This window comes from Hakea prostrata, chromosome 6 (genome assembly GCF_041222555.1).
Source record: "Hakea prostrata isolate BN-2017 chromosome 6, UWA_Hpros_2, whole genome shotgun sequence".
NCBI classification, from domain to species: Eukaryota; Viridiplantae; Streptophyta; class Magnoliopsida; order Proteales; family Proteaceae; genus Hakea; species Hakea prostrata.
In genome coordinates this window covers 6,298,382-6,370,470 of record NC_142605.1, presented here as the reverse complement: position 1 = coordinate 6,370,470, position 72,089 = coordinate 6,298,382, and the positions used below count along the sequence as shown (strand labels likewise).

General features: G+C 40.6%; 1 protein-coding gene and 1 pseudogene across 2 annotated transcripts; one reads left to right on the top strand and one right to left on the bottom strand.

Annotated features, from left to right (window-relative positions):
* The first annotated feature begins 32,133 nt into the window (after positions 1-32,133).
* On the top strand, positions 32,134-66,709 carry UMAMIT2 (nodulin MtN21 /EamA-like transporter family protein). Of its 2 annotated transcripts, XM_089159890.1 has the most exons (8): positions 32,135-32,682; positions 33,787-33,849; positions 33,982-34,098; positions 34,211-34,496; positions 60,047-60,202; positions 65,336-65,487; positions 65,756-65,849; positions 66,173-66,709. In XM_089159890.1, the coding sequence occupies exons 1-8, from the start codon at positions 32,486-32,488 to the stop codon at positions 66,284-66,286; spliced, it is 1,179 nt and encodes a 392-aa protein (XP_089016016.1). In that variant the 5' UTR covers positions 32,135-32,485; the 3' UTR covers positions 66,287-66,709. The 2 variants fall into 2 exon arrangements, with proteins under 2 accessions (XP_089016017.1, XP_089016016.1); XM_089159891.1 differs by lacking the exon at positions 66,173-66,709 and having other exon boundaries at positions 32,134-32,682; positions 65,756-66,166.
* LOC149012168 (zinc finger BED domain-containing protein RICESLEEPER 3-like) lies at positions 43,302-45,148 on the bottom strand (annotated as a pseudogene).
* Positions 66,710-72,089: the final 5,380 nt, after the last annotated feature.

The window sequence follows — 72,089 nt, the reverse complement described above, 5'->3', positions numbered from 1 at the left end:
CTAAAAGGAAGCATGATTCAGTTGATGTTTCTGCCCCGAAAAAATCCAAAAAGAATAAAGATTGTGAGGGGATCTTCATGCCTCAGTGGACACTGACACAGATTGATAGGGCAACACAAGACCCTGAGAATGTTGCAGAATGGAGTTCTCTTGGTCTTCTGCCTGATGATCGTCAGGCCTTTGAAGCCCTGGAAGATGATGCTCTCGTTCGTCAGTCCACCAGGTACCGTCTTTCTTGATTTTTCATCAATTGCTTTTCATAATCTCTTATGAGTTCTTCTGATAATCTCCTCGTCCTCAGGAATGTTGTGTTGAGCTTTTATCAACACATGGAGGCATTGAGCCGAGTTGGTCGCAATGGCTCCTTGCTGCAGACTTGTGAAGAGAATTTGGCGAAGGCCAATTCTGAAATAGACCGGTTGAAGGCAGCAGCCAAAGAGCTGAAGATGAAGCACAATGAGGAGATGAATTCCTTGAAAAAGGATCTTGACTCTTCAGTTGCCCGTGCTGTTGCTGCCGAATGCGAGGCTAGGAAACAGAAGAAAGCTGCTACGTTGTTCGGTGAGAGTCTTGAGCTTAAAGCCATAGAGAACGAACGTATACTGATGATGGCAGTTCCTAGCAAGCCCGAACATATTAAACCAGAGCTTTGAAGGGATTGCATTCGGAAATACCTGAACAGCGTTCCTTTTTCTAACCTGTTGGGCGCCTTCAACCTTCAAGCCTACCACGTGGGGCAGAATGATGTTTGGGAAAAGATCCTCGAATCTAACCCTTCCTTCGACACAACTCCTTTTCGTGAGGTGTGTCACAAAGAGATCTTTGGGAAGCTTAAGTTGGCCTTCCCTGACTGGGCTTTGAGAGAGGATGATCGTTTTCCAGTCAACCCGAATTATGAGGAATATCTTGCTGATTCACCACCCCTTCAAGAATAAACTTCACAGCCTGCCACTGAAAAGGATCCTGAGAAAGACTCCTCAGTCGATAATGAGGAAGAGTCCTAGGGAGTCACCTTTTTTTTTTTTTGTAAAGCTTGACCCTCCACAATCAATGAAAATAGAACTTTTCCAATGATTGCCTTAATATTTCCTCATCCTATATCCAAAAGCTTGTCTTGGAAATAAAATATAAATGATATAAATTATCACTTAACTTCTTGTACCTTGACGAGGGATGACCTTTGGGATATCATGAAGCGGCGTTCAGGAGAGATGTTTCAGCTTCTATCTATTCCCAACTGCTCTTTCATTTATTACGAAGTCCCAACGTTTCCCTGCCTTTGTATACCACTCACTTCTCCCAACGAGTTGGAAATACAAATATTACTTAAGTGGTGGCGCGATGGTTGGAGGTATTCTCGTATCAGGTGCATAGTTCCACGTAGCTTTCCTCTGACCGTTGATCTTGCTTTTTGAAGAATTCGAAGCATTTCTTCGATCCGGTCCTTTGGTTGCCTTTGGCTCTTAACCATCGCCTCATTATCTACGGCTATTTAAGTCCCTCAAGGGTACTTCTCATTTATCCTGCTATCTGCAAGTTAGATTTGCAAACAAAACGACATTCCGTCTTCCTTTGCTGCATTCGTACTTTTCGTATTCCAACAATATTTTCAATCAGCATCTGAACAAGTAAGCTTTTTACTTTGTCTATGTCACGAATCTCCTCTTCTTCCCCCTGAGTGAACTTCATAGTAGTAATACTTGGGGTACACTTAATGGGTATTGTAAGTAGTTCATATTTGTCTGAGAACTAGGGTTTTCCCTTTTTCTGTATGTTGTTGGATTTTCGTACTGATACTGCCTTTTCTATACTTGCAGTGCCTCCCAGAATCGATTTGAGCTTTATTAGGGCGAAGTCCTGCAAGAAGACTGTCCCAGTACTGACGCAGGTTGCTGCCAGTGAGGTGATTGCATTTGGTGAATCTTCTAAATGTAAGGAGACTGTTGTTGGTGAATCTTCAGATTGGATTCCCACAGTTTCTACTGATGCTCCTCCTACGCTCCCTCTGCCTAAAGAGATCGTTCGGTCTTCCCAAGAAGATCTTGATCCCTTCATCGCTACCTGTACTGTTGATGCCCCTGCTAGAGAAACCATTCAGGATTCTCCGAAGGAGACCCTTCGAACATCTGAGGCAACTATGTTGGCATCTGATGAAGGCACAGTCCCAGCAGGTGCTACTTCTATTTCCAACTCTAATGATTGTTTGGCATCCTCTTCCTCTCCTTCTTTGGAGCTGGAGGATTTTGCCACCAGGAAGTGCCGCCGGTTGGCAGATGATGTAGCTCATCCTTCTCGTTCACTGAGGAAGTCTGAATTAGTGTCAAACGAGTTTGACAAGGCGCTGAAGTGGTCCACTGCTGCTCGAATGGCTTTTGAGAGTGTAGTTCTTTCCACACTTCCAGACAATGACTTTATGAAGTCATTGGTGATGTAAGTCTTTCTTCATTACCTTTTGATTCTGAAGATTATTCTTTTGCTCCTGACTAACTCGGGAGTTGTTGCAGGAGTCTCACTGGTAACTTCCACAACCATGTGGAAGCAGCCTCTAGACTCAATAGACTGAGTAATGAAGTTTCCAGGCTTCGAGAAGACTCCAAAGCCAAGGACGCTGAAATTGCTCGCCTTAGGAAATTAGCTTGGGAGGTTGCAGGAGAGAAGAATTCTTTCATTAAGCATCTCCGTCCAGATTTGGATGATGCCAAGGAGAAGATCCGGTGGCTGGAGCGAGAAGCAGGAAAGTCAGGGGCGAAAGGATCTGAAGCGTTACCCCAAAGGCAAGCTGAAATTCCCTTGTCCGAATCCCTTCCAACTAGCTTTCGCAGAGCTTGCATCTTCAAGTATTTGCACAGTAAGCCCTTTGTTGACATGCTGAATGCTTATAACTTGCAGGCATACCGGGATGGCGAAAACGAAGTATGGGAATCAATATTAAGGAAAGATCCTCATTTCGACACGACTCCCTACAGCGTTGATTGTCATCCTGAAGTGTTTGCCAAGTTGGGTCTCCCTTTTCCTGACTGGTCCAAGGATACGAACGACCCTCTACCTCCAGATCCGGATATCATGCATTATCTCGATGATTCCCCTCCTTATGCTCCTCTCCAAGGATTCAGTTATGAAGAGCTTGCCTTGAATGCAGGTTTGATCAATGATCAGACTTCTTCTGGTCAAGCTGGATAAAGAGTATGGAATTGCAGAGGATTTTGATAACATGCTTTTTTCCGACTCTGTTCTTCTTCTTCTTGAGTTTGTGTTGCTTCCTGACTCTGTATTACTTTTGGCAAATCTCTTTCAATCTTGTAACTTCTTGATGATGTCTTTCTCATTTGACTGAGTGAAGATTGTACCCTAACACTTGTTTATATATGTGCTGGTTGTAAAGGTTGGCCTCTTCTGGTCGTTTAAAGAAATAAAGAATTGAACTTCATCTTTGAACTTTGCTAGTCACTTGAGTCATTGTTGCAGTAGGTCTTATAATGCCTTTACTTAGAGATTTCCGAAGAAATTCAATAAGTCTGAGAAGGAACTCACTCGGGTTTAAAACCGATGCCTTGTAGAAGGACCCACACGGTTTTTAAACCGATGCCTTTACTTAAAGATTTCCAGAGAAATTCAGTAGTCTGAGAAGGAACTCACTCGGGTTTGAAACCGATGCCTTGTAGAAGGACCCACCCAGTTTTTAAACTGATGCCTTTACTTAAAGATTTCCGGAGAAATTCAATAAGTCTGAGAAGGAACACACTCAGGTTTGAAACTGATGCCTTGTAGAAGGAACTCACTCGGGTTTTAAACCGATGCCTTTACTTAGAGACATTCCGAAAAGATTCAATAAGTCTAATAAGGAACTTACTCGGGTGTTAAACCGATGCCTTGTGGAAGGAACTCACTCGGATTTTCATCCGATGCCTTGACTTAAGAAACTCCGAAAAAATACAATAAGTATGAGAAGGAACTCACTCGGATTTTCATCCGATGCCTTGTGGCTGGATCTGTTCTTGAGCGTGGTGTATGATGCCCCCCAATCAAAAGATAGTTGTTGAAAACCAATAATTGCATTGATTGAGTTGAAATTTGTTACATCATGAACAAAATTGATAATCTTCAAGGATAATATTTTTTCAGATGTCTGGCATTCCACGAACGATCCAACTCTTTCTGGGTTGTCATGTTCTTCATCTTGTAAGCTCCCAAACCGACTGGTTTTATAACCATATATGGTCCTTCCCAAGAAGGGTCCAATTTTCTTTGATGGCGTGGATTTGCAGCTAAGGTATTTCTCAATACCAAATCTCCTGCTAAGTACCGATGATTCTTCACTCGGGTATTATAATGTGATGATATTCTTCGTTGATAACGTTGAGTTCGTTCTATTGCTTTTGCCCGAACTTCATCCAATAAATCAAGACTATCAAGCAGTCCTTGCTCGTTTGCTTTTTCTTCGAACTCTCTATCCCGCAATGTTACCGCCATTACTTCCACAGGTGCCAATGCTTCGGATCCATAAGCCAATTTGAAAGGAGTTTCTTCGTGGGTGTTCGAACCGTAGTTCAATAGGCCCACAGTACATTATGCAGTTCTTCGACCCATAAGGCTTTATCGGCCTCAAGTCTTCTCTTTATTCCCTCAAGTAGCGTTCGGTTAGTAACCTCTACTTGTCCATTGCTTTGGGGGTATGCCACTGATGACATACGATGCTCGATCATGTAAGTTCCACAAAACTGCTCGAATTGTGGACAGTCAAATTGGGTACCATGATCAGTAACGATTATCTTCGGCATCCCAAAGTGATATATGATTGACTCAAGCACAAACTTCTCCACCTTTCTTTTAGTGATTGTTGCCAGGGCGCTAGCCTTAACCCATTTAGTGAAGTAGTCAATTGCTACTATCAGATATTCTCTTCCGCCCGACGCCTTGGTGAATTTGCCCATGATATCGATTCCCCACATCGCAAAAGGGATGGGATTCAGAATTGAAGTCATGGTTTCCGCTGGGCGTTTGGATACTGTAGCATGGATTTGACAATTACTACACCGATGAACATATTCCATAGCAGCTTGTTGGATCTTAGGCCAATATAACCCAAGTCTCAGGAATTTGTGTGCCAGGGCTCGTCCACCCATGTGAGCGCCACAAATTCCTTCATGTACTTCGGCCAGAGCCGACTCCCCTCCTTCGGGACCTAAACATCTCAGAAGGGGTCCAGAATAAGATCTTCTGTACAACCTTCCTTTTTGCATAATGAACCTCGTTGATCGTACTCTGACTAATCTTGCCTCTTTTGGATCCTCCGGTAGTTTATCATCTCTCAGGTATTCAACTATTGGATCCATCCAGCAACGTTCTGCTTCAATGTAGGAAATTTCTTTCTCGTGATAACTCGAAAATGTTATCTCTTCAATGTAGACCGAAGGGTCTAAATTTTTTTCTTTGGCATTGACTAATCAGGATAGCTCATCTACCACTGTGTTTTCTGTTCTTGGAATTTGGCATACCTTCAAATTCATGAATTCTTTTTGAAATGCTTGCACAATCTCTCGATATTTCTGCAAGCGAGGCTCTTTAATACCATACTCTCCCTAAACTTGATTGACAATAAGCTGAGAGTCACTATAAATAGTTACATCTACTATTGCCAATGCCTTTGACAATCTAAGTCCAGCTATCAGGGCTTCATATTCTACTTCATTATTGCTAGCTTCGAATGCAAATCTCAATGCATATCGAATGATAAATCCTGTTGGACTCTTCAAGAGAATTCTAGCCCCTGCTCCATCTTTATTACTCGAACCATCCACATATACTTCCCAAATGGTTGGTATAGTGGGCTCTTCAACAATGTTTCCATTGGTGTAGTAGTTTCTACTACAAAATCGGCTAGTGCCTGAGCTTTGATTGTCGTTCTAGGCTTAAAGCTTACCTGGAACTCACTAAGTTCAACCGACCAGGCTAGCATCCTTCCAGACAAATCAGGTTTACGAAGAACTTTACTAAGAGGGAAAGTTGTAAATACCTCTATTGAGTGAGCCTGAAAGTATGGCCGTAGCTTCCTAGTTGCTATCATGAGAGCTAGAGCCTGCTTCTCGATCTGAGAATACCGTGTCTCCGCATCAAGTAATACGTGGCTGACATAATAAATAGGCCATTGCCTCTTATCCTTTTCCCGAACGAGTACCGCACTGACTGCCGAAAGGGATGCTGCTAGATATAGCTGTAAAACTTCTCCCTTTTCGGGTCGGGATAAAAGCGGTGGTCTTCCCAGTGTTTCCTTTAATTCTTCGAAAGCTTTCTGGCACTCCTCAGTCCAATTCGCTTCCTTGCTGCCCCTCAAATCTTTGAGTGCTTTGAAAAACGGTAGACACTTTTCTCCAGATTTTGAGATGAAACGGTTCAGAGCAGCTATTCTCCCCGTCAAGCACTGCACATCCCGAACAGTTTTTGGGGCTTCCATATCAATTAAAGCTTGTATTTTGGCTGGATTAGCCTCAATACCCCTCTTTGATACCATGAAGCCCAAGAATTTGCCTGAAGATACTCCAAAGGCGCATTTCTCCGGATTCAGCTTCATTTGATACTTTCGCAGTACTGAGAATACTTCTGTTAAATCTGCGATATGCTTTGCCCTTGCAATGCTTTTTACCAGCGTATCGTCAACATAAGCCTCGACATTTTTCCCGATTAGGTCTTTGAATATCTTGTTGACGGCCCTCTGATATGTAGCTCCTGCATTTTTCAGGCCAAACGGCATAACTTTATAATAAAAGCTTTCACGATCGGTCATGAAAGCCGTAAACTTTTCATCTTCCTTATTCATGAGGATCTGATTATACCCTGAGTAGGCATCCATGAAACTCAAAGTTTCATATCCTGCAGTTGCATCTATCAAGAGGTCAATCCTGGGCAACGGATAGCAATCTTTAGGACAAGCCTTGTTGAGGTCTGTGTAATCTGTACACATCCCCCACTTCCCATTCACCTTCTTGGACATTACCACGTTGGCTAACCAATTCGGGCATTCAATCGGTTCAATGAAACCATAACTCTTCAGTTTTTCAACTTCGCCCCGAACGGCTTCGTATTTTTCTATGGAGAAATTTCTCCTTTTTTGGATAACTGGTTTCACCTTTGGATCTATCCAGAGTTTATGCTCTGCAACATTCCAATCGATTCCTGGCATGTCCTCGGCAGACCATGCGAATACGTCACTATTTTGTTGAAGAAAAGACTTCAACTCTCCTTTGAACTCTTCTAGCTGCTCAGATCCAATATAAGTAATCCTTTCTGTATTATCAGTAAACAACTGGATTTGCTCCAGCCTTTCTACCGGCTCGGGCCTTTGCATTTCTGCTTCTTCCCGATCATCTCGTACTTCTATTGGTAGGGCAGTCACCTTCCTTGGGCCCTCCTTGTCGTTCAAATAGGCAACATAGCATTGCCGAGAGATCCTCTGGTCAGATGAAACTTGACCAATTCCCATCTCTGTTGGGAATTTTATCTTCAGGTGCTTCGTAGAAACAACAGCACCTAGCTTGGACAAAGATGGCCGCCCGAGGATAACGTTATAAGCTGGAAGTTCCCGAACCACCAAAAAATGTACTCGGACGGTAGCTTCTTTGGGAAAAATTCCAATCGATAGGTCCAACTGGACAGATCCCTCTTCTATTGCAAACGATCCTGCAAAGCCATATAAATGTGTGGATGATGGCTCCATCAAGTCTTCATCCACCTTAAGCTTCTGATACACCTCATAGGATATTAGGTCCGCAGCAGACCCTGTATCAACCAAAACTCTATGTACTTCTCGGCGCGCGATCTCTACCTTGATGACTATGGCATCATCATGAGGTAGACAAACGCCTCTTTCATCTTCTTCACCAAAGGTGATAGAATATTCACCATTTGGCCTCTTACGCTTCTGCGTCTCTCCGATTCCAAGAAATTTAGATTTTGTTTTCAACCTCCAAAGTGATTCGGGTTCGGGGCCTCCAAATTAGGCCTGTAAACGGACCGGATTTGGCTCGGATACACCAGTATCCGAATCCGAATCCCGAAAAAATTTAGAGAAGGCATCCGAATCCGAATCCGAAACTTTATCGGATATCCGATAATAATCCGATCCGATAAAATATCCGATTATTGATTGATAATTGTCACTTTTTTACATTTTTTATTATAAAATTTCTAATTTCTTATTACCGAATACCGCTATCCGAATCCGATTACCGGTATCCGAATCCGATTATCATATATTTTTAAAGAAAAAATGTTAAATACTTTACTCTATCCGGATAAAAATTTATCCGGATATTATCCGATCCGATAAGCAACTATCCGAATCCGAATCCGGTTGCTTAGCGGACGGATACGGATATTTTCCGGTAAGAAAATTTTCGGATACGGATACCCTTAAACGAATACAAATGCGAATTCGGAAGTGGATTTCGGCTATCCATTTACAAGTCTACTCCAAATATTGTAAGGATCGGTGACCGAGTAGCATCAATCACCTCCTTACCTTTTTTAGACCTCGAAGCCTCCTTCGGTTGTTCTAGACTAACCGAACGGTCCCTTTTAGGGCCAGTCTCACGTGGCTCCTCTCTTCTCTTATTAACAACATTGGACAAGTGTCCATGAGATATCAATCTCTCAATATCTGCCTTCAAATGACAACAATCATTGGTATAATGACTGTAATCCTTATGGAAACGACGACAATATATTTCTCGATCCTGTTGCTCTCCAGGTTTTGAAGGAAGCTTTGGAGGCCACTTCAAGATATTTCGCTTTTTAATGATATTTAAAATATCAGCCCGAGGAGTATTTAATGGAGTATACTCACTTTTACCGGGAGATCTCTACCGCCATGCCTGAGGCTTTCCAACTCGATCACGAACATTCTGCTTTGGCTTCTGCTTGTTCTCAAGAGCCTTTTGTTCTTTGGTGGAGGCTTTATTGTCCCCCTGGCGTGCATCTAAGATTTCCGTGACTTCCGCCTGCTTTTGGCATCTCTGTATCAACTCAGCATAAGTTGTAGGCATATCTTGAAGTAATAACTCCAAGAGTCTTCGGTTAGTGAGTCCAGTGAACAAAGCAGTTTTAGATATCATCAGTTATCCTTCCTTTAGCCAATTGTCCCAAGCTTCGATTAATATTATCATCAGTTATCCTTCCTTTAGCCAATTGTCCCAGCTTCTGATTAATATTGGCCAATTCCTGACCAATATGTGTTGAATGATCTTCTGCAATACAATCACGACCTCGAACAAGACGATCATCACAAACATTTCGATCGTCACGAACAGCTCGATCATCACGAACAGCTCGTCTAACAGTTGGCAAGTGAGTTCTCACTCCTGTAACCAACCTCGTATTCGAATCGGTTGTACTTCCTTGCGATCTATCAAACCGATTGTCCCTCCTAGGTAGATCGTCGATTCTCCTAGGCACTCGATCACCTTCACGAAAGTTCTGACCGATATTCTAATCTTCAATCAATCTCTGATCCTGTGGCAATACACGCCTCCCTGCATTGCGATGATCAGGTTCTTGTGGTAATACCACTCGTCTGGTTAGCACACGGAGTGCTTGACTTACTTCCAAAAGTTGGACTTTCAATTGATCCAATTGATTTTGGAGTGTCTCTGGAGGATTGTGTCCCCCCTTGACCGCCATCTACTTCAAGAGGTGGTAAACTTCCCTGAGGAATATCTGGATTGTTTACTCCAGGGATTTAGACACCAGTATCGCATTGTGCAGCAGCTGCTGCTGCGGCTACTGCTGGGGATCTAGTCACCATAGCTTTCGAAATCGTTTCCCACAGACGGCGCCAAATGATGCGACCAAAATCTGCTCAGCCCTTAGATCTCCTTAGAATGACCTGCAAAACGAAAGCGTCAGATGTGGCCCGACCGCTGGGGTCGGGAGTCCACCTCCGAAGGCTAAATCAGTCGATGAACTTAATCACAAACGGCTATGCTTGGAAGCACGAGCTAAGGAATGAATAACTGGAATACGATTTAGATCATAAGCATCTGAGTGTTTACGTCAAAATGTGTGTATGGATCTCCGTCCCTTACCTTGTAGGTAGGTGATGTTTATATAGAGTGTACCTTCGAATCTTCTTCGTTGGATGTACTTGAGCCTTCTTCGGATAGTCGTTGGATCCTAACAGTTAGATCCGTTGAGTGATAGACTTCTACTAGTTTGAACTATACTAGTAGAGGACTCCTAGGATAACCTCACGGTTATTTGATGGTTATCCCTTCAATAGTGATAAGTGACAGCCGCCAAGTTGTGTCTGCCATCATTAGGGTAATTAACCTAATCCATTAGTTGAATTAGGGCGTGCTTGTGGCTGATTTAGTTTTCTTCCTTAGCAAGCTATCTCCTGGACCCGGCTCGCTCGGAAGCGAGTCGATTCTTTTCGTCCCGACCGGAGTCAAAGGTCAAACCAAGCATGAACCAAGTTCGATCATATTTTCTCCACATCAAGTAGTCATATGATGTCTAGAATCAACTAATAAGCTAAGTCTACTAAATTGACAACAACAGTGTAAAAGTCATACAGTCTATGTTCTATGGCGATAACCATCCTTACCTTAAGCTGTGATGATGATGATCCAAAGGTCACAAAAGAATGATCCAATGATGGTATTAAGACGCTTGACAAACATAAATGAAAAATTAGAGAAGAAATCGGGAAAATCGGAGGTCGAACGGGTCAAAATGGTGAAGAACACAGTTCAACACCTGCTTGGTCGATGCTCCTTGGTTGATGGGATCGACCAAGCAAGATCGACCTAGGAACAGTATCGGGGCTGCATAGTGTATTTTGGTGATTTTGGTCTGAAATCAGTCTTCCGGGGCTCGGATTGATCCGAAACTTGGAGGGATTCATTGTAACAGTATAATGACACTATACAACAAGAATCAACACAATATAATGGCCCAATTAAAAACCCTTAAATTGAAACCCTATGTTCTAAATACAAGAACATAGCATGAAGTGAAATCAAATGAAAAGCAATGAAAATGGAGGGATTAGCTAGGGGAACTGATGGGGAATAGATTAGAATCATATGGTAGCATAGAACATAGGTTTAACACATTACATATCTCAGTTTAGGTCAAGAATGCAAGATGTTAATAAGAAGTTTATAGAAATGCATATGCGAGAATCAAAATAAAAGTATATCATAAGTAGGAATGGAAAGAGATCATGGATTAGTGAGGAATGAACACTTGGAGTGATGGTTGCAAGGTTGCAGCATCAACTCCAAGGTTATAACAGTAAGAAAAGAAGAGAAAAGAGTAGGATAGAGAGTGAAGATGAGAGTTCATACCTTGTAGATGATAATGGAAGCAAAAATCAAATGATTGGCAATGATTAGAGTAGAATAACCTTCACCAATATCAAGGAGGAGCTTTGGGGAACCTTCTCCACATTCTCAGGTGTTGCAATGATTAGAATAGGGTTCAAAACACGAGAGTAGCATAAATATGGGATGGAATATTCCAAAAGAATCATTAACTCGCAGCTGGGCAGCCTTGGTCGATGCTCCTTGGTTGATGGGATTGACCAAACAAGATTGGCCAGGCATAGTTCAGCAACTTCAGACAGGGATTCGGAGGGCTATACGGGATCAAATTGAGTGGGGTTTTCTCCTACAAGTCAATCAAGAAGTCTAGTTTTAGGAAATACCTTTGGATCGAGCACGGGAGTTCATTAGGTACTTCAAATAATTCATCCCTCTTTCGATGCGCAATTTCTTATAAAACACTAACAATGCTTCCCAATGTGGAGCACCATCATCAATATCCATGGGTTTCGAGTCAAACACCATGTCTTCTACAGAGAGGGCCCATAAAGACTTCTTCCTTCACTTCGGGACATTGGATCTACCCTAAGGAAAAGGTCGGACATGACCTCCTAAGGCTTTCAAAGATAGCAACATTGAAATTAAGGTCCGACTTCAAGGTCTAACATTAAACAAGCCTTTCTTTATCCCAAAACAAATAGGGTGTCTTGGCTAGGTTTGGGCTAGATTTCACAGGAAGGGTATTGAGACCGAACGACCCATGGTAGCAATGGGGATTCATGGGCGCTCAAGACCGGTAACCAATCCGTGAGAGGACATGAATCACATTGTGGTTACTCGTGAGAGGCCATTTATTGGTAATGTTGCAAATAGTAGACTTGGGCTCATGGGCGCTCAAGACTGGTAACCAATCCATGAGGGGACATGAGAGCCTCCCATCTGTTATTTGTGGATGACCAATAGGGTTGATGAGTCCGTAGTCAAGGACTATGCTGACTCTAGTGAGAAGGATACCAGAAAGGATCGCCAGGGGCTAGGAATGGACATATATGGATCTGAGTTGATATGACTAAGTAGATGACTTGCATTGGGCTAGGTTTTACCTTGACATGCACCAATACTTACCAATGGTGAAGTGAGAGAGCAGTGACTTATACCCCAGCCATGGACTGTCCCGAGGGATGTTGGACCCATTACCAAACGACGTTGTGTGATTGAGACCTTCCTAAAGAAGTATGGTGCTATGAATTAAAGCATGTCTGCCTATAGAGACTAGCATACATAGAGTTAGAATCATACAGTCATTGTCTGTTTCATATCGCATTGCATCATGTTATGTTCTGAAATCATGTTATTTATGTTGTTGTGGATTAACTTGCCTTGCTGAGTTCTTTTGAACTCACTCCTTTTTGTACAATCTCTTTTGTTAGACTATTCTACAGAACTGAATATTATGAAGGGCAATATGAGGAAGCGCAAGCTGAAGAAGCGTACTACACGCAAGGTGTTAGCAACTATGAAGATCATGTTGATGATTCCTCGTGTGATCATGTTACGTATCATGATTAGTTCTTCCGTGGAGTGGGAACGTCTGTGCGTGGTTGATGAAGTCTATATTTATGAAGACGTTCTCTATAAAGTAGAAAACATTTAGTTAGTTTAATTATCATTTCCTTACTTTCCTTTGAGAACAATTGTGTTTTCCTTTTGATTTATGAGCTACATTCCGCTGTAACTGTGGACTGAGATTCTGCCTCACTCTACTCCTTTTTGATTATATCTACAATTGGTATCATTTTCGCACTCTGATTACATTGTCATTTCTTTCCTTATTTGGATCTCTTGTTTATTTCATTATACAATGATTATATTCTGTTCATGATTATGTTATTGCATATGTGGGAGGATGATTTCCTTAATACTTGTTCTTCGGGGCTGTGGATCACACACTCGGGTATGCCAGATAGGGTACCAGCTGGGTGGATGTGACAGTACCACATCCTGTTCATATGAGAGGGTTCTCTCATATGAGTTCTCTCCAATTTCCGATGATGTGCAACCATCTGTACAGTTTTAATATAACATACAAAGAAAAGAATGAGTTCTGATGAACTCAGTAAGGATAACATATGTCAATATAATCAACAATGCATATATGATATGGATGATATGCTGTAATATGAATGTTACTAAGATCTAACTATGCAGGTCTCTAGATAGTTGACATGCTTTAAAATATAACACTAGCCCTCCTCTGGGTAGGTCTAGTCACTCTGATCCCTCATAGACTAGTTACCCTTATTGGGATCACGGGTAAAGGGTTCAAGTCCTCATCAGGCATCCATGGCTGGGGTTTAAGTCAACACTCTCTTACCACGACCATTGGCATGAGTACTGGCGCATGTCGGGGTTTCTAATCCAATGCAAGGTCATACTGGTAACACACTATATGAAGTCCAGATACTTCCCCTATGGCACCAACCCACTCGGTTTTGTATCCTTCGCAACCTAGGAATGAGAACCCTCATGAACTGGCTACCGCTGTTGGACTCCACTCCCTAACCCTATGGTCATCCACATATTGTTGGGGCAAAATGCTCTCATGACTCCTCACGACATCCAGGTCGTTCCTTGGACGTCCATGAGCCCAACCCTACCATTGCATGACCAACAGTTGACCACTAAGTCTTTGCACGGACTGGTTACTGCTGTAGGATGAAACAGAGTCACGTCACCATTGTCACGGGTCATTCGGCTTCAATTCCCTTATCGAAAGGGTAATAGTATATAGGGTACCTAGCCATGCAATTATAGACTCCCTAGGTATGTCATCCAGCAGTCATGATAGTGCTAGAGGCAGCAGTGAGCATGTGTCCCATACCACAGCCCCTCTGATATCTCAAGCAAAGATACCCAATTGGATACCCTTTCTACCACAACTACGCCACATCAATCAAGATCATATCATAATCAATTGTTCAATATCATAAAGTGATAAAGCATATAAAAACATCACAAACAGCAGGTATACAATAGTGTTATAATGAATTATAAACTACAACAAGGTACTTAATGAATAATATAGGGAATAATTGATTCATCATATACATCTCATTGCATATACACAAGATAGTGTGTCCTTACCAGTAAATAAGTAAACACTTACTAGAATGAATTCAAAACACAATTACAAGACTTGCAATAGACTCAGAGAACACCTAACATAAGGTTATAAGAATGCATTAAGGACATGAGTCAAATCAAAGCAAACACAATTTTCAAATAGTCACTATGACCCAGCCGATTGCTTGGGTCAAGCGACCGCCCCTCTTACAAACTGTTTTCAAAGTCTGAAATTATGACTTTTGATCATCCAATTTCAATCCAGTTTGAGGATGATTTAGGTCTGAATTTCATTCTTAATTAGTCTATAACAAAGGTGCAAATCAGAAACCTAAAATTAACAGAGATCTATAACCCAATTCATCTCCCTTCATTAGATACATCCTGTAACAACCCCCATATTTCTAACCCGAGATCCATATTGCAGGTCCGAGAACCTGAAGGTCTAGTCGGGTAAACTTGTGGAGTGTCCGGATAGAAGTCCATGATCCATACCCTGAACCCATGGATCTGGATCCTCTGTCTAAAGAGCCTGCCTTGCTTGGTAGTTGGTCTTCTGGAAGACAAGTGTTGTTCGAAGATGTCCGGAAAGAAGGTAAGATCTCCCCCATCTCTTCTTCAGGACTAGGTTGTACTTGGATATCAAACCCCTAGCAAAAGCACCCTTCTATGGCAAATTACATGGGGGCGGTTGCTAGTGGCGGTCGATCAAACCAAGCGACTACCTAGAGCGACCGCCCGGTCTGTTTACGAGGTTTTGCCCTATTTTGCCCCCTGACTTCTATAAAAGGTAACCCTCGTCCCACTTACGAATATTTTATTCGTGGTTACCGTTTTTGGAGGTCAGACGGCTGCAGAGAAGTGTCGAAAGCGGATCTGAAGTGCTGGCAGTGATTTGGAGATCAGTCCTTCCCTTTTTCTAGTGTTCTGAAGTGAGGTAATGGATTCACCCTTCATCCTTTATCTCCTTTGCCTTTTAATTTCGTGTTAACCCATCCCCTCATCATTGTGGTTACCCTTTTGATTCAATTGTGACTCTCTTACCAATCTACTTGAGGTGATTCATTCAAAAACGAAACCCTGCTTTCATGAAAAGGATAATCCAGTCAAGGGGAGAGTTCAGGGTAATCCAATGATGGTAATTGTTAGGATTCCTTCACCCTTTGGCTATAGGAGTGTTAGATTCGAGATTTAGGTCATGATCACTCGAAATCTGGATTGAAAACGGGTGATCAGAAGCCTGAGTTTCGGATTGAAACTCTCTGTTTTTGGGGCGGTCACTAGTGGCAGTCGCTCAACCTAAGCGACCGGCCCAAGCGACCGGTTGGTAAACAGTGACCAAATGACTTTTGGTTTTGATCCACTTTAATTCAATTAACTTATACATTATTGTAACACTGTGTTTAGGTATTCTCAGTTTGAAAAGAAAGTCTTGTAATAGTTTACGGATCTCTTTTTATGGACAGTTTACTTATATGCAGGTAAGGACATTCAAACCTATCTTTATAAATAGACTTAAACATGCTAGTCCAGTGTCTGTTAGCATTAACCTTTCATTATATATTGCTGTAGTCATGTTTATATACTGATCTTGTTGTACTACTACTGTTTGTCTTGTTTAACATGTATACTTTATTGATTATGAATGTGATACACTGATGATGCATAGTATGAGGTTCTGATGGATGAGGTATTCCTTTTGGATATCTTAGCTTGGGATATCAAAAGGCTGTGGAATGGGACACATGCTTGATGATGTCTCCAGCACTGTCATGACTATTGGATGACATTCTTAGGTAGAGTCTAGAATTGCATGGTTAGGTACCCCACATGCTACTATCCTTTCGGTAGGGGGATTGAAACCGAATGACCCGTGATGATAGTGATGTGACATTGGTCTACTGTTACTCATATAAATGGTAGGGTTGCATATGTTAGGGTTGGGCTCATGGACGTCCAAGGAACAGACCGGGAGTCGTGAGGAGTCATGAGAGCATCCGCCCCAATAATATATGGATGACCATAGGGTTAAGGAGTGAAGTCCAACAGCGGTAGCCAGTCCGTGAGGGTTCTCTTTCCTAGGTTGCAAAGGATACTTAACAGAGTTGGTTGGTGCCATAGGGGATGTATCTGGATTTCATGTAGACATGTTACCAGTATGACCTTGCATTGGATTAGAAACCCCAACATGCGCAAGTACTCATTACCAATGGTCGTGGTAAGAGAGTGTTGACTTAACCCCAACCATGGTTTGTGAGCCAGGTGTGGACTTTCCCTTTTTTCCCAGGATCCCTACAAAGGTAACCAGTCCTTGCTGGATCAAAGTGACTAGACTTACCCAGGGGAGAGCTGGTGTATATCTTAAAGCATGTCAGCTGGCAAGATACTGCATAGTTAGAAATCATAGTATCATTCATACTTTGCACTCATTCATGTCATTTATGCATTTATGCCTTGTTGGATAATTGATGGGATTTGTAATTGTTCTTACTGAGTTCTCTAGAACTCACTCATTTATTTTGTATATGTTTATTAGCCTACAATGAAGAAGGAATTGTACCGGAAGATGGACTGGTTTCCTATGAAGGAACCATCCCGTATGAAGAGAATGTGGCACCGACAGTGGGAAATGGAGATAGCATGTGCGGGAGCTCCTGTGGGTGCATGGAGTGCACTTATCGCACCTATTGATGGTCAGAGACGAAAAGTGGTTAAACAGTTCGCTCAGCGAATGGAAAAGAACTGGAGGACACTCTATCTTGAAATTCATGAAAAACACTATTTAGCCTTAGAAAAGGAAACAGGAAAGAAACTGATATAACTCTTTGATTGCTTCCGCTGAACTCGTATTCATTTTAATTCATTATTCTTTCTTTTATCATTTTTATTGGAGTATTTGGGCTCCTGTAATTCTTTAATTCATTTATTGAACATTTATTGCTCTTGATTGTCTATATTTGTATTTATTATTGTTAATAGACTAAAACCGTGGATCCTGTGACCGATCACTCCCACGGGTTGTCGGGCTGGTAACCGAGACCGGCGGGTGGGGTGTGATAGAGTGGTATCAGAGCCAGGTTTTAAGAAGTCAATAATACTTAATACAAGTGATAGATGAGCAATCTGAGTCATAGATCCAGAAGTAACTCAAAAGAACTAGATTGAATAATAGAACATCTTTCGTTAGAAACGAACCAAGAAAGTAAGTGAATCTTTCTTTTGCATAATCTACTATAAGTCAAGTGAAACATATTCTCACATATTAATTATCAAGAAGGTGCATAAGAGACAATAATATAAATGCAACAAACATAACTGTACTTCATTAATGAGATAATGCTTTACATAATTTGGAGTGTACTCTACGCTTTACAAAATGATAGGAAATGAACATGTGCTGAATAAAAACTACAATAAACATATCTAAACCCTAAAGTCAGTACTGAATCAAAAAGGATAAAGGCCTAAGTCAACTACTGCTGTGGTGGAGATGGTGGTGCTAGTCTCATCTGGCGGAGCATGTCAAGGCCCTCTGCTATCTGGCCCCTCATCTCTACCTGCCCCTGCTCGAACTGGTCCATCCGAGTGAACAGAGCTCTAGCCCCGGATGTGCCTCCTGTCTCGAACTGAGAAGGTGGTGGTGAGTCTACATGATCATCATCATCAGCCTCTACATCCATGTCCTCCGGCTCGGCTAGCATCTCTGGTGAGTTTGGTCCGCCCAGTAAATGCATCTGAGCGACCAATCTGTGACCTATCGTACAACCATGCCCAACCGGAATAGCCTCCTCTCCCTCTAGGTCGACCCCGAAGTGCTCGAAGATCCGTGTCAGAAGTCGCCCGTATCCAAGGTTCGCTCCCCTCGGATATGTCACTCGATAGATCATGGCATTCTAGATTATGTATGCCAAGTCTATCTAGTAGCGGGTGTACACTGAGAAGGTCATCATAGCCTGCATGAGTGAGATCTCACTCTGATGATCTGCCTTAGGCAGCAGGTTTCGTGCTATGATCCGGGAGATGATCCTGCATGAGGGAAGCAGCTCGGTCACTGACTCTACCCCGCTGCACTCCTGTATGCAGATGCTCGAGTAGATGAGAGCTCTCTCCTCCCAGTGGATGACATCATCTGACTCAGCCCCCGGCTCGAACCATCTCCTGTCACTGTGGATGTATGGCAAGTCAAGGATGTGAGCCAGCTCCTCTGTGGTGAAGCGAATGCCTGTAGTCTTCACCCGGCTCTCTATCACCAGCCTAATGTCATGCTCTCCATCCCTCTCTCTGTGGAAGGTCAGGTTGCTGTAGAATAACCTGACTAGCTTTGGATAGGTATCCTCATTCAAGAACAAGGTACCTCTCCAGCCCACAGGCTCGAATCTACTCTCGATCGGGACTGTTGAACCTCTTGAAGTCACTACCGGTTGACCATACTCGATCGGGCGCTGACTGAAGTGGCCGAAGTACAGCTCCTGTGCCTCCGGTGATCTGAAGTAGTCTGGATGGACTAGGTCATGTGCGTCACCTCTACCTAGACCATGACCTCGGCCGCGAATGGGTACTCTCCTACCTCCGCGGGCAGCCATCTAGCGAGAAAATCTGTTTTTAGGCGAAAAATATGCAAAATGAGAGTCATGAGATGTCCAGTAATTACTTGTTAGAGTAAAAATGCATAGTGAACAGTAGATCTATGCCTAGACATGTTATGGGAAGTAAAAGAAACATTTTGCATCAAAGAAAACCTAGAAATAGTTACACATTGTAGTTTCTTACAAAAACCTAGAAATAGTTACACATTGTAGTTTCTTACATGCAAACCATGGAAATGAAGGGTTTTGTGAGAAGATTACCTGTGTAGCATGTAGACGTCGCGTGGGAAGTAGATCCTAAGCCAATGGAGTCTCATAAATACTTTCCTAACCTTTGGCACGAAATCCCCAGAGCCCTAGTACTGTTTTGAGTAGTGTAGAAGTGCAAATGAAGCCCAAAACCGTATTTGAAGCGTTGCTGTCGCGCGTATTTTGGGGCGGTCGCTACTGGTGGTCAATTGATTTAAGCGACCGGCCCAGTTACTGTTGCACAGATTTTTGGATTTTGGCTATGTTTTGATTCTTTTTGGACTTTGTGCTTGTTGTTGCTTCTGTTTGTGAATGTTGACCATGTTGTGGAGTTACTTTGACTTGAGGGATTTTTTTTCCGAACTTGATCATTTAGTGTTGCTAATTTCTGGAATTCTTTTCGCAGAATGGTTCAATTAAGGAATCGTGCTATTAATGGTCAAGGTGGTGAAGAAGGTGGAGAAGATCAGAACCGTGTTGAAATACCTGTCGTAAACACTAGAACTGAGCCTCCCCGAGTTGAAATTCCTCCTACTGGCAAAAATCCTCCGCGTGCATCGCAAGTAGTCTCTATTCAGGATGTGATGAACATTCTGGGAAGCATGATGCATCAACAGCAGAATCAGTTTACTACTATGATGCAAGGTTTCGCGACTACTCAGCAGAATGCCCAAGCAGCTCTTAATCCTAATGGAGCTGGTACTTCTGCAGCTGGTACTTTTGTGGACGGTTTTGCCCCTGGTTCGCATGCAAGGTTGATGGAGCATTTCTTGAAGCTTTAAATCCCTGCTTTTACTAGTATTTCGTCGGATGCATTGTTCCCTAACAAGTGGATCTGAGAGATGGAGAAAGCTTTTCGCAACCTCCGTTGCAGTGAAGCTCAAAAGATTCTATGTGCAGAACAAAGACTACAGCATGAAGCTGATGCTTGGTGGAATGCTACCAGACCTATTTTGGAAGCTTCGCACCCGGTTCTTACTTGGGAAATTCAAGGATGCATTTTGCAAGAATTACTTTCCTGAGTCTGTGAGAAATGCTAAAGAAGCTAAGTTTATGGCACTCACACAAGGACCTAATACTGTTCTGGAGTACCAGAAGAAGTTTGAAGAATTGTTTTACTTTGCCCCTATTGCATTCAAAGGTGATCGGAGAAGGCAAAGAAGTTCTTCAAAGGTTTGAGGCCGTCACTGAAGACTTACCTAGCGATTCATCCGATTGTGGATTATGCTGAGATGGTACAGAATGCGAAGAAGGTAGAAGATAATGAGAGAGAGAATTGTCTGCTCCAGCGTTCTGTTGCGAACCGGAATCATTTGGTTGACCGTAACCGGAGATTCTCTAGGCTTGCTCCTTATTCTGCCCCTTCGTATCAGCCTAGAGGAGCTAGTTCCAGTTTTAGCTCTGCCTTGAGCTATGGTTCTAGCAGCGCACCGGGGCGTCCTGTTGCAGGTAGTCAGGGTACTAGACCGATCTATGCTAACCCTCGTCCAGTGGTTAATAACCAGAGACCTGCATATCCTTCTTCAGCAACTCCTGTGAGTGGTAGGGATTTGATTTGTTTCAACTGTGGGAAGCCGGGTCATTATTCTCGTAACTGCACTCAGAAGCCGAATCCTCAGGTGTCAACTTTGAAGCCTACATCGAATGTTCCCTCTGGAAAAGTGTTTAGTGTTGTTGGTTCAGAATCTGAGATAGATCATGATGTGGTGACAGGTATTATTTCAGTATCATCTACCTCTGCTTTCGTATTATTTGATATTGGTGCATCTCATTCATTTATAGCATCTTCTTTAGTGAGTCGTATTCCTGTTACACTTGCGAAGTTGGAAAGAGGACTAGTTATTAGTACTCCTACCAGATTTGTTCTTAGATTAGATGAAGTGGTTGAATCTTGTTCAGTTGTTGTTACTGGTAGAACCCTAGAAGCCCGTTTGATCAAGTTGGATATGTCTGATTTTGATGTGATACTTGGAATGGATTGGTTATCTAAGTACGGCGCAATTATCCTTCGTTCGGAAAGGAAAGTACTGTTCCATCCTAAGGATGGTAGTCCATTTGAGTATCAAGGTAGTCAAGGGAAGTTGAGCAAGAAGATAGTGGCTGCGACTGTGAAAGTCAGGCAGTGGACTAAAAATGTTGGACTTCTTTCCTCTTTTGTGGATGTCTCAGAAGGTGTGAAATAGTTGTCTGATATTGAAGTTGTCAGGGACTTTCCTGATGTTTTCCCTGATGATTTGTCTGGTTTGCCTCCAGAGAGTGAGTTAGAGTTTTCAATTGATCTAATTCCTGGAGCAGCCCCTGTGTCGAAAGCTTCGTATCGGATGGCTCCGACTGAGTTGAAGGAACTTCAGACTCAGTTAAATGATTTGTCAAGCAAAGGGTTTATCCAACCCAATGTTTCGCCTTGGGGAGCCCCGGTGTTGTTCGTGAAGAAGGATGGTAGTATGCGAATGTGCATAGACTATCGGGAATTGAACAAGTTGACGATTAAAAATAAATATCCTCTTCCTAGGATCGACGACTTGTTTGATCAGTTGAAAGGTGCCTCTGTGTTCTCGAAGATCGAACTGAGGTCTGGGTATCATCAATTAAGAGTAAAGTCCAGTGATGTCTGCAAGACTGCATTTAGGACTAGATATGGGCATTATGAATTCCGAGTTATGCCTTTTGGTCTTACTAATGCTCCGGCAGCTTTTATGGATTTGATGAATCGAGTATTTCAAGATGTCTTAGGTAAGTTTATCATTGTATTTATTGACGACATTCTGATTTATTCAAAGAGCGAAGAAGAACATGTTGTGCACTTCAGTTTTGCTCTGCAACGTTTAAGAGAGAAGAAGTTGTTTGCCAAGTTCAATAAATGTGACTTTTGGTTACCTAAAGTTATGTTCTTAGGTCACATTGTTTCCTCGACGTGTGTTAAGGTTGACGCCGCAAAGGTTCAAGCTGTTTGCTGATTGGGACCGACCTAAGTCAGTCACTGAGATTCAAAGTTTTATTGGTATGGCGGGATATTATAGGCGCTTCATTGAGAATTTCTCTAGACTATCAGCTCCTATGACTAAGCTTACCAGAAAAGGGATCAAGTTTGAGTGGAAGGAAGCCTGTGAAAAGAGTTTCCAAGAACTCAAGAAAAGGTTGACTAACACTCCTGTGTTGACAATACCAGATGACTCTGGAGGTTTGACAGTGTATACCGATGCCTCTGAAGTTGGTTTGGGTTGCGTTTTGATGCAGCATGGGAAGGTTATAGCTTATGCTTCTAGGCAGTTGAAGAACTATGAGCATAACTATCCTACTCATGATTTGGAATTGGCAGCTGTGGTTTTTGCTCTGAAGATCTGGCGTCACTATCTTTATGGTGAAAAGATATCGATTTTCACTAACCACAAGAGTCTCAAGTATTTCTTTACTCAAAAGGAGTTGAGTATGAGACAGAGAAGATGGCTAGAACTGGTGAAGGACTATGATTGTGATATTCAGTATCATCCAGGAAAAGCTAATGTGGTTGCTGATGCTTTGAGTAGAAAGAGTAATCGAGGAAGTGTGGTTCTGACATCTCTCAGTAAGCCCTTGTTGTTCTCCATTGTCAGATTTGGACTTGAGATTTTGTCAGAAGGTTCCGGTGCTATTTTGGCAGCTGTGTCAGTTCGACCGAGTTTGAGGGACCAAATTGTTGCTCTGCAGTCGACTGATCCGGAATTGAAGAAGAAGATCGACCTGATCACTTCAAAGACTAAGGATGTGGAAGATTTCTCCCTAGCCTTTGATGGTGCTCTTGTTTTTAGAGAAAGAGTTTGTGTTCCTGCTGTCACATCCTCCCAGCCGGTACCCTAACTGGCATACCCGAGAGTGTGATCCACAGCCCAGAAGATCAAGTATCGAGGAAATCATCCTCCCACATATACAATAACATAATCATAAACAAGAAATAATCAAGGTTTAATATTATAAATAAGGTTCAAAACAAGAAGTGAATAAACAATATAATCAGAGTGCCGAAAATGATACCAGATATCCAAAGATATCAAAAGAAGTAGAGAGAGGCAGAAACTCACTCCACAAAATAATGGAACGCAGTATGTAAATCTAAAAGAAATAACAACTAAATCAAAGGAACTAAGAAAGATAACTAAACATAAGAGTTTTCTATTCTATAGATGACATCTTCAAAATAGTGGACTTCATCAATCCATTTGAGACGTTCCACCTCCACGTTGTCTTTAATCGTGGTACGCAACTTGATCAACTGAGGGATCACAGAGTAATCTTGATTGTTGCCAACACCTTGCGTGTAGTACGCTTCATCGGCTTGCGCTTCATCGTACTGTTCGCCATAGTAATCAGTACCTATAGAATAGTCTAACAAAACAATGTACAAAAGGAATGAGTTTCGAAGAAACTCAGTAAGGTAGTTAATCCATAACAACATAAATAACATGAAAGCAAACCATAAAAAGATGAAATGCAATATGAAACAAATAATGTATGTATGCATCTAAACTCTATGTATGCTGATCTCTATTGGCAGACATGCTTTAAGTCATAACACCGTACTTCTTTAGGTAGGTCACGCATACGGCTCCTGTTGGTAGTGGGTCCGGCATCCCTCGGGACAAACCATGGCTGGGGGTTAAGTCAACACTCTCTCACAACCATTTGGCATAAATACCGATGCATGTCAGGGAAAAACCTAGCCCAATGCAAGGCATCTACTTAGTTACATCAACTCAGGTCCAGATACCTCCATTCTTCCCCCCGGGCGATCCTTTCCGGTATCCTTTCCACTAGAGTCCTAATAGTCGCGAACTACGGACTCATCAACCCTATTGGTTATCCACATATGGTAAACGGGAAGCTCTCATGTCCCCTCACGGATCATTTCACCGGTCTTGAGCGCCCATGAGCCCAAGTCTAGCCATATACAACCCTCCAATAAATGGCCCCACAATGTGATTCCCGTCCTCTCACGGGTTGGTTACCGGTCTTGAGCGCCCGTGAATCCTCATTGCTGCCACGGGTCGTTCGGTCTCAATACCCTTCCGAATCGGGTCTGATATAATGGGGACATCCTAGCCAAACACTGCTAGACAGTCCTAGGTATGACAATCAATAACTCGGGAAAGCGTCGATGGACAACCCCGGAAACATCCCATACTATTTCCGATAATGTCCAAGGACAGAAGTGTCAAAAGGACACCTCTCAATCCCAAATCATACCTAATCAGATACAATCCCAGATCAGTCATGACATACACAGTCAACAATTCATCATATACAAAAGAGAATATAAAGTCATGATCTAATCATTAACAACATGATAATAACCAATTCATATAAGTATGAATAATGAGAAAGATTACCTAAACAAGTGCTACTGTTCTCACAGTAGTAAATCAGAAGTAAAAGTATACAAACAGTAATTAAACTCATAGTTTCATAAAGATAGAAACCAGAGAGTATGTGATCTATGTAGTTAAGGAGATAACAGTCCTTACCTTCTAACTCGTAAAGGAACTTAGAGAATCAAGTAAGACCTTGACTAAACCTGAGAAGAAAGTCTTAAACAAGTGTATACAATATGTTAGGAAAGATACATGGAAGGAAAGATCTTAAATCAATCAAAGCAGACCAAGAATGGGGTTGTTGTACCCATTAGTCGACTGATTGGTCTACTGCCCCAGTCGACCAACAGAGATAGTAGCCATCAAGAATCAGAATTTTTAGAATATGAATCCGAATTTGGCGGTTCAAAAGGGTACAAAATAAGGGGGAAACTTCAATGGAAGCATCCAAGTCTATAAAGGACATCAAACCATTAATTAATTCAAGTTTCCATGTTACAACTTAGGAACCAGAAGGTTAACCTAATTAGGTTAAATCATAGATCATGAAGGGAATATAGTATGGATCAAGGATAATGAACTAGAGGAGGATAGGTTATGATTCTAGTAAAGAAAACACATTGATTGGCTGTTAACAGGGTCAATAACATATATCCAAGAAATTAGGGTTTCACCCTTTTTGGCTCCCATGAAAAAGGTTGAGATCACAGGAGGGAGGGAATTAATGATTTGCCAATAACAACAAGAAAAACTAAGGAATATTAAATGTAGATCAACCTAAACATTACCCATGAGGTTTCCCTCACATGGGAGGTTACCAAAGGTTCTCCGGATGATCATACAAGGGTTAGGGTTTCAAGAAATAATTGGCTAGGGTTAAGATCATGATGATGATCATAGATCTCAAAGAACATGATGAGATCATGGAATAGATGGTTGCAAGGGTGCAGCATCTTCTTCCTGATCTCAACCAAGAACAGAATAAAGAAAAGAAAATCAGAGATAGAGAGGAAAGAGATCATAAACATACCTTTGATGCAGGAGGATGAAGATTACTTCAGTTCTTGCGAGATATCAACCAAGGATGCAAGGGAATTGATTAGAATAGGGTTCTAACTCATTCTAGAGGCTTAGGAGGCAGATGAGGCGGAGTATTCCCGAGACTAAACTTAAATAGAGTAGCCACGTCCTAATTTTCAAAAACAGAATCAATTGGTCGATTGATTGGTCGACTGGTCCAGTCGACCAATCAAGACAGCAACTTCAACACAGGGAATTGAAGGCTCAGATCAAGTCCAAACATCAAGGGGTTTTGCACACACCTAAAGTGACATGCCTAGTAGGTAGAAATGCCTTCGAACCAATACAGAGAGCACTCCAAGTCCATCAATTAATCCAAGCTTCATCAGGGTGCAGTTTCCATAAATGGAACACTGACATCCACACTCAAGGATTCCAATCCAGCCATCAAGTCTTCTACAGAAATGGCCCAAAGATGACTCCTTGCCTTACTTCGGGTTGTTGAACCTACAAACAACAGGGTTTTCGGGTCAAGGTTAGGGCTGGGTTTCACACCTGCTGTTGAAGACCTCATAAATTGGTTTCACACCTGCTGTTGAAGACCTCATAAATGAAATCTTGACTGATGCTCATCAATCCATCTTTACTATTCATCCCGGAAGTGTGAAGATGTACCATGATATGAAAGGGTATTTTTGGTGGTCTGGCATGAAGAATGATGTAGAAGACTTCATTGCTAAGTGTGGAACTTGTCAACGTGTGAAAGCTGTCTGGCAGCCTTCGTCTGGCCTTCTGCAACCTCTTCCAGTACCTAGTTGGAAGTGGGAAGACATTACTATGGACTTTGTCACTAGTCTACCCCGAACTAGCAAAGGGAATGACTCGGTGTGGGTGGTAGTGGACCGATTAACCAAATTGACACACTTCATTTCGATGAAGATCACCTATACTATGGATAAGTTGGCCCGGCTTTATGTTGATAATATGGTGAGACTGCATGGTGTTCCTGTCAGCATTGTGTCAGATAGAGACCCGAGGTTTACTTCGCGTTTATGGAATAGTCTGCAGAAAGCTCTGGGTACTCAGCTGCTGCTCATCATCCTCAAACCAATGGCCAATCAGAAAGGACCATACAAATTTTGGAGGATATGCTTAGAGCATGTGTCATAGATATGAGTGGTAAATGGGATGACCACCTATCCTTGGTGGAGTTTGCTTATAATAACAATTATCAATCTACTATTGGAATGGCCCCATTTAAAGCTCTGTATGGAAAGACTTGTAGAACTCCTCTATATTGGGATGAAGTTAGGGAAAGGCGTGTTCTTGGCCCTGATCTAATCGAAACTACCGATACCATGGTGAATATGATTATAGAAAGGATCAAAATTGCTCAGTCCCAACAGAAGTCTTGTGTGGATAAAAGAAGGTCTGACCTTGAGTTTCAAGTTGGTGAGCGTGCGTTTTTGAAAGTTTCGCCGATGAAAGGAGTCATGCGTTTTAATATCAAAGGAAAGCTCAGCCCTAGGTATATTGGTCCCTTTGACATTATTGAAAAAGTTGGACCAGTAGCTTATCGGTTGGCTCTGCCTCCGTCTCTTGCTGGTGTGCATGATGTTTTCCATGTGTCTATGCTAAGGCAATGCTTGGCAAGCACAGAGCAGTTGCTCCAGCATGAACCAGAAGGTTTGAGTGCGGATTTGACGTATGATAAAGAACCGGCTGAGATTTTGGATCAGAAGGATAAGCAGTTGAGAAACTGAACTATACCTTTGGTGAAGATCAGATGGAAGAATCATTCATTTGAGGAAGCATCTTGGGAGAAAGAAGACGAGATGCGGTCCAAGTATCCTCACCTTTTTGGACCTTCAGGTACGTTGTAATTTCGGGGACGAAATTTCTTATAAGGAGGGAGGGATGTAACAACCCCCGTATTTCTAACCCGAGATCCGTATTGCAGGTCCGAGAACCCGAAGGTCTAGTCGGGTAAATTTGTGGAGTGTCCGGATAGAAGTCCATGATCCATACCCTGAACCCATGGATCTGGATCCTCTGTCTGAAGAGCCTGCCTTGCTTGGTAGTTGGTCTTCTGGAAGACAAGTGTTGTTCGGAGATGTTCGAAATGAAGGTAAGATCTCCCCCATCTCTTCTTTAGGACTAGGTTGTACTTGGATATCAACCCCCTAGCAAAAGCACCCTTGTATGGCAACTTACATGGGGGCGGTTGCTAGTGGCGGTCGATCAAACCAAGCGACCGCCTGGAGTGACCTCCCGGTCTGTTTTCGGGGTTTTGCCCTATTTTGCCCCCTGACTTCTATAAAAGGTAACCCTCGTCCCACTTACAAATATTTTATTTGTGGTTACCGTTTTTGGAGGTCAGATGGCTGCGGAGAAGTGCCGAAATCGGATCTGAAGTGCTGGCAGTGATCTGGAGATCAGTCCTTCCCTTTTTATGTTGTTCTGAAGTGAGGTAATGGATTCACCTTTCATCCTTTATCTCCTTTGCCTTTTAATTTTGTGTTAACCCATCCCCTCATCATTGTGGTTACCCTTTTGATTCAATTGTGACTCTCTTTCCAATCTACTTGAGGTGATTCATCCGAAAACGAAACCCTGCTTTCGTGAAAAGGATAATCCAGTCAAGGGAAGAGTTCTGGGTAATCCAATGATGGTAATTGTTAGGATTCCTTCACCCTTTGGCTATAAGAGTGTTAGATTCGAGATTTAGGTCATGATCACTCGAAATCCGGATTGAAAATGGGTGATCAGAAGCCTGAGTTTCGGATTGAAACTCTTTGTTTTTGGGGCGGTCACTAGTGGCGGTCGCTCAACCTAAGCGACCGGCCCAAGCGACCGGCTGGTAAACAGTGACCAAATGACTTTTGGTTTTGATCCACTTTAATTCAATTAACTTATACATTATTGTAACACTGTGTTTAGGTATTCTCAGTTTGAAAAGAAAGTCTTGTAATAGTTTACGGATCTCTTTTTACGGACAGTTTACTTATATGCAGGTAAGGACATTCAAACCTATCTTTATAAATAGACTTAAACATGCTAGTCCAGTGTCTGTTAGCATTAACCTTTCATTATATATTGTTGTAGTCATGTTTTATATACTGATCTTGTTGTACTACTACTGTTTGTCTTGTTTACATGTATACTTTATTGATTATGAATGTGATACACTAATGATGCATAGTATGAGGTTATGATGGATGAGGTATTCCTTTTGGATATTTTAGCTTGGGATATCAGAAGGCTGTGGAATGGGACACATGCCTGCTGATGTCTCCAGCATTGTCATGACTATTGGATGACATTCTTAGGTATAGTCTAGAATTGCATGGTTAGGTACCCCACATGCTACTATCCTTTCGGTAGGGGGATTGAAACCGAATAACCCGTGATGATAGTGATGTGACGTTGGTCCACTGTTAGTCATATAAATGGTAGGGTTGCATATGTTAGGGTTGGGCTCATGGACATCCAAGGAACGGATCGAGAGTCGTGAGGAGTCATGAGAGCATCCGCCCCAATAATATGTGGATGACCATAGGGTTAAGGAGTGGAGTCCAACAGCGGTAGCCAGTCCGTGAGGGTTCTCATTCCTAGGTTGCGAAGGATACTTAACCGAGTTGGTTGGTGCCATAGGGGATGTATCTGGATTTCATGTAGACATGTTATCAGTATGACCTTGCATTGGATTAGAAACCCCGACATGCGCAAGTACTCATTACCAATGGTCGTGGTAAGAGATTGTTGACTTAACCCCAGCCATGGTTTGTGAGCCAGGTGTGGACTTTCCCTTTTTGCCCAGGATCCCTAAAGAGGTAACCAGTCCTTGTCGGATCAGAGTGACTAGACTTACCTAGAGGAGAGCTGGTGTATATCTTAAAGCATGTCAGCTGTCAGATACCTGCATAGTTAGAAATCATAGTATCATTCATACTTTGCACTCATTCATGTCATTTATGCATTTATGCCTTGTTGGATAATTGATGGGATTTGTAATTGTTCTTACTGAGTTCTCTAGAACTCACTCATTTATTTTGTATGTGTTTATTAGCCTGCACAGAAGAAGGAATTATACTGGAAGCTGGATTGGTTTCCTATGAAGGAACCATCTCGTATGAAGAGAATGTGGCACCTGCAGTGGGAAATGGAGATAGCCTGTGCAGGAGCTCCTGCGGGTGCATGGAGTGCGCTTATCGCACCTATTGATGGTCAGAGACGAAAAGTGGTTAGACAGTTCGCTCAGCGAATGGAGAAGTATTGGAGGACACCCTATCTTGAAATTCATGAAAAACACTATTTAGCCTTAGAAAAGGAAACTGGAAAGAAACTGATATAACTCTTTGATTGCTTCCACTGAACTCGTATTCATTTTAATTCATTATTCTTTCTTTTATCATTTTTATTGGAGTATTTGGGCTGCTGTAATTCTTTAATTCATTTATTGAACATTTATTGCTCTTGATTGTCTATATTTGTATTTATTATTGTTGATAGACTAAAACTGTGGATCCTATGATGGATCACTCCCACGGGTTGTCGGGCGGGTAACCGAGAACGGCGGGTGGGGTGTGACACATCCTTTATTCGAATGCAGTGATTTGTTTTCGGATAGAATCTTCTCAAAATCATTGATTAGGGAATAGAACTAATCACAACTAGGTTACCCCAACATAAAGGAGATGGATTTACACCATTCCAAAGCTGAAGGAAGAGAATGGAGTGAAGGGAATTCACTTACCTCAACCATATTTGCAAACAGATGAGGGAAAAAGATCCAAATCGCAATCCACGCTTTCCTCACCTTCCAGCACGTGTCTTTTGCCTCCTAACTGTCCACAGCAGCAATCTCGAATATAATAATTAATAATGAGTTAAAAACATGGGGTTTGCTATTTATAGAGGACAGAGGGAAAATTAAGGCATTTTCCCGCAAGCAGACTATGACGATCGCTTGGGGCGGTTGATTGGCCCAATCAACTGCCTTAAGAACCTGCCCCCTGGTACTTTGCAATACATGGGTGCTTTGATCAAGGGGTTCATTCCCAACCTCAACCTAACCCTAAACAACACATGGGGGAGGTCTTATCTTCAATTTGGACATCTTCAAACACCACTTGACTTCTACTAGGGGTCCAACTTCTCAACAAAGCAGTTTTTTCATCAAGAGAATCCTGATCCATGGGTTCAGGGTATGGATCATGGACTTTTATCCCGACACTCCACAACTTAATCTGACTTGACCTTTGGGTTATCGAACATGTAATACGGATTCCAGGTTAGAAATACAGGGTTTATTACAAGTACCCTAACCACGATACCCAGAGGTGTGATCCACAAGTCCCATGGTTAAGTCTAGGAAAACCATATATCCACATTATGCAATACACAATAATGAGCAAAGAATAATAAATGTTTACCTTTATTAATAAATCAATCAAAGGAATAATCTTGAAATATAATCATAGTATAATTAGAATATAATCAAAGTGCGAAATAAAATGATCCCAATCAAAGATCAACTACAGAGTATAATGGGAATAACTCTATAGATTAGAATGCAAAAGAGTAGTTCAAATTCTGAAGTAGCTCTAAAGTTATTACATCTAGAATAAACTAAGAACATAAAGAAAATTGTTCTATTCATACAACTCTTTCAACTCAAATAAAGTATGATCGTATTTGTAAAGTCTAGTAATAAAAAACGGTCGCACTAGCTCCATTATAGGACTAATCCTAGTACGCTTCATGATCACACAAGGAATCTTCACTGTTATCTTCGTAACAACCAACACCTTGCATAGAGTACCAGTTACTTGCCATGGCTTCGTAGTCTTAATTCTCAAAGTCATCGGTACCTACATATAATCTAAAAACATATCTCTCGAAGGGTGAATTCAAAAGAACTTAACAAGTAGTTTAATCACAATAAACAACTACAGTAATTCAAAGCAAACATAATTCAATAATACGAGATAATGAATGCAAATATGCTTCTAACTCTAAGTATGTTGGTCTCCATTGGCAAACACGCATTAAGATCAAACACCATACTCCTCTGGGTAGGTCTTAAATCACTCTCCCTCACGGCTCTGATGCACATCTTTTGGGTTTTACGATGATAGTTGGGTACTGCATCTTTCTCGAACATTCCATGGTTGGGGTTTAAGTCAATATTATCGCTTACCACCATTGGTCTGAGTATTGACGCGTGTCAGGGTTAATACCTAGCCCAATGCAAGTTATCTACTGAGTCACATTTACTTGGAGTCGGTTAACTCCCTTGTGTGCATTAAACAATCCATTCCGATATGATAGCCTCTCTCCGTACCTATAGACTCCTCTCGAATTGGTTGCTTGGCGCATCTGATCTCGGACTTTATTAGAAACAATTTCAAGTTTCGGTATTGAAATATTGGCACCGTACCGAATTACCTTGAAATATTAACATACCGTACCGATATACATCATGGTTTGGCAGTGACGGGTGAATTGTAAGTGGGGTTATGTGGTGTAGGCCGCGTGGCCATGAACGATTTGTGTGGCTGAAAGCCTGAAACCAGAAGAGTCAGATCCTTGGAAAATCGGCAAGAAAGAAGAAAATCAAGAAGAAGAAGACGACCAGCAATGTTACAGTTGAAGATAAATAGATCGATTCAAGTGAGAATGGTGGAGTAGTGAGATCGAAAAGAAAAATTGTCGCTCATTTGATTCGATTCACCACCGATTGTCCGAAGCCCAAAGACCACGGGAACTCGAAGTGAAGAGGCAGATTTGTTATATGCATGTATAAGAAGAGAGTATACGAGGGCAAGATTCAGGTAGGAAGATGGCAGGAATCGGTGGAGGAGGAGGAGATATTAGGAAAGCCCATACAGCCATGGCATTAGTGCAGTTGTTTAATGGGGGATATCATGTCATCACAAAGGTGGCTTTGAACGTGGGGATGAATCAGGTCGTCTTCTGCGTCTGGCGTGATGTCATCGCTCTCTCCATCCTCGCCCCTGTCGCTTACCTCCGTGAAAAGTCAGTCCCCAGTCTCTCTGTTTCACACACCACTGTGCTTTTTACTTTCAAATTCCCTTGATGATGCAGGTTGGGCAATTTCTGTTATCCATGCTTGAGTTGTTATCTCTTCGAAAATGGGGGAAACGGAGAATTGATATAGATTTTTTTCATGTATGGTATGGTGTACAAGTTACATACGCTCTGCAAAGCCGTAGAGTGAAAAGCTGCAAGTTTATCCTTCATGAAAAATAGAGTTTTGAATCCTTCTAGTTAGGTTTGAGTTATTGGAATCCCCCAGTTTTCCCTCTCTCTTTTCTTTTTAAAAGAAGACCACAGAATTGCCCATAGACGAACGTGATCGATAAATATACAGAACCCTCAAAGATGAAACAATATGAAAGACCATAGGCATATATGACAAAGCTGCGACGTATGAACCTAAAATACAACGCATACCTGAGGTGAAAATTTTCCTTCTTCTGTTTAGAGGGTGGACCTTGGCACAACAGTAAGTTCGCTAAACTGCGATCGGGTGGTTGTGAGTTCTAGTTGGGAAACAGTCTCTCCACAGAGTGGAGGTGAAGTTGGGTACCTTATGACCCTCCTAGGCCCTACAGTTTTTTTTTTGGGGGAGCTTCTGCCACTGAGAATGCGCTTCCTTCAATATATCTTTTGTTTGACGAACTTCTTACTGGCAATGAGTGTGATATAACTTGGATACATTTAAGCCTTTCCCCCCACTTCTTCTGAGAGATAATTGTTTGGAATTAATTTCTGGTTTTTGTATCCATGGGCTCTGTAATTGTTTATGATGTTGTCATACTATTTTTGCGTTAATTGCCAAGCCCCTTTCTTATAGGAATTCTATCAGTGGAACCTGTTGCTGAAGACTTTCAAGAAAATCATCTTGTGATATTGCTCATGTCTTACTCTTATTTTGTCTTGGTTTTACTGCATGCATTCTGGCTTCTTAGTTTACATCTTTTTCCTTGTGAGCGGAGAAGAGGACGTGAGAAGTTTGTATAATGTTTTTCATTCTAGTACCATAATGTGTTCTCTTAGTATCTCAAAAGCTAAGAGTTTGTTGTTTTAAAGCCGATTTTTTTTTCTTCTTATTTTCAGAAGGGTTCGACAACCGTTAACTGGCCGCCTTCTTTTGTCATTTTTCTTTCTTGGTTTGACTGGGTAAGGCTAAATCTTTACAATTTAAGCTTGTTCATAATGTTGCTTTAGTTGTACATAATTATTCAGGTGCAGAAATTGCACTCTCTACAAATATATAGAGTTTTGGTTGCTTACCTGCTTAGTCATGTGTAGGATCTTCGGAAATCAGCTTTTATTCATTATTGGTCTTAGCTACACAAATCCTACTTATGCTGCTGCTATTCAGCCTTCAATACCAGTTTTTACATTCATCTTGGCTGTGTTAATGGGGTGAGTTTGATTGTCTTGTGCTATTATGTGATAAGTGATGTCTTAGTTTTCTTTTGCCTTTCTTGTATGTTTTGCACCACTAAGGGCAAATTGTTACACCATGTCAATGCAGAACAGAAACAGTGAATTTACTGAGAATTGAAGGGCAGGTGAAGATTGCAGGCACCCTTATCTGTGTTTCAGGTGCAGTACTGATGGTTCTGTTTAAGGGTCCTCCTGTCTTTGGATATGGAGGGACGGATATTTCAGGACTAAGTGAGATAAGTGCAAGGGCTCAACCAGAGCCTTCTGGATGGTTAATGTATAATTTGCTGGAGTTTGGGCTGGAACGGTGGCATGTTGGCGTGTTATGCTTAATAGGGAACTGTATGTGCATGGCCACTTATTTAGCCATACAGGTATTCCATCCGTTACATTTAAGCATTCATTACTTTCAATTAAGTTTTTCTCTTGGTTGGTTTCAGGTTTGGATCACCATTCTGGGGTAGATTGGTTTAGGTTATAGTTGCTTACCATTTCTTACATATCATTTTAATTTAGAGTGAATTTCTTAGATCTACAGGCTGAGAAAAATAAAAAAAAGGAAAAAAAAAAGAAGATTTCAAGATTGGTAGTCTGAAATGAGTTTTACTATCACAAATTGCAAAGTTGAACTGATTTAGCAAACATCTAACTAACTAAAAGAGAAACTTTAAGCCTCTGAAATATCCCAACATCTTTTTCTGCTGCTTCTATTGTGGGCTGTAAGCCATCCTCCCAGCTTTAAACTACGTCAGCCTCAGATAAAGAGTGATTTAGCCCTACATTGAGTAGGATCAGCTAGGGGTCAATCTTCCAGAATCTCAATTCAAAAGGTTAGGGTTTTAGGGTTTAGAGTTTAGGATTTTGGGGTAGTTTATAGTGGTTGAATGGGATGAAACTTTGAGGGAACTTAGATAATGATATGTGTTGATCCTGTAAGTTTGGGATATTTTGACTGTTTGATAGATCTAGATTTGAGTTTGAATTTGGGTTTTCTGCAGATTACGGAAATTCAAGAAAGGGGTTAAAACCTTGGATATTGGATTGTTATTTGATGTGTACTCTTGATTGGAAGAAGAGGATGATATGTATAGGCTATCCGATGGATTTTCAATGGATTTAAATATTTTTTTTTTGGGATGATTAAATAATTCATTACCAAAGAGAATAAAAGGAAATACAAGAGTACAAGCGACAAAGCCCAGGCAAAGTGCCTCAACTAACAAGCAACCAAAGGGGAAGATAGGTTTTAATGGCTAGTGTTTAGTGAAAACAAAAATAGTGAAAAGGGGAAATAGGGTTAGGCGAATTTAGAGGATTAGAAGAAGAATCATGGGATGCGGTGATTCAGCCTATGCCTGATTTGAAGAACAACAGGTTGAATGCTTGAAAAAGACCATCATCTTGTAGGAATTTCCAGCATAAGATTGAGAAGAAATTGCATAAGAAAAAGAGAGGGGAGAAGATGATCACACAACCATGGTATGCCAGTGTACTTCAGCAGCAACAATAAACTAAATTCAATTCGCAATTCATGGCTCAACTAAGCAATTATGTCTATATTTATAGCCACATTGGTTGACGTAGATTCAGACTCAAACTAGGACTTACAAATTGAAAGTTAAGTCCACAACTCCTACACTATAATGGAAAGACCTAGCCCAATTTTTAACCTATTAGGTAAGATTAGGTGAGATAAACTGACTAGGATAGTGAAATAATTAAAGAAAGTAGACTTGAAATAGGACTCTTAAGAGACTAATAAAATAAATCATGTTGTTATACTTTCTATCCATTTTTTAGGCCCATCAAATTGGCCAGTCACAAAGTAAACCCATGGAATCAAAGACCAAATACATATATGAGCCAATTGTAGATTATGCGTTAGAATGAAGCTTGATTGATGATGAATTTGCATCAAAGAGAGGATGATCTTGTGGACATAAATACTACCATGTGGCAGGCTGGCTGCAACCATCAAAGGTCTTTTTCAGGACTATTTATTTAAAGCCTTTTTGGCAGCCACACCAGGCGTTATCTTGATCAATATCGGAGGTGTCGATGTAACCAAAGTTTTGGGTTAGTCTTTGATACACCTCACACCGATGATAGGGATGCCATGTCTACCTGAAGCCACGAGGAGACATGGAAAGTGACGTAGGTGGAGAATCCCTGACAAGTGATCCAGGGCAAACGTATGCCATCAAACCTGAGGGACTACCAGACAAATTAGTTGCAGGAAGGTGCTGATGGCAGCTCTGAGAGTTGAAGAATGCTTGTGGTTCTGCTGATGGTTGGCAGCTGTGAGAGTTGAAGAATTGCTTGTGGTCCTGCGTATTCCAGAAACTTCTTTTTTTCTGTTATTGGTTTGTTAGTTTGCATTTGCTTGTTTGTTTGTTTGCCTATGAGGGATTAGGGATTGTCATTGTTGTAAAGGGACGAAAAATGAATGAAGGAGGCATGAAGAATTAAGTCCCAACTCTCTGTATCGTCTTCTTCCCTAGCTTCTGTCTTATATTTCTCACCCAATCTCCCTCTGGTCCTATCAATTGGTCCGACCTGCCGGATATGGCAGAAGGCACCAGATTTTGGCAATTAGAGGAGAATGCCAAAGGGCTAAGTGAGAGTGTGAAGTCACTCATGGCCATTTCGGCAGAACATGTAGTTTTAATGGAAGCCTTGCAAAGGGACTCTTCAGCACATAAAATCACAATCACTGAAGTCGTCTCACAACTCACTGCTGTGAATGGGAGATTCGATCAGATGCTGAGAACAAGCTCCTCTACCTCTGAATCTTGTAAGCGAGTGTATAGTCTGCTGGGTTTACTACCCACCCCACCGTCCGCAGGTTCCATTTAGGGTAGTATTGTGAAGTTAGATTTCCCTTAGTTTGATAGAGTTGATCCCATAGGTTGGATTTTTAAAGCTGAGCAGTTTTTTGAGTTTCATGGCACTCTTGAAGAGCACCGGCTGCACATTACGGCGTTTCACATAGACGGGAACGCTTTGTGGTGGTTTCAAGGTTTGCATCGCGCTAGGAAGTTTGCATGGTGGAATGACTTCACCAGAGCACTGGAGATACGTTTTGGCTTGACAGAGTTTGAAGATCCACAAGCTTCTCTATCTAGATTGGTGCAACAGACGACAGTGGAGGACTATCAAACCCGGTTCGAAGATCTCGCCAATAGAATCCATTACTTGCCGGCGCCATTCCTATTGAGTTGTTATGTATCTGGCTTGAAACAAGACATTCGAACGGAGGTTCAAGCATTTAGACCTGCTGACATGAGCCAAGCGGTAGCCTTAGCTCGTCTGTGAGAAGAGAAGCAAATTGAGTCCAGGCACCACATTAGTTGTGCGGTGCCGCTCTCGACAAACCATCGGCTATATCCATAGCGGCCGCCTTATCTAATCAGTACCCATGTATGCAGACTTGCTCTTACCATCCCTATCAAAAGATTAATTGCAGCAGAAACGCTGCAAAAGAGGGAAACAGGTTTGTGCTATGACTGCTATGAAAGGTCCGTGCTTGGGCATTGATGCAAACGCTGCTAGTTGTTTTTATTGCAGTTTGGGATGCAGAAGAGGATGGGGTGCAAGATAATGACCCTGGCAGAGATGACGGTGACCCACGGAGTGCCACTGAAATTTCATACCACTCCCTGACCGGAATTGCGATGCCGACCACAATAAGATTCACTGGTTGTGTTCTGGGCACCCATTCTAGTTGCTTGTTGACGGAGGCGCAACGCTAGGGGTGTCAACGGTTTGGGCTGAAAAACACTCAGCCCAAACACGACATGTTATGAGAATAACAGTTTCGGGCTTGTGCAGTTTGGGTTCGAGCTGACTAACAGTTTGGGTTAACGGTTTTGAATTGGGTTCAATAACGGTTTGGGTTCACTCAATCTTAATTGTAAAGCCATTCATCCATCTGATTATATGTTACTAATAACGCCCCAATTCTCTACTTTATTCTATGTGAAAAGATTCTTCTTGGTACTGTTTTGATAACTCAGCATAGTATTACATCAATTATTTGTCTAAGTGATTAGGTCATAAAACCACAACCAAGATGAGGAGTTTTAGTTGTCCAGCAAGAACAAATTCACGGTCTCAACATAATTACCCATCTTGCTAAATACACTTGCTAAATATTTACTAAACTCATCTTCCAAATGGTGAGGGCTTTGACAGACTTGCTGTTTGCAGATTCCAAAGCAAAACAATTCAGCAAAACATATGTAACAAAGCCCAGCTTTGTCACTAAGCTTTCCAAAAATCCAAACTTGAAACCTGAAACCTGAACCTCTCAACCCAAAAAATTGGATTGGTATAGTTCATCACTAACCTTAGCATTCAATAAATAAAATTAGAATGAACAAATCGGCAAAGGCCAAAGACTATTAGCCTTATATCATATCATACTACTATTATAAAAGTATGAACTCAAGGGACATGGCTACTTTTAGTTTTCCTCCAATACCCCTTTGTACTCGCTCAATTACATATTTACATTAATAATAAATGATGTTTATAATGGTCAATTATGATAACAACCATTTAAAATAAATTATTTATTCAATAAATATTAATCGATGAAAACAAACTTCATTAAAAATGATGAGATTTTTTGATCTCTTCCAAAATTACATGGGATTCTATAATTGGACATTTATAGTTTAGTTTCCCTCCAACACCTTTATGTACTCACTCAATTGGATCTTTACAATAATAATAAATGACGTCTATAATGGTCAATTACGATTACAACCATTTAAAATAAATTATGTATTCAATAAATATTAATTGATGAAAACAAACTTATTAAAAACTATGAGAATTTTTTATCTCTTCCAAAAAATTACATTGGATTCTGTAATTGGACATTTATAATTATGATATGATAATGTAGTACATGAATACCAACTAGGGATAATAATATAATTATCATTATTATTATTAAATGAAATCCAACTATTTGTGTCCCAAAAGAATTGCTGACTCTTACGTCTCTTGAAAAAGACAAAAGAAAAACTTCCCCTTTTTTCTCTCCAAAATTAATCATTTTCAACTCACCCTTAAATCATACTACTATTATAAAAGTATGAACTCAAGGGACATGGCTACTTTTAGTTTTCCTCCAATACCCCTTTGTACTCAATTACATATTTACATAATAATAAATGATGTCTATAATGGTCAATTATGATTACAACCATTTAAAATAAATTATTTATTCAATAAATATTAATCGATGAAAACATTCTTCATTAAAAACGATGAGATTTTTTGATCTCTTCCAAAATTACATGGGATTCTGTAATTGGACATTTATAGTTTAGTTTCCCTCCAACACCTTTATGTACTCACTCAATTGGATCTTTACAATAATAATAAATGACATTTATAATGGTCAATTACGATTACAACCATTTAAAATAAATTATGTATTCAATAAATATTAATTGATGAAAACAAACTTATTAAAAACTATGAGAATTTTTTATCTCTTCCAAAAAATTTCATGTGATTCTGTAATTGGACATTTATAATTATGATATGATAATGTAGTACATGAATACCAACAAGGTATAATAATATAATTATCATTATTATTATTAAATGAAATCCAATTGTTTGTATCCCAAAAGAATTGCTGACTACTACGTCTCTTGGAAAAAACAAAAGAAAGACTTCCCCTTTTTTCTCTCCAAAATTAATCATTTTCAATTCACCCTTAAAAGGGAAAAAAAATTATTATTATTTTTAATGAAATCCAATTGCTCGTATCCCAAAAGAATTGCTAACCACTACATCTCTTGGAAAAAGCAAAAGAAATTTTTTTTCCCTTTTTCTTTCCTAAATTAATCATTTTCAACTCACACTAAAAAAAAAAAATAATAGTAAATATAAAAAAATAAATAAATCCCTCTTTTGTTCTTTATGGGTTTCCTCATCTTAATAAAGGAGATCAATATATTTGACAATCTAGAGGAGCTATACCAAAGATTATTCCAATAATGACAATTATGGTACAAGTTAGAACTTATAAATCGTAAAGTTGTATCACATAAAAACTAAAAAAAATAAAAAAAGAGCGCTTTATACTATAGAATTACACTTAAAAACATTGAAGAAACTAATAAAAGAATATTTGCTCAATTGAAGGAAATTAAAAATTAAAAACAATAAAAAAAATCTTGTGGTTATATAAATATGCAATTGATTAATAAAAATAAATTTATAATTTACAATGAAAGATCTAGCCTCCATGTATTATAAAGTAAAGATAAATTTGTAGTTCACAACAAAAGAAAAGTAGTTTCATTTACATAAAAATTATACTATTAACCAACGGGGGTTGGTCCAAGTGGTAAGCAGCTTGGTTCGCTTAAGCAAGGTTCAGGTATCGAATCCTTGTGGATGCAAAAAATTCCCACTGGGAGACTCACCCACCACAGCCAGGTGTGCGACGCGGGTCGAACCACCGGTTTATAAACCGGGGTTGGCAAACCAAAAAAAAAAATAAAAATCCGACCATTAAATTTATTGAATTAAATTTGAACCGTTTATGATGGAACATCTAGATTCAATCCTACCAAATTTAATAGTAGAATTTCTAGGATTTTTCAATACCACCCCTAAATATAATTATTTTTGCCAATTACATATACATAATTTCTAACGCACCTTAAAAGGTTAAAAAATTTATATATAGGAAAAGAAAGGTTACCGATATTATGCCTTTGGTTTTTTTTTTTGGGCTATAACACAATCTCTTTGATAATCTTTGAAGATATTGATCTCGGAGTCATCTCCCAGATCCCCAAAGTTAAGATATTGTTGCTTTACTAAGAGACACTTATGTTATGATTTATCCAAACTTATGGGTGACATGTTTAACCATAGTAGTAAAGCATTCAGTCTGTTTGCAACCATCACTATGATTAAGCATCACGAATATATAAGTTTTAGATTAAAATTCAACTCAAAGGGAAAAAATTGAAATTTCTAAATTACACAAAAAAATAATATATTCATGAACACATCAATCACACGTGCATTTGCATGTGCGTTATTACTAGTAATTAACAAATGACAATACACCTGTTTTCACCAAATAATGTAAAACGAGAGAATTAGAAAAAAACAAATTACACAACATGCTATTTTTGGGGCAAAACTCTTGACCACCCACTATTGCCTCATAAATTACATGGCACCCACATGTAAATTACAAGTTACCCATAATTAATTTTGCTGTTAAAACAGATTATGAAATTACCCAAATATCCTTACTTTTATTTAAAGTATTTAAAATTTGAATTTTAAATTACCTAAATACCCTCGTGGTAGGAATATGACGATAATAACCCCATTTTGATTAAGCAAATGACACCAATTCTCTCACTGGGTTTCATCAGAAAAATCATTTGCTGGGTATTTCGACTGGTGGGTTTGGGGGATTTTCTCGAATCCGACATTGCTTGGACGAAACCACTTACCCATTACCCTGAATGTCTGTTTCTGCAGTTTTGATTTGAGAAATCTTACTAGTAGTGAAGTTCGATGACTTGATCTCCAACAGCTATGACGAAACACCGGAAAGCTGTGCTGTTTGTCTATATGAATTCGAAGGTGCGCAAGAAATCTCGAGCTGGGTTTATGAAGAGGAACCAAAATCGAAACCCCAAATGTGAATCTGAGGCGAAACCTTAAGCTATGAATGAAGTTTTTCATGACAATTTTCAGGATTATCGCAACATTGGTATCTGGTTTCATGCATTTAACCAACTTAATCAGATCTTGTCTCTACTCTGTTCTGAATGCAGAGGCAACATCATTTTTTGTTGGATTCTCATCTTGAAATTATTGGTGGGAAGGAACTTAGTGACTTTGAGTCTTAGCTTTGATTATGGTGTTTTGTTTGGAGAGATCAAAATACTTAGATTTTAATCTTGACTTAGAAATATTGAGAAGCATTCATTAAAGATCTAGAAATACTACAGAATGGTCTTTATTAGGAAATTTAACAATTTTAGGTATTGAAAGATAGCCATGTGAATTTGTGATACTTTGTCTACCTCTTGAATCTTTATTTCTTGGTTTCTCTGCAATGGAAGATCTCCCTTCACCCACTGAATGAGTTAAATGGGGGTATTATCATCATTTATAGTGAAGGTATTTGTGTCATTTGCTGAATAAAAATTGGGGTATTTATCGTCATTTTCCTACCCAGAGGGTATTTAAGTAATTTGAAATTCAAACTTTAAATACTTTAAATAGAAGTAAGGGCATTTGGGTAATTTCATAATCTATTTTAATAGCAAAGTTAATTGTGGGTTACTTGTAATTTACATGTGGGTGCCATGTAATTTATGAGGCAATAGTGGGTGGTCTAGAGTTTTGCCCCAAATATAGTGGGTGGCTGGGTGCCATGTAATTTGCTCTTAAAAAATCACATAGCTAAGCTACTTTAAAGTCTGAACTACTAATTAAAATACATGCTACTTTCAAATCTAAAATACTTACCCCAAAAAAAAAAAAAAAGTCTTGACAAATTTTCATAACATGACAACAAAGAGCAAAACGTAATAGAAACTATGCTACTTGAGAATAGAATTTAGCATTGCTTTTGTGAATGAAGCAGCAACCCTAAGGGGCCAATCCTACTAGTTGACAAACCTTGTGAGAACAAGAGTATTATTATTAGTCTTTCCAACTAATGGAAGTGCATGGACTGTTATTTAAATTATAATGAAATGGTTGCCTAATAGACTACCTTAGTATTTAGAAGTTAGAAGCAATAAAGGGAGTAGCAACTGTAGAACTTGATGCCATGACTCTTCCCCAACACATTGCCTAACGCATTGTTTAAGTCATCAGCAGGTTCAGCTACACACCAAAGTAAATAAATTGTTAATTGAGACATGAAGGTTCAAACACATTTAGTAACAAAGTAAATGATTGAAGGGGGAAAAAACCTCTGAAGTCAAATTGAACATCCAATCTTGAAGACATATCAATGCTTCAGTGTTGGTAGGTAGCAGCTTGCTTCTGTGCTTATCAATGACATGACCTCCAGGACTAAAAGCAGACTTAGATGCCACAGTTGAAATTGAAATAGCTAGTACATCACAAGCCATTCGAACAATTGGATATCTTGACCCATTTGACTTTCAATAAGTCAACACATCAAAGTTTTGATTATCATCCATGCATGGGATATTTGGGTCAATTAGATATACATCTAGCTGAGATGTACCTCTATTATCCATCTCGGCTATCATAACTGCTGTAAATTCCTAAGGAATACATAAATTGTTAGTAGTATTAATAATTAATATATAAATTTACAATTAAAAAAAAATGATAATAGAATCTAAGTAGACTTGGGAATCACATTTACTTATAGTTCTTGTTCTAGATTTCCTAGGACGAGGAGGTAATATATTTGGTAGATTCTCATATCCACTTTGATGCATACTCTTGTATTCATCAAATAGTTGATACAATGCAATCTTCACCTTATTGAACACAACATCAGCATTTGAGTCCAAAGAAATAACTTTTGAAAATGCCCACTTTACAAAGTCAAGCTCATAACGAGGGTCAAATATCAAAGCACTGGATAAGATCTTACTATAACTACTCTAATACTTATCAATTTTTTTTTACATCTCCACTGTCATTGGCCTCATGAAATGTCTTTCATTTGAAATCTCTTCTAGCAAACTTGGATGTATCTTCCATATATTGACAAAGTATAGATTGCATGTAAGATACTTGGAACCAGACAACAAAATAGTAATTTCATAAAAAGGATGTAAGAAGCCTATCGAACTTTCAATCTTTGCCTATTGATTTGAATTGGGGCATGCTTGATAATTGTTCTCCAAATCCTTAAGAACCTCAAATGCTTTTCGATAAAACATTGCAGATTCAAGCATAAGATAAGTTGAGTACCACCTTGTGGTGACATCTCCATGCAATCCCTTGTTATTTTCTAATCTTAGTTGCTTACAAACTTCCAAAAACTTTACCTTCCTTGCTTGAAATGCTTTTACATAGGTTACACTAGATCACACTTACTCTACAGATTCATCAATACACTTCAATCTATCTTGCATAATTAAATTAAGAATGTGTACACAACACCTATTGTGAAAAAATTCACCACTACATAAAAGAGCATTCTTGAAATTTAAATTCCTCTTCAACATCTCAACAAAATTGAAATTAGAAGTAGCATTATCCAAAGTAATTGAGAATAATTTTCGTTTAATGCCCTAGTCATTTATAATTTGAGAAACCATGTTACAAACATGCATACCGGCATGAGTGGGGGTGCCATTATGCAAAAACTCAATAACTTTTTGTGCAACACCCAATCCTTGTCAATGTAATGTGTAATTAATATGGATGTTCACAAATCACTTGTAAAGAGTAAAGCAAAGACTTGATTCTATTGTTCTCTAATCGATAAAGCTTCAAAATCTTAGTCATTTGTGTATTTTTACTTATATGAGTGTAATCCGGAAAATGTTAGCGATTTATTCCCTAAACTCCCCATACTCAACAAAATGTAATGGTAACTCATGTCTAACCACAAGCCTAGTGACTTTGTCACGTACAAAGTCTTGATCCTTCTTTTTGTCTCTCACCATCAATTGCCCTTCATTTCCAACCATAAGCATTTGGCCCACATCAACATTTTCCCTCTTTGGACAAGTTTGAAGATGTTTTCGAAGAGTTCCAGACTTCCAGTTCCATTTTTAGTACTATTAGCTTTATATACCTTTCCACATTTTTTGCATTCAGCTTTTTCTATCCCATCCTCAGAATTTTTCACATCAAGTACATTAAAGTCATCTCATACTGTATTTCTCCTACCCCTCTTTGCAGCTGTTGCAGTAGTTATGGTAGCTTCACTAGATTCAGATGCTATAGATGTTTTAGGAAATCCCAATGCATCATCATCAGACCTAACATTGGGCTGATCTACATTGATTGGTCTTCTTGGCATTTTCCCAATCAACTAAATATATATTCATTTCAAAGATTTAGACTCTTGGCAAAACGTAATCAAACAAAGTTATAGACAAACACTATTAAACAATCAAGTGCATGATTCAAGTTCATGAAAATAAGTATTATGTTACTGATGTACGTTACTCTTAAAATTTGGCTTCAGCATGTCTCTACCATCCTGATTTTTCTGAAAAATAACTTGAGAACATAATTCATGATTTAAGAGAACAAAGAAAGAGCTGGATGTATCTTCAGCTAAAACCGGCCATGCTTTACTTGGCATTCTACCAGATTCTCATGGCCGGTTTCAGCCAAAGATACATCCAGGCACATAGACATAACAGTGAAGTGTTTGCATCAGTCAAAAGAAACCCCAAAGAGCTGGTTGATTGAGATTCAGATTCCTTGCCCTCTTGAGTATGATTTAGTAAATAGCAAAGTCCATCTCAGCATGCAAAAGGGCATTCTTTATTTTGTTCAACCAAGCTCTCCTCTCCAAGAACCAATTTCCACCAGTTTTGAACATTACTAATGCGGGAAAAAAAAGAATTTAATACTAGGTGAGGGGCAAATTACTAAGCTACCCTTGAGTACGCAAGGGTATAAGACACATGTAGATGCTTATGTGTTACCACTGGGAGGTGCTGATATAATACTAGGCGTTCAATGGCTTGCCCAACTGGGTCTGATTCTTTTTGATTATAAGGTTTCAACCCTAGAATTTGGAGAAGGATAGAATCGGGTCAAGTTGTCAGGAGAGCCATCAACACCCCCAACCCAATTACAGCTACATGGGCTGAAGAAGATATTAGAAGTCCATCAATATGCAGCCCTGTACGTTTTAAGGATGGAAGAGGTGAGCCCAGTAAGCCCACTCAGCTTAGCCCACTCAGCTTCGCCCAGATTTGCAAGGCATGCTGGATCATTATGTGGATGTGTTCGAAGAGCCTAAGGAACTGCCACCTTCAAGAACTCATGGCCGTTGGTCTACCTGCAGCATGGGTCTCAACAGGTCAACGCCAGATCATATTGGTACCCATATTATCAGAAGAACGAGCTAAAGAAACAAGTATCTGAGATGCTGGAGTCTGGCACCATTAGGCCCAATATCAGCCCGTTTTCGTCTCCCATCTTGCTAGTCAAGAAGAAAGATGGCAAGTGGCAGTTTTTTGTGGACTACGGCGCATTGAACGCCATCACCGTGCCAGATTGCTCTCCCATCCCCACTGTTGACAAGTTGTTCGACGAGCTATTTGGGGCGCATTATTTCTTGAAGTTGGATTTGAGGTCAGGTCACCTCCAAATTAGGGTCTAAGAGGAAGATGTGCCTAAGACTGCATTTCGAACGCATGAAGGAGTGAAGGACACTATGAGTTCCTAGTCATGCCATTTGGGCTCACAAACGCCTTGGCGACGTTCTAAGCAAAATGATGAATGAGGTGTTCAAACCCTACCTTTGCAAATTTGTGTTGGTTTTTTTTAATGACTTGTTAGGTTTTAGCCTAAGTCAGCATGCATATGGAACACTTAAGACAAGTGTAGTGTTCCTTTGGAAAAAACACCAAAACACCATTGATTATCTGGGCTATGTTATTTCGGCCCAAGGTCTTGCAGTTGACCCATCCAAAATTGTAGCTGTGGTTCTTGGCCTACCCCCAAAACAGTGAAAGACATTCGTGGGTTCCTGGGCCTAACCGGTTATTACCGGAGGTTCATCAAGGCTTACACCCAACTGGTAGACCCATTAACAGACCTTCTTAAGAAAGGGAACTTTATTTGGACTGACGAAGCCCATTGAGCATTTCGCAGATTGTAGGATGCCCTTACACAAGCTCCGGTCCTGGCATTTCCGAACTTTAAATTACCATTTGTGGTAGAGACTGACGCTTCTGGCACCGGAATAGGAGCAATACTATTGCAGGCGAGTCACCCAGCTGTCACCAAGGCTCCAACGGGCCTTAACATATGTAAGGGAGATGCATGCGGTGACCCAGGCTGTGGCTTGTTGGCATCAATATCTTCTAGGAAGACGATTCACCATTTGAACTGATCAAAAGAGTCTCAGGGAATTCCCCTAATAGTTGATACAAACACTAGAGCAGTTCCATTTGATGTCCAAGTTGTTGGGGGTACTCATTTGATATTGAGTATAAACCAGGAAGGAAGAACAACACCGTGAACGCACTGTCTCGTTGCTGCGAACCAATGATGTGCATGCTAGTAGGTTTAGTGCCTTCGTTGGATTTTTTTGGACGAGTTGAAGGCTGAAACAACAAAATCAGAAGAGCTCCAGAAGATTTGTTAGGCACTGGAGTCCAAAATTAATGGGAACAATGAGTATACATTCCATGATGGGCTACTGTACCGACACCGATTTTGGTCACTCCCTCCAATTTTACACTTAAACAACCTTATTGAAGGAGTTTCATTCCTTGCCTTTGGGAGGGCTTGCAGGAGTACTCTGCACAACAAAAAGACTCACTGCAAATGTCCGCTGGAAAGGAGTTAACAAGGATATCAAGGAGTTTGTCGCACAATGTGTTCCCTGCCAGGAAGTGAAGAACGCCACAACACCTCCGTATGGACTGTTACAACCGTTACCCATTCCAGATGAGAGTTGGAATGATGTTTCGATGGATTTCATTGTAGTACTCCCAAGTTCCTTCGGCAAAACAGTAGTGATGGTGGTCATCAATCGGTCGGCAAAATATGGGCACTTCTGCACTCTAGGCCCTAATTTCACTAGTATGAAGGTTGCAGAGGTGTTCGGCCAAGAAATCATTCGACTTCGCAGGGTTCCCTGCTCAATAGTGAGCAATCGGGATCCCATTTTTGTGAGTTCCTTTTGGAGGGAGTTATTTAAGTTGCAGGGAACCAAATTAGCATGAAGCACCACCTACCATCCTCAATCCAACAGACAGACGGAGAACCTCAATAGGACCTTGGAGATGTATCTCAGATTGTTTGCAGAGGCAGAGCCAAGCAAATGGTCAAAATTTTTGCGTTGGGCAGAGCTATGGTATAACTCGGCCTTCCACTCAGCAATTCAGACCACCCCTTTCAAGGCCCTCTATGGACGAGGTCCTCCATCCCTACTACAATATATCCTTGAAGCAACACAGAATGCAGCAGGACCTTAAGGACCGAGATGCAACCATGGCAATACTCAAGGGAAATCTTGCCAAGGCCCAAATGAGGATGAAATATCAGGCTGATAAAAAAAAAGAGGGTAGAAAGAATTTCAGGAAGGTGATTGGGTTTTGGTGCGGTTGCAGTCCTTCTGACAGACCTCAGTTGCGCGGGTATTCCATCACAAACTGGCTAAGAAATTTTATGGTCCCTTCCAGGTGCTAGAACGAGTTGGAACGGTGGCATACAAATTAGCACTTCCACAAGGTCACAAATCCATCCAGTTTTTCAATCTCCAACCTGAAATCCTAGTTTGGAATTCCCTGGAGAATGGCAACCTGCGTACCCCTGAAATACCGCGGGAAGCACCTCACCGAACAGCGATTCTGCAACAGTGACTAATCCGCAGAGCAGGGGAGACCGTAAAGCAAGTTCTTGTACAATGGCGGGGGTTACCATTGGAAGAAACTGCATGGGTGGACTGTGAGCTGCTGCAGCAGTTTCCCACACTGAACCTTGGAGACAAGGTTCTTCTCCTAGCGGAAGGAGATGATACACCTCACACCGATGATAGGGGTGCCATGTCTACCCTTGCAATGCCACATGGAAGCCACAAGGAGACAGGGTAAGTGACTCAGGTGGAGAATCCCTGACAAGTGATCTGGAGCTGACGTATGCCATCGTACCTGAGGGACTGCCAGACAAATTAGTCACTGGAAGGTGCTGATGGTTGGCAGCTCTGAGAGTTGAAGAATTGCTTGTGGTCCTGCGTATTCCAGAAACTTCTTTTTCAGTTATCGGTTTGTTAGTTTGCATTTGCTTTTTTGTTTGTTTGCCCATGAGGGATTAGGGATTGTCATTGTTATTAAGGGACAATCAATGAATGAAGGAGGCATGAAGAATTAAGTCCTCACTTTCTGTATTGTCTTCTTCCCCAGCTCCTTTTTCTATTTCTCACCCAATATCTCTCTGGGCCTATCAGTCTTGAGGATCTTTCTTTAGTTAGAAGCAACAAATAAATGGGCTATCTATGGGATGGTTTAGGTATGGTTTTGGGATGATTTTGGAGAAAGTAATGGATAATTTGTGATAACAAAGACCTCTAGGTGATATGGATTTGTTTGGGAAATTATACCTTGGGTATGGGGAGGGTTAGGAGGTTAGGGTTGTAAGTTGTAACAAACTTTAAGATGGGCTGGTGGGTTGAGATAAATTAGGGTTTTAAAAAACTGAAACGGGTGGGAACTTTGGAGGGAAAACAATTTGATTTATGGGTTGATTCAAATGGGATGGGATACAGGCATATGGGTTTAACAATTAAGGAAAGGGGGATAGGGAAGCTTGCAGTTAGGGGGATGGGTTCTTGGAATTCTTTCAAGAATCTTAATCTTGCTTCCTCCTTTCTCTTCTTTCTTTCTTTTCTGGTTTTCTTTATTCTCTAATGCTGCCACAAGATCAAGAAATGGCAAGAAGGAGGTGGGAGGGAGAGGCGGGGCTGGGGAGGGTTTCTGCAGGGTTTGGGTGGCGGAGAGTTCCTGGGGATGCTGCAGGGTAGGGTTCTTTGTCTCTCTTTTTTTTTTTTTTTTGGGTGTGTGTGTGTTGGGGGGGGGGGGCTATAATCGTCTGCGATAGAAGGGTTAGGGGTGGGAAGGTCTTGCGATGGAGGGGAAGTGTTGGCTAGGGAAGAAGGGAGAGGGGTTGAAATGAGAGGGGAAGGTGATCACCGAGATGAATAGCTATGCTGGAATTTGAGAAAACTACTCAGCCCAGGTTGTCCAGAAATATTACCCCTGGTTGAAACCCTAAGTGGGGCCCACTAGATGGCTCCAAGAAGCCTCCCTAGGTGGGCCGAACCCTTAGGAGGGGTATTTTGGGCATTTTAGCCCTATTGTTTTACTGAAATTAATTTCAGACTTAGTCCTAGAATCCAATTTGATTAGTACTTAGTAACTTGAGTTAATTGTGGAGTTAATAGTTGAGTGTCCTAAGGAGTTCTTTTTCATGTGAACTTACTTAGATTAGAGTTCTAAGTTACTTAATCTTAATCTTTTATTTTCAGCATGTGACTATTATGGCCCATTTAGATGTTTTGATTTTAATTCAGGGGTTTAGATTTTGTGGTTGGATCCTAAGCTATAAAGGAATGCCATTTAGTCTTCGAGTCTTTTAGTAGGCTATAAATAAGAGCCTATTCTTTCTTTGTAACTCAAGTCTGATTCTTGAATAAAATTGAGTTTGAGTTAAGGATCATGGTTCCTTGATGAGGGGGCCATGGTTGAGTAATTAAGGAATTTCTTCGAGAATCAGCACCTCTATCAATAATTCCAACAACCAGTCATCTTCAACAGCAGTCATTAATCATCACAGTAGCCTCCATCTAGTAAGTAAACACCCCAGCCCCTTCCCCTCTCTTGTCCCTCGCATGCAAGGATCCCCTTCACATCCCCCCCCCCCCAAAAAAAAAAAAGAAAAAAGAAAAAAAAAGAAGACACCCTAACCCCTCCCCTGTTCTGCGCATCCCCGTAACCCCTCCCCTGTTCTGCGCATCCCCGTAACCCCTCCCCCTTGCTGCTGCAACACAGCAGCAGCCTCCCCTGAAGCACCTCTTAGCCCCTGTCCGTCACCCATACAGCCCATCCCAGCCTATCCCTCACTTCCCCTAGCACCTGCTAGCCTCCCCACCCCCTGCAATTCAACTTCTAAACTTAACCCTTATTCAACTTAAACTCTCAACACTCTCTAAACCCTTTAGGGCAGAGTCTGGAATTACAAAACAGCAGCAATAGTCCATTTTCCCACCTAGCTAAATTCCTCAAAACCTAGTTTTCAAACCTCTCTTGTAAAATTTCAGATATGAATTCAGTATTACAGCAAGGATTCAAGTGCTTAAAACCACCCTACACATCCTAGAATAACCATTCTCTTAGCTGGAAAATCCTGGAAGCCCTTAGTTTTAGGGGTTTCATACTTAGATTCCTATCAAATAGCCCTCAGTTTTAGAGGTTTCATTCTCTATAACCGTAAAACTGAGTTCATATCAAATAGGACCTTAGGTACTCTTCAAGTGATGGTGGTGTTACTTGCGGTCTCCTGCTGTCCCTCATCAACATCGTAACGCTCATATATAGGGGTTTCATACTTAGATTCCTTCTTCTGGCCGTTTCTATCTCTAGAATCTTTGGAGGGATGAGGTTTTGGATCATTCAACCTGTACTTTCTTGCGCCACTGGCTTCTTCTATAGGGCACGTAGACTTGTGAAGGGAGGCTAGGTGCTAGTGATGGGGATAGCAGTGTTTGTATGGCATCTCCAGTTCTAGGCTGCTCTAGATTAGTCACCCTTATAGTCATATCTTCAATTGTGCTAACATCTCTTGCTAGATCTTAAAAATTTGTTCCATCTATCTAACAACGCCTGTTTATCCATGGTGACTCTAGGGTTTGTTGGCAGCTACATGTCACAGCCTTAGTACTTGACTAAGCCAACCACGACAGCACTTAGCTCACAACTTATACTTAGTCAGCCTTTAACCCTTAAGAGAGTGAGTAGGAGAGAACTTGAGAGAAAGAATACTTGTATTGCTTGAGAACTCTTACAACTCAAGTGCTTGATCACTTGCTTGATGGTTTTACAAATGAAACTCACCCCTATTTATAGGTGAACTAGTGTACAACAAACAGCTAGGATTATTTACACCAAAGGTGGAGAACCTTTTAGGAGAGTTCTAGATATAAGATATTTACGAGGACTTGGATCATTCTAGATTTCTGTCCTTGTGCAAAGTCCTATAAATTATAGGCTACTCTTAGGCCATTAGTAACCTTCTTTGGATTAGGCCAGGCTTGACCCTCCCAAACTTGACCTGTGGCCCTAAGATGGAACGGATATAACATTCTTCCCAGCCTAATCCGTTGATGTCCTGGTCGTGTCTTTTTTGTGGAACCTTTGTATTTGTTCTTGGAACTGCCACAGAGAGTTTGCCGGTTCCCAGCTTGCTTTGCTCTCAGCTAGTCCCTTCCACTTCACCAAATACTCCCAACTAGGAGGTACTCCTCGCTTTTGAATGACTTGATCCGCCATCATGTACTTGGCCTCTTTATCATAAGATGTAGTCACACTCATTGGTGCTCTTGTGGATGCTCCATGACTTGGGTCCTGCAGGTCTCCATGATATAGCTTGAGCATGCTAGCATAGAAGATTGGGTGAATCTTTAGCTTAGGTGGTACGCACAACTGATAGGAAACCTTCCCCACCTTCTTCACAATCTCAAACGGGCCTTACCAACGGGCCAATTTCTTTTTCACCTTCGTTAGGGACTTGAATTTTTAAGGTAAGGAGCTTCACCATGACTAAGTCCCCAACCTTGAAGCTTGCGGGTTGTATACCTTTGTTGGTCCACTTCTTCGTCTTCTTAGTTACTTGTCCATATACACGTTGTGACATCTACCTTTTCTTGCCCCTCCTTGGAGAAGTTGTACGCTGAGGGACTCTTCCCTGTGTAACCTGTCATCATGGGGTGTGGCGTTAATGGTTATTGCCTCGTGGCGATCTCAAACGGAATTTGATTTGTTGTCTCATTCCTTTGGAGATTGTAGGAGAATTGAGGCACATCAAGTAACTTGGCCCAATCCCGCTGGTTGGCACTCACAAAATGCCTTAAGTATAGCTCTAGTAAGCCGTTGACATGCTCTGTTTGCCCATCTGTTTGTGGGTGTAAGCTTGTCAGGTGTTGTAGTGTTGTGCCCAACAGCTTGAATGGCTCCGTCCAAAGCCTGCATGTGAAGCAAGGGTCATTATCACTTTTGATTGATAATGGCACTCCTTAATACTTCACGACATTCTTGAGAAATAGCCTCACCACCTCTTGGCCCAATCATGCTAGTCATGCCCTTTGGCCTTGCCAATGCACCTAACACATTTTGTACCTTGCTGAATAAGATCTTCCATCCCTACCTTAATAAGTTCGTGGCGGTGTACTTGGCTGACATTGTCATTTGTAGCAACACACTAGAGGAGCACACTCAACATTTAAGGGTTGTTCTTCAAAACCTAAGGACAACCAACTGTACGTGAAGAAGTGCTCATTCGTGCAAGAAGTAATATTTTTGGGCCACTAGGAAAGGGGTGGTTCACTAAGGATGGACGAGAACAAGGTACAAGCGATTCAGGAATGGGATGCAGCCACAAAGTTTAGTGAGTTGAGGTCATTTCTTGATCTAGTAAATTACTACGACAGTTTATAGCGGGGTACTCCAAGGGAGCATCTCCACTCACGGACCTACAAAAGGAGGCATAGGAATGGTCCAACGCATGCCAAGAGACACCTTTGATGACTCGAAGAAGGCAGTAATGGAGGAACTTGTGCTTGTCTTGCCAGACTTTGGCAAGCCATTTGAGGTGCATATGGATGTGTTCGATTTTGTTATTAGAGGGGTGTTGAGGCAAGAGAGGCACCCGATTACCTATGAGAGCTGTAAGCTCAGTATCACGGAGTGGCGCTAAATTGTTCATGAAAAGGAGATGACCGAAGTGGTGCATTGCCTAAGGACGTGGTGACACTACCTATTGGGAACGAGGTTGGTGGTAAAGATGGATAATGTGGACACTAGCTTCGAACCCAAAAGAAGTTGAGCCCAAAGCAAGCTAGGTGGCAAGACTTCTTGGCGGAGTTTAACTTTATCTTTGAGTATAAGTTGGGCAAAGCTAATGAGGTGGAAAACGCACTTAGTAGAAAGGTAGAGTTAGCATCTTGTAGCCAACCAGAGGGGGAACTTCTAAGCCTAATGAGCATGATCTTGTGGCTAAGAGCCTACTTGCGCTAGCCAAAGAGGGTAAGACAAGAAGATTTTGGGAGAAGGATGGGCTTCTATATGCCAAAAAGAGGAGAATCTACGTTCCTAAGTGGAACAACCTAAGGAAAAAAATCTTATTTAGGAATGCCACGACACCAAGTGTACCAGACAACAGGACAACGGTGCACTCAAGCATTATTGGAGGCGGCATACTTTTTGGCTTAAGTTGAGGGATGACATTGAGGCATTCGTAGAGACATGTCTTATGTGCCAACAAGGCAAGGTGGAGCAACAACCTCCAAGAGGATTGTTGGAGCCATTTCCTACACCTAGTCAATCTTGGGAGAGTGTCTCCGTGGACTTCATAAGTGCTCTACCTAAGTTTGAGGATTGTGGATTAATATGGTGGTTGTGGACAGATTTTCAAGTATGACACATTTGTGGCGGCAACTAGGTATCATACATCAGAAGAGGTGGTGAGGCTATCTCTTAAGAATGTCGTGAAGCATATTAGAGTGCCACTATCAATTATAAGTGATCGTGACACTCACTTCACGGGGATGTTCTTAAATGAGTTATTCAAGTTGTTGGGCATGTCATTGCAGTTACTCAACAAGCTTTCATCAACAAATGGACGAGTAAACAGAGCATATAAATGGGCTATTGGAGTTGTATTTGGGAATGACAACTGGCAGGATTGGGCCAAGTTGCTTTAGGTGGCTCATTTGTCCTACAATCTCCAAAGGAACAAGGCGACGAATCAAAGTCCGTTTGAGATCGCTATAGGGCAGCAACCATCAACACTGCACACGGTATTGACAAGTTACACAGGGAAGATTCCCTTGGCGTACAAATTTACCCAGGAGTGGCAAGAGAAACTAGATGTGGCTAAGTCATACTTGGAAAAAGCCACTAATAAGATGAAGAAGTAGGCCGACGAAGTGGGCCGACAAAGATAGACGATCCGCAAGTTTTCAAGTTGAGGACTTAGTTATGGTGAAGCTCTTACCTCAACAATTCAAGTCCTTAAGGAAGGTGCAGAATGGGTTGTCCCATTGGTATGAAGGCCTGTTCGAGTTCATACCATTCGAGATTGTGAAGAAGTTGGGGGAAGGTTACCTATCAGTGGAGCCCACCACCCAACCTAAAGATTCACCCAGTCTCTTATGTGAGCATGCTCAAGCCATATTATGGGGACGTGAAGGACCCAAGTTGTGGAACATCAAGAAGAGAACCAGTGAGTGTGACTACATCCTATGACATGGAGGCCGAGTACATTATGGCTTATAAAGTCATGCGGAAGCAAGGATTACCTCATAGTCGGGACTATTTGGAGACACGAAAGTGACTACCCGAGACCGAAGCAAGTTGGGAACCGGCAGACTCTATGTGGCAGTTCCAAGAACATATACGAAGTTTCCACAAAGAAGACATGACGAGGACATTGATGGATTAGGCAAGGTAAAATGTCAAAACCCATTCTTGTTAGGTCCACGGGTCAAGGTTGGGAGGGCCACATATGGCCTAGTACAAATGTCACACCCTAGTTTCCTACACCCAGTGGAGCCCATGACATTGTAGTCTAACTGGACACGTGCAGGAGTCCATTGTCTTATTAATTTCCTTATTCATCAAATCATAAGATCCTTGAAAATAGACTATACATATTTGTGGTCAAGGACCAGGTACCCATGATATAAACATAAAAACACCCCATAAGCACATGTTAGCTGATACTACTGGCATCTAAACTTCACTCTAAAAGACTCTAGAGGTCATTCGTACTTACCTGTACTAGTGACCTCTTCTATCATTCTCTTTGTACCTATGTTTGAAAAAATAATGAACTTTAATGAGCATTTAACTTAGTAAGTGAAACTATCCCTAAAACATACAAACGGTGGCAATAACTATATCACAGAAACATTAAGTTGTAGTAGGAGTTCAATTATGGAAAGAATACATGTACACAACACAACTAATGGTACTTCTAAACATATTATCTTGTTGGCGTTGTATTCTTTTCCTTTTTCCTATTCTTTGGTCTTCTAGTACGGACCTTTCATTTCCATAGCATCTTATAGGGAGTGTGCCATGGAAAACTACACTCTTTTGTGCTTTCCTTTTTATTTCCATATATGATTACTGTTGTCTTCTATTATCATTCTTTAGTGCATGAGTCCTTTAGTCTTGATTTATGCCCGAACAGATCTCGTTGCATACGCATTCCCTTCTTGTACTGGAATGTATCACCATCATACTAAGAAGGGTTGAGACCTTCGTCTTCATCTTTCTTCCATTTATCTTTCTTTTTACATAAATCCTTCTTTTGTCTCGGTATACGCCATAACGGATCCTGTCGCATAACCATCCCCTTCTTGTGTCGGAACGAATCATTGTTATACTAAAAAGGGTTGAGACCTTCGACATCCTACGCTCACCTTTTCTCATTACCAACCACCCTTAAAGGCTTTCTCATCTCAACTAAAGCCGGAAAGTATCTCGTCGCAAGAGTATGCCCTCTCGATGTATCGAAATGTGTCATCATTATACAAGGAGGGTTGAGATTTCATTGCCATTGTCGCAGTTGGTCTTCCTTGTTCATCACATATCTAATTTTAGTCTGAGTTGGTGATATGATCATCTAATCCCATTTTCCATTCTTTAGCCCTATAGGCATGTTGCATGTCTTACAATCATTACAGTTCCTCTACATTGTCTTATAAACTTATCAATCATTTGTTTGTCGCACATTTATTTCATCCCTCGTCATTAGGGTAGCAATGAGTATAGGAATGTTGAGTGTACTATCCATGTGTAACATCCATCATACACTTCTTCTGAAGTGGGCCATCACACATTTGCATCCCTCACTCCATCCCCACTAGGTATGTATATATGTTCATAAATATGTCATTTTTTATTTTGTAGGTATAAGCATGTCATTTCCATTCCATACACATGAATATACCATTTTCATTCTATAAGCATATAATCATATCACACATCTACATCCCTCACTCCATCCCCAATGGGTATTTATATATGTTCATAAATATGTCATTTTTATTTCGTAGGTATAAGCATGTCATTTCCATTCCATACACATGAATATACCATTTTCATTCTATAAGCATATAATCATCCTATGCCCTCTAGCATGGTTGTTACATTACCATTTCATACACATAGCCATTACATATCATTTCTATGCCATGATATGATCATATTATAATTATGTTATGGAAATAGCCTTTACATTTCCATTCCATGGGCATAACTATATCATATCATTTCCATGCCATGATATCATCATGTCATAATTTTCATACCATGATATCAGCATGTTCATTCATGTCTCATAAGCGTAATCATGTCATATCATTTCTATTCCATAATATCATCGTGACATAATCATATCATATCGTTTTCATGCCATGATATCATCATGTCATTCATGCTTCATAAGCATGACCATGTCATATAATTTCTATCCCTTAATTTCATCATATCATAATCATGTCATATCATTTCCATTCCTTAAACATAATCATATACTTTTTCTACCCATAAGCATAAACAAGTCATTTTACTTTCATACACATACATGTGTTTAGATGAAGTAATCATCATAGCATAAAACCATAAACCATCTAGATTTATTGCTACCATTTCGCGCATACATTAGGGGTAAGAATTCACTTACCTGTTATTCCTGAACGTATTCCTTTCGCTTCGAAGTTGTTCACGATCTGATCGATACCTTGAGGTGAGGTACGACTCTTAGCTCCTCCCCTTCTCTCTCTCGTTCTCCATTTTCTTCTCCTTTATCAATTTCTTTTCTCTCTCCTCACTCCTCCATTTTTCTATAAATATACATTTTATTTTATTCCATAATAGTATGTAGATGCCACCTCATTCTGTTTATTCATCATTTCTCCTTACTTTATTCCCAAGCATCACCACCTCACCACTTAACGTGGCAAGGTGGGACGTGGGATAATTCCACCCATAAACATAATATATAATATAAAATCTATCTTTGAATTCCACTTAATTTATTTGACATATTCACTTAATACATGCTTTATTTAATTATCACTTAGGGTCTTAATTAAAGAATTGTGGGCCCACTTCGATATCCTATATAAGACCTGCTTAATAGTCAAATTGTGGGTACCTTGGGTCCAAGAAATTATGCTAATCATTTCCCCGTTTTTAGTTCAGTTTACTTCCATCATTTATAGGCCCATGAGTGAAACTGTACTTAGGCCCATTTTGCGTGTGGAACCCATTTCCATTTTATACCATTATCATTTAATGACCTTTGGGTTCCTTGACAAATCATGCCTGTGGCAGTCATTAGATCCAATATCATACTTTTTTAAAATGAACTTCTTTATTTAGGGTATCTAGTGTTCTCCTTGCCGGTTTTGGTTCATTGACTCACAATTCATTGGGTAGAACCGGCTTATTATCTTATTAGACCAGACTTTCCGAATGTGGGTGTTATACACTAAGGAAGGTTATGAATGGGCTAAGCCTATCCCACAATATAGAAGACTCTACACAAGGGAAGAAATCTAGAATGATCAAGCCCTTGTAAATATCTTGTATCTAGAACTCTCCTAGAAGGTTCTCCCCCGTTGGATGGAGGACACGCGTAAATAATCCTAGCCATTCATTGTACACTAGTTCACCTATAAATAGGGGTAAGTATTATTTGTAGAAACCATTAAGCAAATGATTAAGCACTCGAGTTGTAAGAGTTCTCGAGCAATACAAGCATTCTTTCTCTCAAGTTCTCTTCAAATTCTCTTATATTCACTCTAGTTGGGTTAGGGGCTGATTTAGTACAAGTTGTGTGCTAAGTGCCGGCGTGGTTGGCTAGTCGAGTTCTAAGGCAGTGATGTGCTCCTGCGAAAGAGAAGAAGAGATAGAGAGAGAAGGTTGGAGAGAAGGGGGGGGGGGTCCATAGGTAGGGGAGGGCCTATTGGAGATCGTTGGGTGGGGGGGGGGTTGGAGGGGCTGGGGTGTCATGGGGCTTGGGGAATGATGCTGCCAGAGTATGGCAGCAAGGGGAGGGGGAATTAGGGTTGCGCAGGGATGGGGAAGGGGCTATGGATGGCTGCGCTTAAAGGGGAAGGGGTGGGTATGCTTCACTTACTTGGAGAATTGTTGAACACTTGCTGGAATTTTTCTGAAGAAGAAGGCTAGATAGAGGTGCTGAAGAAGAAAACTTCATTCAAAATCCACTGTTGCCCCCTCAAACAAGAACCACAGTCCTCAAACTCAACATTCTTATTCAAATAATCAGACTTAAGAAACTTTCGAAGAAAGAATAGGCTATTTATAGCCAACTAAAAGACTCCTAAACTAATTGGGTTTCCTTTATAGACTAGGATCCCCTTACACTTAATCTGAACCATCCAAAATAATGAGGACTCTAATTGACACACGTTGAAACTAAAATCCTGAGTAACTAAAGACTAATTGACACTTGGTGGAATTAAAAAAAAAAACTAAAGACTTACATGCTGAAATTAAAACCTAATTAACTAAAGATGCATGCTGAAATTAGAGGATTAATTATTCTAAGGGGGAATAAGGACAAATTGCCTCCCAGGTTTGGCCAGCCTAGAGAGGCTTCTCCCCATATGTGGGTTTTGGGTCTGGCTTAGGGTTTCGGCAGAGGGGAGAATTTGGTTCACGTCACCACGTCCCTTAATTTTGCAAACAACGGAATTGTTGCAGGGTATGGTCGTCTTCTGGGCATTATATGCGAGTTATGCTTGTTCATTCTTAGGTTCTTGCACATTTCATTGATTAGTTCTATGACACTTAGGATTCATAAGATAAACTAATTGTATAACTAATTTATCTCTATTTTGAATTTAATTTTCTATTCTTCATGGATAAGGCAGTGCTTTACTTTTGTAATGTTGGAAAATGTAACCTTGACAAAATTGCAGGCCCCAGTTTTGGTGAGGTATCCTGCTAGTCTGTCAGTGACAGCATTCTCATATGTATTTGGTACTCTTTTTATGGTAACAACGGGATTCTTATCAAACAGCGAATCTACAGACTGGAGCTTGACGCCATCTGAACTTGTTGCAGTTATATATGCTGTAAGTTTCTAGTTACTGTTTCAGCTCATGCATATTATTTAACAAAGTTTCTATTTCTTTATCACCTGTGCAAGGAAGGGTTTAATCTTCCTTGAGTTGTTTGGACTTGCTTAATATATGCATGTAGACCAAAATACTTGCTTGAACTTTCTTTATATGCTAGTGCAGTAGGGGGAACCTTAAGTAATGTACTGAAGGAAAAGAAAGCCTTGAGAAGCCTATTTGCAAATCCAAAAAAGGTGTGGAAGACGTTTTGGAATTCCTAGTTGATTATCTTGTTATTCCGTACTGTTCATGAAACAATGATTTAGTTATGTTCTAGCTTGTGTACTTATGAATGGTCAATTTGGACAGCAGATATGATATTCACAGCTGATTGCTATTGTTAAGTCTAGACCATGGGATATAATTTTTCTTTCTGAGTGCTTTTCCATACTTTTCATCAAAAGATGATCTAGTTTCCCCTGATTATTGGAGCATAAGGCTGCGTTTGTTTGCAAAGGTGGGGTGGGAAAAAAAAAAACATGTGGGTCCCATGTGTAGTGGGGTGAGGGAGAAGGAAAGGAAAGGAAAGGGTTTTGTGAAAAAGTGATAATGGTGGGTCCCACTTTTTACTTTTCCCAACTTTCCCACAAAGTCCCACCAAGTATGTGGGGTTTTAAAATGGCTTGGGGTGGGAAAGTTGGGCTGCCACATCAGCAGACAAGTTTCCTTGAAACTTGTCTCTCACTTTCCCACCCCAAGCAACCAAACAATCTACCATTTTGGGATTTAAGGGAAAAGTAAGAAAAATCTACACTCTTTTCAAGAATTTTCCCACCCCACCTTTATTCCAGCAAACAAACGCAGCCTAAGTGATCTGTCGTGGGCATATCTTGCTGAATATTGTGTTTTTTTCTTGCCTATTTTGTATTGTGGTTCAGGAAACCACTCCTAAACCCAGCTTATTAATAAAGCTATAGTGAGGAGGAGAGCCTGCATCTTGCACAGTTCTCCTCCCGCTCATTCTTTTCTCCTCTTGTTCTAGGTTCTGGTTTCAAAGGTGTGGTTTAGTTACAAATATGATAAATACCTAAAAATTTTGATATGTAGGACACTGAAAGGCCTTATAGTGATTTTCCTCTGTTTATGTGTATTTTGGGGGAAGGTCATGCTTGGTGCACTGTCCTCGCTTGCTTGGTCATGGGTTCACACCGTGGTAACAGCCTCTCTGAAAACAAGGGTAACACTGCAAATATTTGACCCTCCTAAAAACAGTAGCCTTGTGCAATAGGTACCTGCCTTTTTGTATATATTTGTGGGAAAATAATGCTTGCACCTCCAAATTTTTTTTTTCCCGTCAATAAAGATAAGGTTTAAAATAATTTAATTGTGCATCTCTCAATTTAAAAAAATAGGGGCCCATTAGGAACAGGCTGTTAAGTGATGTGGCATGTTACTTGGACTTGAAATGATTCTTATACTCAACTTCTTCCCATCCTATTCTATTTCCTATGCTAAACCTATTTCTAGCCCAAACTCAGGTTTTCCTTCCTTGGGCAACTGCTTATTTCCATGCAAATCACCATGATTTACCTGGTGATCTTTCAAACCCCGTTTCTATCCTACCCTTTGCTGATGAAGTAGATAAAAAAGGAGCATACACATTTTTAGAAAAACTTGACAGAATTTTGTCAAGTTTTCGAGAATTCTGATACAACTGAAATGAGATGGTGATTAGAAATAAATATTGCCATGTTTATGGTATAATAAATGCTTTTTGTCATAGAAATTTTGATTATTTTGGCACTTTTCACCCCAAAATGGCCAAGCAAAACTCGAGAAAAAATGCGATAGTTTTGGCAAATTTTCAATATCTTGAAATTTTTGGCTAGCTGAATGGCCTTTTGAGAACAAGATTTAGTACTATGTTTACACCTTTACGGTGCAAGTATCATGGTTAGGACCCTAGGGTGAGGCCATGTGGAGGAGGGAGAATATTAGGGTTAGTTGAGGGGTATTAAATAGAGGGAGAATTGAGCACATCACTATTCGGCATCTGGTGCATTGTTCCCTTGTTTTTTTTGTTTTTTGCTGCAATTTTTTCTCGATGTGCTTGGAGACCGGCAACCTGCGCTCCATCACTGCTTGTGCCATGAATTCATCGACCAAAATCGCTTACCTCTACGCTGGATTTCAAGAGGATATACATTCTGAAGCATTGCTTCTTGGTCTTCGCTGCAACCACATTTTAGTGATGGCAGCGTTGCAACTCTGGTGTTTGGTATTGTGCTCGAGAGGGACCGAAGTACTGTATCTCTGCTTTTTTGTTTGCCACGGCAGTGGTCATGCAACGCATCGAGAGCTGCCCACCAATGGTCATTTGCATCCTTGGAATGGGTCTGTTTCTCAGTCTTGAAGAATGTTTCTGAGATGGTCTGGCTACATGTGAAGACTCAACCTCAAATTTTCCATCACCTTGAGGACAAGGTGATTTTCGAGGGGTCGGTAGTGTTAGGACCCTAAGATGAGGCCATGTGGAGGAGAGAGAATATTAGGGTTAGTTGAGGGGTATTAAATAGAGGGAGAATTGAGTAGAGAAGATATCGAATGTTTTATGAGAGTTTTTGGGCAGCTATAGGCTGAGGGACACCTATGGGTGTGGGGGGTGACTGGCACCATCAAAACCAGCTCTATCTTGTTAATTTCTGGCATTTTAGTATTGATTTTTTAAGATATTAGTAGGGTCTTATGAATCACAGATAGGATGGAATTTTCTTTCAGGTGTTGAAATCTACAATATTTGATTTTATGGGTTTTTTTGTGTGTGTTGGGGGGGGGGCGCGCCCTTTTGTTTTTCTAGTTGGTCCAGGTGTTTCTGTTTCTTATTTCTTTGTTGGAGGTTGGTTCACAGTTACAACCTCTGTAACTTCATGGGATGCCCATAAACTGACTAGTACCCAACTGGAAAGTTGCAGTTTTTTTTAACTACCACGGTTTCTTTGACTTTTTTGGGGTAGAAACCACTCCTGCTAAAAGTTTAGCACATTCTTCATTGATTCTATGGGGTGCTGTAGCGCACTGGGGTTTTTACTCATTGGCAATCAATCTGGCGGTATCGTGAGTCAGTAGGAAATGACAGACTCATCAGTTATGAAATAATTTAAGCATGAAAAAATTAATCTAATGTCCAGATAGCATCCCCTTTCCCAGTAAGTAAAATGCCCAGAGTATAGCAGTAACATGAATCCAAGATGGCATGGAATTTTACCTAAGGGGTGAAAAGTCAGAATCTGAAGCAAACGATGCAGGTATGCCTACTGGAGATGCGCTTGAATCTCTGGAGGTTTTGTGAACCCCTATGAAGATGGTAGTTGCAGACGGTTTGTGCAACTAAAAAGTCAAGAATGATATTCTGAGAGGAGATCAGAGCGAAAGAGTGGAAGATTAGCATGAGTTGAGTGTGATTAGGAGCACAAGAGTGAGATTCCAATGTCCTACCTGAAGAGAAAGAGAGGTACCTTTGTGGAGGAAACTGTTTGAAGAAGTGGAAAATGGTATAAATCAAGAAAAGACGGAGATTTGTGCTGGCCATCGTCTATGTGGTAGTTGTATCCGACCTCTTCTGGCAGTATGGTTTCTGTTACCCTGCAGGTACTTTTTCTTCTCTGTCAGGAGCTGCAACTGATCATATAAATCATCCTCTCCATGGTTTTGGTTGGTTCTTGATTATATCCTGGAAGCAGGACTAGGGAGGTTGAGGGTATATGACTCATTCAAATCCAGTCGCATGTGAAATCATCATGTAGTAGCCTATTTGTGGCTGACCATTAATTGTGTTATTTTTCCTCAGAGAAAAAAAAGAAAAAAAAACCCGAAGGTTTTGGAAACATCTTAATCTTTTGTTGTACGTATAATTTTCCCCATATTTTTATTTCCTGGTTTCAGAAAGAAATCGATTTTCCTACAACGAAAGCATGGGAAGTTAGGTTAATAAATTGACATTTTGGTAATCTATGGCTTTACAGAGTTGGGTTTTGTTTATTATCATTTTGAATTAACAAACATATTACTTTATAAAATAAAAATTGAGGAAGCTATTCTGTTTTTGTTTGAAAGTAAAGTAGAATATGTAAGTAATTTAAGCATATGATAGCAACTGTTAGGATAGATTAAGGGGTCTACTTCGTACCTATGCATCTCCACATAATATTGTAAGGCTGGGACTTGGGTCAATATGAGTCTATGTTAATTGTAATTTGTAACATTTCATAATTAATAAATATTACCTGTTTTAATTCATGGTGCAAAATTTACTTGCTTTACTTGTCTTTCTTTATCTTTTAGTACTAACACAACATGCATGAGAAGCAATGGTACTCAAGGTCTACCATATGGTTTGGCATATGCTGCCAACCCTATTAAGGGGTTCTAGGGGCTGTCGTCTATGTACGTTTCCTTTCTCTAATACAAAGCAAACTTACCAAAAAATAGAACAAAATAAAACTGGTGCAAATCTAAACTACCATGTTATTTGATTGTTGTTGCAATGTAAAGGTTTATAAATGTTTTGTATAGGCTGAATAGGATTTCCCTAAAGTAGCATTGCTTAATATTGCTATTTGCTAGTTGAAATGGCCAGCTGAAACGAGACTAAACCTGGGTTTTGGAATTATAATTAATATAGCGCCCTGTAAATTCTAAGTGTCTCTTTTCACCATCCCTATATGACTGGAAAATGGCCATATTAGAATGTTTTAAGTGGATGGCCAGTTCTAGGACAGATATTTGGGACATCCAGATACATACACTCTAGAGATACATCCTGAACAGTGGAAGGACAATTAGTGGGAAGTATAAACCCTGCTGCTTGGTGATCCAGATTAGGATTACATAGCAGTGGTTCCTTTTCTTTCTGCTGATTTACACATACATTAACTTACTGCAGTTCAGTGTATTCCCCTTTTGGGATTAAAAGTAGTCATGTCTTTGTGCCTTTGGCAGGACAATAAATATATGTTCACAACTCAACTTCTTCCTCATGTAAATCATCAACTATTGTTTACTTCTGGATTTTAATGAAAATATGATGATGAACTTTGTGAAGCAATGCTGAACTGGAAGTGTAATGAAAACTTGTTATTGTTCCCACAGGGTGTTATTGCATCTGCTCTTAACTATGGCCTGTTGACATGGTCCAATAAAATATTGGGACCTGCGCTGGTGGCTCTGTATAATCCTCTTCAACCTGCTGCATCTGCTTTCCTGTCAAGAGTTTTCCTTGGAAGTCCTATTTATCTTGGAAGGTTGTATGCAAAACCATGGTTACATCTTTAATATAAATTACTACCCCTGATTTAGTTTATGTGTTGTACTTTTTATATAAAAAGAAAACAGAGTTTATTTTGATCTGCCGTTAGGCCTACTCAACTTTCTGGTTGTCTTATTGCATTTGGTTGCTGTGTCAGTTTTCTTTTTTTTTATGGAGTTTTAGAATAATAGGTAGATTCAGTGAAGTATGCTAATCATGTCTATGAGAATGATCTGATTTTCTGTTGCTTCATTTGGAAACAGCATCTTAGGAGGCTTTCTCATCATTGCTGGTCTTTATATGGTCACATGGGCAACCTACAGAGAAAGACAAACTACTGGTGTGGTGATCCCTCAAGTAAGTCGGGCTTCCGATTCCGTCGGTCACAAAGAACCAATACATAACAAAAGCTCCTACCACAGGGTGCATCTTTTTTCTGGACTTTCATTACCGAAGGTCCGGGATTAAGGAAAACAATAATCGATTTTTTTTTTTCCAGCAGGAAATAGTTGTTTGAATAAGAGTAGTTTGTACACTTAATTAAAATCTAGATTATATTACACTAATCTTTTCCTTATTTTTTTGTAGAGTATATTTTGATCGTTACTATCTTGTATGTTTTGTATTGGTTGTTTCTGATTTCCCCGTTTCATTCCGTTTTTCTGCCAAATATTCTTCAGTGTTATCCGACGTCTATTCTTCATGAAAACCATTATTTGAAGGTTGGCTTCATCGGTCACTCGGCGGAGCATCGGCCGCATAATGAGCCAGTTTCTTCTAATTTCACGTCATAAGGAAAAGGAAATATTTAGAATCCAAAAGGGAACTTTGTAATCATTACTCCATCCATGTGATTGTATAACGAAGCTACTTAAATTTCAGATAATATTATGTAATTATATATTTTTATTTGTAATTATTGTCTGTTTCTCAATAAGTGGGAATTGTATACTAAGTAAAATTTCATAATTAAATATGGAATGATTAGAATTATTTGGAGTTAAGACATGTAAATCCGGTAGGGTAATTATTATAGAAGCTTTCCTTTCCTTTGAAGGATCAATAGTCGACTTCCCTCCCCCTGCAACTAAACTATAGGTCCGGATTCTCTTCTTGCATGGAGAGGAAATGTTTTCAATCTATATCATTAGATTATTGACACGTGTAAATTCTTAAAGTAAGATCTTTTTTTTTTATAGTAAATGTTGGTGCAAGAAATTTTATCTTAACATAGTTCGCTCCTGATCCAGCTTCAGCTCCTGAGACCAAACCAAGGTGAAAGTGGGCCGCCTCTGAGGATGGGAAACCACCTCCGACGATCGAGTTAGTCTAGACCAGTGAATATCAATCTCTGTTGAGGAGAGAAGACCTAAAGAGATAATGAAGACCATCCTCTTGAAGGGTTAGAAAGCTGAAGATAATGAAGGCCGGAGTGTATAGAGCTTACCCTGCTTTTTGCTTCTCCTCCTTCTTATAAACTAGATCCTTACCTCTTACGGGGACTTCCTAGCTGTTGAGCGAGACAGAGGTCCCTTTAGCCGGGCCGTCAGACATACTGTCGTCCCTGGGCTCGAGGAGATCCAAGGCCGTGTCAGGTGTTGTTCTTATTCGAAGATTTTAGCTGGACACGGGGACACCTATTACCAAGGCCTCCTGACTAGGATAAATGGGCTTGACGCCACAGGCCGCCCAGGACCGTGCCCGACCCTATCCAGCGGGTCCAGACATATCTGGGACTATAACATTAGCCCCCTGGTCTTTATGGCGAGCTTTTCAGCATGAAGATCAAGCTTTTCGCGCCCGGAAGATATTTGAAACCCCCAAAAGTCTTCTTGGGGAAAGAAAAGATGATTTCCCATTAAGTAGCTTTTATGTCTTCACCGAGTTCTCAGGCGCTGTCGAACATCACACTTAATGTTCTCCCAAAAATCGCAAGCCATTGAGATGATCCGTACCTCCTCAATGGCAGGCGCGCCTTCCCAAAACCTCCATTCACATCGACAGGTGTTAAAATCATCCATCTCTCACCAGGGACGAAGCGTTGCCATGATGGGGTGCGAAGATCGAAGGAAAAAAACCCAAAATGTGCATTCAGTTTCCAGGAAGATGTGCCCTATAAATTGGACATTTAAGACTCTTCTCTAGAGCTGTTCAAACCGCTATCTTTGTATTCCCTCTGCACACCCTGGTGAACAAAACGGAACGCATTCACCGCTCGCTGGAAAAATCCATCACCCTTTTTGTGGACGAAATGGGGGAAAAAGAGTGCAATGAAGACCAGATTCTTTTTAAGGGCTGCCAATCAATCCAGTCCTTCGTTAGAGAAGGAAAAGGAGGAGAGAAGCAAGGAGCTAGAAGTTGGTGGTTCGTCCTCCGCAGTCCGACTCTCCGCTCAGCAGGAGCCTGGGCCCGATCGCTCTGGTATGGCCTACACAGCCTACTCAAGACTTCTTTCCTATGTAGGAAGGCGTAACTTTGATCCCAGATTTGCACCACAGGATTACCCTACTCTCCTTCGTCCGTCTCATCTGACATTGATAAAGGCCGCTTTTAGGATCCCTGAAGATTTTCAGGTTAGACTTCCCGATCCCTGTGAGAGGGCAAACTTCTTGGGAGAGGATGAGATCCCTCTGTACTTTGATTCCCTTTTAGGTGGGCTAAGGTTTCCCTTATGCCCCTTTGTCAAACAGACATTGGAATACTACAGACTTTATCCTGGAATGCTCGCCCCAAATGGGTGGAGATATCTTATAGGCTTTATAGGGTGCTGCCATCGCTTTGGCGTTGAATGCAGCCTTAACCTGTTCTGGAGTCTCACCTCTGTCAGAGCAGTAAGCGGAGGTAGTTGGTACAGTTTTAGCAAGAGAGGCTCAACCACTCGCAAGTTCATGGTTTTGGATGAGGGAACCTTGCCCCAGACCGATAAAAGATGGAAAGAAAGATACATAGCCTGTCAGGTTCCAGTTGGATATGTTTCCTGTGCATGTCCATCACTTTCCCCACAAGACATTGGAAGGTTAAATGAGAAACCCCTTTTGGGAGATACTGTGAAACCCAGCCCTGACCCTAATCCGGAAACTTTGTTATTTGTAGGTCCAGTGACCCGAAGTAAGGCAAGAAGTCATCTTTGGGCCATTTCTGTTGAAGACTTGATGGCTGGATTGGAATCCATGAGTGTTGATGCCAGTGTCCCAATGGTGGAAACTGCACCCGGATGAAGATTGGATTAGTTGATGGTCTTGGAGTGGTCTTTGTATTGATTCAAAGGCATTTCTAACTCCTAGGTATGTCACTCTAGAGATGTGCAAAACCCCTTGATGTTTGGACTTGATCTGAGCCTTCAATTCCCTGTTTTGAAGTTGCTGTCTTGATTGGTCGACTCATTGGTCGATTGGACCAATCGACCAATTGATTCTGTTTTTGAAATTTGAATCCTGTCTCTTCTATTTAAGTCTAATCTCGGGAATACTCCGCCTCCTCTGCCTCCTAAGCCTCTGGAACGAGTTAGAACCCTAATCTAACCCATTCCCTTGCATTCTTTGGTGATCTCTCGCAAAGACTTGAAGAATTCTTCATCCTCCTACAGCAAAGGTATGATTTCACTCACTCTTTCTTCTATCTCTGATTTTCTTTCTTTAATTCTGTTCTTCGTTGAGATCAGGAAGAAGATGATGCACTCTTGCAACCATCTATTCCATGATCTCATCATGTTCTTTAAGATCCATGATCATCATCATGATATTAACCTCAGCCAGTGGAATCTTCGAAACCCTAACCCTAATCCTTTGAAACCCTAACCTGTGAGATCGTCTGGAGAGCTTTTGGTAACCTCCCTTGTGAAGGAAAATCTTCTTGGGTGATATTGAGTTAACCTAAACTTCATCATTGAATGACCCTTCTTGTTATTTTTGGCTAACAATTTATCTCCCTTCATCCAGAGCTCTCAATTAATTTCCGAGGGAACCAAAAAGGGTAAAACCCTAATTTCTTGGGTAAGATCAAGAACCTCTAGTTTGATCATGGTAATAACCCAATCAATGTGTTTTCTTTACTATTTCTGTAATCCTCATATCCTAGTTCTTGAATCTTTGATTATAATATTTTCCCTCATAATCTATGTTTAACCTTGTAGGTTAACCTTTGTGTTCCTAGGTTATAATTTGGGAACTTGATTTGATTTGTGATTTGATATCCTCTATACCCTAGAATACTACCATGATAATTCCCCTCTGATTTGTACCCTTTTGAACCACCTCATTCTTGGTCTGTTTCGATTGATTTATGATCTTTTCCTTTCTGCATCTTTCCTAACATGTTGTGTGCACTTGTTTAGGACTGTCTTCTCAGGTTTAGTCAAGATCATACTTGATTCTTTAAGATCCTATCCAAGTTAGAAGGTAAGGACAGTTAATTCCTTAACTACATAGATTGCTTGTTCTCTGGTTTCTACTTTATGAAACTATGAGATTACCTATTGTTATTGTATTTTAATTCTGATCTCCTATTGTGGGAACAGTAGCACTTGTTTATATTGTCTTTTTATTATTCATGATATATGAATTACTGATTATTGCCTAATCTGATTTCTGCTTTTACATTCTCTTGTATATGATGAACTGCTGGTTGTGTATATCATGACTGTTCTGAGAATGTGTTTGCTTAAGTTTGGTTTGGGATTGGGGAGTATCCTTTTGATGCTTCTGTCCTTGGACATCGGAGGGAATAGTATGGGATGTTCTCCGAAGATGTCCATCGACGCTTTCCCGAATCAATGGTTGTCATACCTAGGGATGTCTAGTAGGGTTTGGCTAGGACCCCTATTATATCAGACCCGATTCGGAAGGGTATTGAGACCGAACAACCAGTGGTAGCAATGGGACAACCAGTGGTAGCAATGGGGATTCATGGGCGCTCAAGACCGGTGAGTTATATCCGTGAGAGGACGGGAATCACATTGTGGGGACCATTTATTGGAGGGTTGCATATGGCAAGACTTGGGCTCATGGGCGCTCGAGACCGGTCAGTTATATCCGTGAGAGGACATGAGAGCTTCCCGTTTACCATATGTGGATAACCAATAGGGTTGATGAATCCGGTGAGTAATATTCGTGACTCTAGTGGAAAGGATGTAAAATCCAGCTTTTACCTAACCTTGACCCGACCCGGTCATTGTTATGTTTGTAGGTCCAAAGACCCGAAGTGGTGGTAGGAGGGACTTATGGGCCCTACTGGTTGATGACGTAATGTCGGGATTCTAGTTTATGGACATTGATGATGCTGCTCCTTCCTTGAGCACATTACCAGTGCTAAGTTAGAATCTGCGCACTGATGAAGAGCGAGACAGTTGAAATAGCAAACGGACTCCTGTGCATAATCCGAAGGTACTCCCTGAAACTAGACCTCTTGAGTGAACTGTAGGAGAAAACCCCATGCAATTTGACCTTGTATAGCCCTCCAAGTCCGCACCTAAAGTTGCTGAACTATTCTGTAAAATTTCTGCAGAGATTGTTTTGGTCGATACTATTGGTCGATACCATCGACCAAAGGTATTGACCAACAAGTCTGCTGAGCCCAGATTTAAAGATTCTTGGAATATTCTTTTCTATTTATTTATTCCTCGAGACTGGAGCCCTATTCTCGCGTTTTTAACATCTGGAAACGTGAGAGAGCCTCCCAAGAACTCCTCCTTGGTAGTGGTGAAGCATCTTCTTCATCAATCATTGCCAACCACTCATTCCTACTTTCTTGTTCCACTTTAAAGGTATGACTCTCTCTCCTAATCACTTTCTCACTCATCTTTTCTCTATTTTACTGTTGGGACCATGGCCAAGGTGCTGCAACCTTGCATACACCTTGCCATGAACCTTCTAAACCCCATACAATGATGTTTTCACCGATATGACTATGATTGATTCACCTCATGATCATTGACTACACATTTCCATGATTTATTGCTTACCAACTTGCTTTATTTACCAAAACTGAGATGAAGCTCATGATTAACCTAATCTATACCTTGCATATGTGCTCCATGTTACTTCTAAACGATTCCCTACCTAATCCCCCATGTTTTCCCCTAATTTGCATTGAGATATAGCCAATGCCATGATCTACAACTCTTAACCTTAATATGTCAATTTGGGGATTTCCAAATGGACCATTGGATTATGAAAGTTTCTTGATAATTAGTGTCCCCATGTTGTGCTTAGATTATCCTCCAAGTTTCATGTCAATCGAGACCCGGAAGACCAAATGCGGGCAAGAATCCGAAAGCCACCTGTCTTGCTGTCCCGGAATTGATTTGGTCGATACTATTGGTCGATACTATCGACCAAATGTATCGACCAATAGAGTTCTTTGTCAAGCAACTTTTGCCCGATTCCGATTCGTTTGATCTCCGATTGTTTTGATTTCTTCTCTAACCTTTCATATATGATTGTTTAGGACTTTAAGACTATTTGGGCCTTGCTTGTGATCTTGGACCATTCTCTTCTCCGATTCAAGGTAAGGATAGTTATCGATGTAATTACCTAGGATATGGAAATCTTGACTTGGTATTCCTAACCTAGTAAATATAGTTTCTATTTCATATTCTTA

Excerpts from the sequence above, each read along its gene's own strand:
- UMAMIT2 (XM_089159890.1), top strand. The coding sequence starts at position 32,486 with ATGGCAGGAATCGGTGGAGGAGGAGGAGATATTAGGAAAGCCCATACA. Across the intron at positions 65,488-65,755 it reads AGTCCTATTTATCTTGGAAG|CATCTTAGGAGGCTTTCTCA; the intron begins GTTGTATGCAAA and ends ATTTGGAAACAG. Across the intron at positions 65,850-66,172 it reads CTGGTGTGGTGATCCCTCAA|TGTTATCCGACGTCTATTCT; the intron begins GTAAGTCGGGCT and ends AATATTCTTCAG.